The sequence below is a fragment of the Danio aesculapii genome, chromosome 8, assembly GCF_903798145.1.
Source record: "Danio aesculapii chromosome 8, fDanAes4.1, whole genome shotgun sequence".
Classification (NCBI taxonomy): domain Eukaryota; kingdom Metazoa; phylum Chordata; class Actinopteri; order Cypriniformes; family Danionidae; genus Danio; species Danio aesculapii.
The window spans coordinates 26,684,362-26,745,309 of NC_079442.1; the positions used below are offsets into that span (position 1 = coordinate 26,684,362).

General features: G+C 35.5%; 1 protein-coding gene across 1 annotated transcript; it reads left to right on the forward strand.

Moving 5' to 3' along the window:
• The first annotated feature begins 24,041 nt into the window (after window positions 1-24,041).
• On the forward strand, window positions 24,042-60,465 carry slc16a1b (solute carrier family 16 member 1b). Its single transcript, XM_056463515.1, has 5 exons — window positions 24,042-24,186; window positions 42,339-42,642; window positions 48,788-48,931; window positions 54,173-54,967; window positions 55,541-60,465. The coding sequence occupies exons 2-5, from the start codon at window positions 42,426-42,428 to the stop codon at window positions 55,768-55,770; spliced, it is 1,386 nt and encodes a 461-aa protein (XP_056319490.1). The 5' UTR covers window positions 24,042-24,186; window positions 42,339-42,425; the 3' UTR covers window positions 55,771-60,465.
• The last annotated feature ends 483 nt before the right edge of the window (window positions 60,466-60,948 follow it).

The window sequence follows — 60,948 nt, forward strand, 5'->3', positions numbered from 1 at the left end:
GTTATAGTATCCTTTGTTCTAAATTCTTATATATATATATATATATATATATATATATATATATATATATATATATATATATATAAATATATATATATATATATATATATATAGTCTTTGTTGGTTTGATTATTTCCATTTTCATTTGTAAGTCACTTTGGATGAAAGCTTCTGCCAAATGATTAAACATAAATGTAAACTGTCACTTATGCAACAACACACAGAATGTCTTTGGGATAATACTAAAGACAGAAGGTGAGGGCGGAGAAGCTCTGGTGAAAGCTGGTTAATATTGCAGACCTCTGAGGCCACAGAAAGCACTTTAAACAACGGCCTGACATCCGAGACCCCCAGACATCACTCTCACACACTCAAGTGTAAACGCATCCGCTGCATCCACTGCAAATGAGTCAATATTTCAAATTAATAGTCAATAAACAGTATACCTTTTTTTGTTTTAAATGTAAATAATGAAAAACAGAAGCTGTCGAGGAAGTTGCGTCAGTGAAGGTGTAAATTTTTGTCTGATTTTAGAAGCGCTTGCAGTCGTGATGCGTTATGTAGATGAATTTAGACAGTGGGCAGTTGAGCAGAACACTCCTGCTGAGAGTTTCCCTTACATAAAATGCCATCCATTATTATTCATTATCTCTGAAATATGTTTTTGAGTCACGAGAAGCCATTTTATCACTGTCAGACAGAAACCCTCTTGCATTCTTTTATTTTTTTATATTCAATTACACGCACTCTCCCTCTCTTCCAAAGGTCAATTTACCTGTCTCTTTTTAGCCCAGTGATCTCGCTCTGCCTTTCTGTCTCACACACAGGGGTTAATTTCCTGCTCTCACCTGTCTGTCTCTGTGGGCCTGCAATAATGCCCCTGTCCACTTATCTTAATTACGTGTCAGTGAGCGTATCTGTGTGACAGTGAGGAGTGTGTTTGTGAGTTTCTGTGTGTGTGCAATTGTGTGTTGCATTTATTGAATTTGGGACCTTTAATCTCCTCATCAGGATGGACTCAGAGTCTGTCAGGACCACTGTTGAAGAGAAGACCACTCTGTTTCACTCTTTCTGTCTTTCTTTCTTTCTCTAGCTGCCTGTGAATGAATTCTTTGTAGATCTGACAGCGTTTAAAATGACATTGCTTTTAAAACTAAAATGAAACGTTTAAAGTAACAGGTGTATAAAACTGGATGAGTATAGATTTGATTAAAGAAAACTTGATGTTGGCTTAATAAAGCCAGAAAGTTTCAAATTACTTTTCAAACGGTTTTACTAAGAGAAAGTTTGTTGGTTTTAGAATTTGTAACATTTTGTTAGCCTTAGTTATAAAGTTTAATATGTTTTAAATGTTTTCCCACATGACTTAACATGTTGTTGACATGAATTACCAGGTTGCTAGCATGTTTTATCATTTGGCTAACATGTTTTAACATGTTGCATACATTACTTCGTTGTCGTGTTGAGAGAATGTTTTAGCATGAATAAGCTTTTTGTTAGCGTCTTTCTAACTTATTGTCCCAGAGGGCTAACATTTGTAATGTGTTTCCAGCACAAATTATATTATGTTTCTAGTAAGCATAGCATATTTTTACCACAGGTAAAACATGAATTAGCACAAATTAGCAGGTTGCTAGCATGTTTTATCATTTTGCTAACATCTTTTAATATGTTTATTGCATGCATTAGAATGTTATCATGTTTGTAATATGTTTCTAGCACAAATTATATTATGTTTATAGTAAGCGTAGAATATTTTAGTATGTTGCTATCATGTTTTACTACAGGGCTAACATGTTTTAACATGTTTGTCACACATTTGGCCTGACATGGCTAATTAGCCTTAAATGAACATGTTTAAATAGTATGCTAGCTTGTTTCTAGTGTCCTTTAGAATAATGTTTGTGTAACGCTACCAGTCCTACACCACCCAACCCGCTCCGAGCTGGAATCTCTTCACATGGGAGTCAGTTGCTCTGATTTATACTTCTGCGTCAAGCGCACGCGTATGCTACGGCGTGGCCTACGCGTGGACGCATAGCCCTCGCCGTGGCCGTCGGCGTCACTGACGCGCACCTCTCAAAAAATGTTACTACATGTCACAACGGCACGTAGTGCACACTCTGTGATTGGTCGGCTTGGTAGCGTTGACGAGTGTGGGCGGGACCAAGAGCCCAGCGAGGCCGATGTAGCGAGTGTTTACAAGTGTGGAGTCCCGTGAAGGAGCTCCGGATGGAAAGTTTTGTTTTGTTTTGTGTTTACCTCATGGTTAAAGTTGTTGCACGTCTGCCGGTTCCTGCCTCAAAATGAGCGATTTTGAACCACTTGTACATTAAGGAAGCGTTCAGATAAAACAAAACACCAGCGAAGAAACTCGACACAGAGGAACATAAACACCTCACTGCCCGCTAGCGTTTCGGAAGTGTTATTGCAGACCAACAGAAACAGTGCGCAGAAGTATAAATGCACAGCTACCATGTTGCATGCACCGTTGGTCACGCCGATCACTTGACGCAGAGGTATGAACCAGGCTTAACAAGGAGGCTAAAGCCCATGGCCCACATTTTAGAGGTCAGAGGAGTACCTGCACAGCACTTCACTAGCTGGAAAGTTTTCAAAATGGACAAAAGACTAAAACTAAACCCTGAAACACTATGTATAAATGAGAATGTGTCTTCCTCGTGTACTTGTGATCCGATCAACTAAAGCACATCTTAATACTAGTTGTAAACAGGGCCTTAAAGGAAGAATATGCTGATGACTTATTGTTCTTTGGCTTTTCAGGACTGTCTGACAAGACTTTCTGCGCTAATCCCTCTAATCTCGTCTAATCTAATCTATTCTAATCTAATCCTGCAGGTTTGCAGTCAGACACTGGCCTCATCTGACCTTTACCAGCTCTCACTGGAAGTAGTTTCCTCTGTCATCGAGTTGTTGTATTATAGAAAAGCTAAAATCAGCACTCAGAGGAGTTGCACTTTCTGCACAGTGTACTTTTAGCCAGAATTGAAAACAATAGATTTAGTGGCATATGGCAGATTTCTTTGTTTCAGATTCAGATGTTGGTGTGAGTAAAAATAGTGTTTTAGTGTGCGAAAAAATGAGCTTAGAAATGTTGTTTATGTCAATATGACTCCATTAAAACAGACAAAAAAACAAAATTAACTTGTACTTTATATTTTTTTTATTTTATGACAAGACATTACCGATTATTATTATACATGTACCTCTTAACCCTAACATGCAGTGCAAAATTGTAATAATTAAACACCTTAAATATATTAATATAGAAAAGTCTTTCACATCAACACAATATACTCTAAAAAGATTATTCATAAAAGGTTCTTTGCAACTAGTAATATTTAGAACCATTTCATCCTTTAGAGTATCAACTTTATGCTGAAATGATACTTTGAGTGATTTTTTCTGACTTTTTCAAATCTATAAATTTCTGAGAAAGCACTTCTGGTTAGTGGTTTCTGCTTTACACAGAGTATCAGCACTCTCTCAAAAGGTAAATTAGGGTGAATTCAACTGAGACACTTTTGACATTGAGATGACCAAGAATAACTTTCCCCATTGACCTAAATTCACCCTAATTTTTTTTTTCAAATGTGTAAACATTTAAGCTTTCAAAATGTAACCTTCTTATCAACTGTGTTTTGTTGTTGTTGTTGTTGTTGTTGTTGTTGTTGTTGTTGTTGTTGTTGTTGTTGTTGTTGTTGTTGTTGTTGTTGTTTTTAGTTTAGCAGACCACATGTGACCAGAATCTCTGTTTAGCTGAGGATGCCTCAAACAGTGATATAAAATCTATTATCCATAATATACATATTTATAATATAAGAAATATTCTAAATTATAAAAATGTAAAAATATTATTATAATTTTTCCTTAGGTTTATGCATAAGTGTGGTTTATTTATAAACTAATTTCGAGAGGATCATGTGCTTATGATTGACCACAGCTGGTCCTGCATCAGCTAACACATGATGCACCAATCAGATGAATCCTAACTCACTATAAATAAACAGAGTTTCTCACCTCAGTTATCTTCGTCTTGAAGAATCCCCCCTTCCACACCTACTCCTCCTCCATTTTCCTAGATAGAGCGGCATGGTGGCCCAGTGGTTAGCACTGTTGCCTCACAGCAAGAATGTCACTGGCTTAAGTCCTTACTAGGCCAGTCGAAGTTTCTGTGTGTAGTTTACATGTTCTCCTTGTGCTCTGGTGGGTTTCCCTCGGGTTCCCTGGTTTCCTCCCTCCATCCAAAGACATGTGACAAAAGCGAATTGACTAATCTAAAATGGCACCATAAATGAACTCTTATGCCTTGTTCAGACTCCATGATTTTAGCCCCAATTTTGACTCGCAACAGGTTTTGAGAAATCGCAGACAAATGCCTGAAATCACAGGCAAATCGGTGCTCGTTCACGTGAGTGACAATCACACAGTGTGAACTATCAAAGATGCGATCTAGGAGAATCGTCGATGAGTTGCCAACGCCCATGAGATATTTGGGCTTGCTAAATAGCTGGACATGACTGCGATTCAAATCATGCTGTGTGAAATGTGTTTTGATTAAAAATAACATTGCTGATTACCTACAGCCAATGAGAGAGCAGCATCCACTAGTGTGGGTGTCTGCAGGCCAGCGGGAGGTTGGGGCAGAAGTTAAAAACACTAATTTTTAGTTTATTTGGGCCTAAGAAATGGAGGAAACAATTAGTGGAAATTTGGCAGGAGCACCCGTGTCTGTTTGACATGTCATCTGAGCAATACCACAACCGAGACGAAACAAAAAAAAGTTGAGGAGAAATTGCTAATTCCCTTCAAAAGCCACATGAGCAAAATAAGTACCTTTTCTAATCCACTAAAGGCTTCTTTCTCATTTTGTAGTTAATAACAAAATATATGCTATGTGTCCAAGCATTGTTTTCATGTCACTTCTCACGTGTGTTTGGTTATGAGATGTAGTTTGGACAAAGTTGTCGACTCTTCTTATTTTAAAGTCATGCGGTGTGAAACCCTCTGTCACTGATCCATCTTGCAGTGTAAACAAAGCAGTGACAAAATGCTACCACAGATAGCCATGCAGTGTGAAAACACCTGTGACATGACTACTTTGAAAATCATGCAGTTTGAACTCGGCATTAGTCAGCCATTCCTAGCTAGTCATTAGCCATAAGAAGCAGGGAAGTTCTCAAGACCTACCTGAGCTCAAACTTCCCTATCGCCCTTCAAATGGGAGGGAGTCCCAGGCTCGAGGATCTTCTGAGCTCAGAGCTCTCTCCCGGGACAGCATGCCAAACATGCTTTATTATCAATCATAAGCAAAGTGTGAACTCTTGAAACAATCAGAAAAACTGGAACAAAGAAATGGAAGAGAGACACTGTCTTTCCAAACATATTTGTTTATTTTAGATGCTGCTATTTTAGATCATCTGCAAAGAAACTGCCAATCAATTTTACCAAAATACGCTCAAATGAAAAATATCATATAGGCACTATAGAGGATTGTTAAGACATTTAACTGGAACTTGGTCTTTATCACATCAATTTCCTTTTTTGTTGTTTTTTGTTTCATTTGCTTGTATATTTATTTTTGTTCAGTGTTAATTGTCATTCATTAATGGATGCAGCTAATAACTGTTATACAAGTACAGTAATTTTCAATATAAGTTCACGCACTATTGTGTATTTGGGTATTAAAAATGTGTTTTAGCTCTTTAAAATCTAAAGACAAAAAGAATAATATTAATGTTATTACTTATATTGATAAAATAAATATCCTTTACTGGTATTAACGAGAATATTATTAAAATAATTTTAAGGTTCTATGTAACACTTTCAAAGTATGGTTCTTTATGGAACCTTATGAAACGCATTATGTTAGCACCAAAATAATCTTTTATGGTACTGTATAGAACCATTTTACACTGTGGTCTATTTGTAAACAGTTTTTATTATTATTTATATTATTATTATTATTTGTGTATTGATTCGTTGTATTTTATAAGATTATTCCATTTATTTTAATATACAGCAGCCCCATAAACACTTTTCATTACCATTATATAAAGTATATAATCAGAAATGTTTCACTAAAGTAAATAAATAATTAAAATAAATAATAATAATATTATTATTATTATTAATAATAATAATAATAATAATAATAATAATAATAATAATAATAATAATAATAATAATAAATAGTTTAAAAATGCATAATAAAAATATATATAAATAAAAGAAAAAATGAAATGAGCCAACAGTTAATCCCAAAATGAAAAAAACTTTTTTCTGATGAACACAAAAAATACTTTGAAGAATGTTGGTATAGTTGAAAGTTACATATTACAAATTGACTTACATATTAGGGGGGAAATACCATATGCCATTAAAGGCAATGACTACCAGCAATATTTTTTTCCCAACGATCTAATCTACACAAAATTGTCTCTGTTTAAAAGAATTACTGTTTATCTCGTTTTTGTCCACTAGAAGGGGCTGAAAGCACACAAGACTGGATTGACTGACAGTTTCAGTATTTCTAACCCACATGAAAAAATAGTAAGTAATACTGTAGTGTTTTCAATCCATACCGTAGTAAGGTGTACAATACTGTATATATTATTGTATTTACAGATTAACACTTCATTAATGAATGCTACAACGTATTGCAGTGTTAACCAAAGTGCCACAAACTTTTCTTTAGAACCACTTGAAATAACATGATTACAGAGCAGGGTGTTTCAGTTTAAGACTTCTTTGCAACATAGTTGGAAATTTAAGTTTAATAAAAACTTGTATTGAACATAAGTTCACATGAGATTTGTTTTACTTTATTGTATCATTTGTGCATACAGTAAATATAAACTGGCAATATAAGATTTTCTAATCTTCTTTTTTAATCAGAACTAGGTTTTGTATCATAAGAAACACACTTCCCTGTCATGGCAGCATACGAGCACAAAATTCTATGTTATATCAATTAAGTAATGCTTGGATGTGAGTGCCAATGTGCAATAATTCCATACTGCTTTACATAAAACCTGATGATAATTGGTTAGGGTTAGGGCATTCGCTGTGTAAAATATATGCTGGATAAATTGGCGATTCATTCCACTGTGGCGACCCCTGATGAATAAAGGGACTAAGCCGAAGGAAAATAACTGAATGAATAGACTTAAATAAATAGAGAGGTAAATTTATATGTTTAACTTCATTTGCTCTAAACAGATTCCATCAAGAAGCAACCAAAATAATTCAAAAATGTATTGACACATGCTTAAATAAGTTTTTTGATAAATTTTAAATCTTTTCATAAATAAAAAGTAACTTATTCGTAATTGGGGCAACGCAGTGGCGCAGTAGGTAGTGCTGTCGCCTAACAGCAAGAAGGTCGTTGGTTCGAGCCTCGGCTGGGTCAGTTTGCGTTTCTGTGTGGAGTTTGCACGTTCTCCCTGTGATAACGGTTTCCCCCACAGTCCAAAGACATGCGGTACAGGTGAATTGGGTATGCTAAATTCATGCGGTACAGGTGAATTGGGTATGCTAAATTGTCCGTAGTGAATGAGTGTGTATGGATGTTTCCCAGAGATGGTTTGCAGCTAGAAGGGCATCCGCTGCATAAAATATTTGCTGGATAAGTTGGCAATTCATTCTGCTGTGGCAACCCCTGATTAATAAAGGGACTAAGCCGAAAAGAAAATGAATGATTCGTAGTTGAGTAAAAGAGTAAGATATCTGAGTTCAGAATGTAAGGAAAGGGAAGTTAAAGTAAAAAATCACCACCAAATGAAAATACTTCAGTAGTAAAATACAGATATCTAAAAATGTTACTTAAGCAGAGTAACAAAACTCATTTACTTTGTTACTGTCCAGCACTGTTTAACTATTGTAAACTGATATACTGTGTACTGTAGTATACTTTCATACCATACACGAGTACAGTATTGGAATTTTATATGAATATGTTTATAATATAATAGTTGTTGTAGTACCACAGTGAGGAATTTACCACAACAGATTAATTCAAATATTTGACAATAGTATTGTTCAGAAAAACTGTGTTTGTTATAAATTACTGCAACATGTTCTGGTGTGGTGGTTCATTCCTCTATGGCGACCCCTGATAAATACAGTACTAAACCGAAGGAAAATGAATGAATGAATGAATTGTGTTTGATGTGTCATGTTGTGTCTTTTTTTGTAGTCTTTACTGTCTTTAATCAGGTATATGCACAAAGACATTTAATTTCAGCCAGCCAGCCTCAGTGCTTCTGGTGAACAGTCTTTTCATTATAAAATTGCCATGTTTAAATCATAGCTGATTGCTAGTCTGCTGATACTGACGGCGCTAGCGTTTACACTGTCTTGCATCTCGTTTTTTGCTTGAACAATTACATGAATGCTCAAGTCTATTTAGCTGATTGTATTGTAATTACATTACAACATCAATGCTGTAAAAGGAACCTGAAATTAAAAATAGTCACATTAGGCTTTCACCAAAAGTTTGGCTGAAACACACTAGCTGAACATATAGCCCATTTCCTGCCATGTGCTATACTTTGCTCATATCTTGTTCTGATTGATTGTCTTAGTCCTGTTTTTTTCTCATTGGTTGTATCTTGTCACGTTATCCTTAGCGCTTGCCATATATAGCCCTAGTGTTGCCTTTTTTTGTGTTGTAATGCAGTGCTCAATTTGGTTATTTATTTATTTTATTTTTTTATGTGTAAAGATTCGTTAAAATTGCACTTGGGTTCTCATAATTTGCCTTATGTGGACTAAATATAGTGTCTCTTTTTAAACGTGGGAAGATATCAGACAGACTGTTTCACATTTGCTTATAAAGAAAAAGAGTTTCCTCTTCACATGCTGATATCAAGCATATTCAAAAATAAACTCACAGTTTGACATAAATAACTTCGAATGAACTGCAACAAACTTGGAAACAGTAGACCTACTCTATTTCAAAAGGGGAAAAGAAGCCTAATTTTTTCCTACTCTAAGTGAGAGAACGTGCGAGTCAGTGCTGTTTAGCTGAAAAATGAATCATCATTTCTGTGAGTTGCACCTGGTGTGAACATCTGATGCTAAATAATGAGCCTGAAGCTGCCAGTCGGACAGGAAGAAACCCAGTGGCTAACAGACACCTCCAGAAAAATCATGAGCTGAAAAAAATGCCTGTGACGATCCGAACATCTGTTTACTTTCTGTAACGTTAGCTTAAATCATATCTGCATACATGAGTCTGACAATCATTTTCATTTGTATTATTTTAATAATTTACTGAGTACATTGCTACCATTACGTGCCTATTTACATTTTCACTATAAGTGTAATTATTTGCTTTTTTTAGCACGTTTACTGACTGCGCGTAGTAACCCCTGATTTCCGCTAGATGTCGCCATGGTCACATAAACTGCTGCAGTGGCGCTCTGGGTGGGTATTCTTGGGGGAAATTATTCATTTTGGATCACATTTGGCATCCTGCTTCATCTGTTTGTCTAATTTCATTCGAATATTTAGAGAACTTTAATTAATTTAAATTCTGAGTATTGTTATTTTTAGTAAGGTTTAAAAGTTGGGGTGGGTTCAAGAAGGCCCACTTAAGTACTGTGAAACAATTTTTATACATTTTTCATAGTGTTCTGAAGCTAATTGAATCATTTATGGATATATAAATTTGTTGGTATTTGAAGTGGAGAGATCGGAGTACTGCTTTATGACTATTATGACCTTCAACTAGCATCTGGCCATTTAAATAACTCCATTTGAGGGCCAGATAATCAATTTCAAGTTACAGAGAAATTCACATTCAGCAGTTAAAGGAGCTGATACTACAAACAGTAACATATGCATAGGGTAAAAATATTGCCACTCTGTCTATATATATATATATATATATATATATATATATATATATATATATATATATATATATATATATATATATATATTACAATATGATCCTTCACATTACCGCCACAAACATTCAGAGAAAAGTGATTTTTATGATAAACTTATGTTAAAGGGATAGTTCACCCAAAATGGAAAATTCTGTAAGATAATGACCCTAGTTTTAAGCCTTTATTTATTCCTTTTTTTTATTAAACACATAAGAAGACATTTTAAACAGAACAAAGAAAGTCCTAGCATTTGAGTGTGAGTAAATGGTGGGGAACTCGAAAGATATCCCTTTAAGAACAGCTTTTCTTTTTGAAAGCTAAACCCTGAGTCGACAGAGAACATTTATACCATGTGTCGTTTAACCACTGTACCTGATCTAAACCAAGTTGGATTTGATTGGTTTTGTTAACTCGAAACCTGCTCTGTAATTCTTAGTTTGTTTAACTAGCTTCTTGCAGCAGGACTGAAGATTTTTGTCTGGTAACATTTTTTTCTTTTAGTTTCAGTTAGTTTTCAATTAGGTTTACAATAAAACTTAATCTTTAACCCTTTTGTGTCTCTGCTTGTGTTGGTGCTGAGGATCTGTGTTTTCCTTTTGTTCTTCAGATCAGCCCGTGTTAATGTTGCCACCTCGTGGACAAACTGATTAGTGCAAAATTGATTCATGATGCATGTGTGACTGTAATGCTGTAGATGGCTTCTGATAGTTTGAATAAATCAATAAACAGACAAAAAAAAAACTGGAAACAAAACCAAACACAACCTCCAGGCCTGGACCTCTCTCACTTTTCCCCTTTTTATGATTCCAGAGTTCCTCCGTAAGACTCGGGACCAGTCACCAGCATCGCTTTGCTTTCATGGTCCTCGGCCCCACTCACTACACTGACCAGTGCATATTTTATATGCCCTCTGGCTAGATGAAGATGATTGGTAGGACATATTTGGCCATAAGGTATAGTATTACTTTTCTTCTCTTACAACAGAAAAGGACTATATAAGAGTTTCATGTGACTTATGCATTCTTATGTCTGATCATAGCTTTTGTATTGGCAACATGCTATAAATGTAATAATTCCCTGAATATATTCCTCTTAAATTTAATTATAGTCTGTATGTTCGAATATAGACACAGTTAAGATTTGCTCTTCAACATAGGGGACATTTTTCAAGGAACATCTCACACAAAGCATTGTCTCTAATTATGCTGTAATTAGAGAAAGAACTTTAATTGTGCTTTAACCTAATAAAGTCTTATACCCCAGATATAAAATCTGCAGTGGCCCAGATGTGTCCCACAAACCATGTGGAATTATGGTATTTGATGGTTCGCCTGTGTTTGACATATTTGGGCAACAAGCAAGCCGTATCAATGTCAAATGTAAGCCAGGAGCACGTCAATAATGACCAAATCTGACTCGAATCTGGGACTCAAAATAGACTCTAATCCAATTTTCCATTTCCTCGTCTGGCCCAAATGCTGCATAATTCTTATTGATGAACTTATACTGATCTTGTTTACCCATTCTGACAATTTTCAACCAAAATCTATTTAATTAGATTCTAATTAATTAATCTGTGACCTATATAAGGGTGAAGTTTAGTTTAATTCTAGCTTGGATTTTTCGACTGTATCATATTTGCTTCTAAATTATCAACATGGTAAAATCATTGCTTAAAACATGTACTTTGTTTATGTGATTTTTTATTTTATTTTATTTTTTTTGGGGGGGGGGGGGGGGGGGGGGTAGAAGTAAAAGGCTGTTTGTTATAGTTACTACAACTAGCCTCCTTTAATACAAGCATTTTTGCTGCAAAATTTGTAAAGATGTTTCTAATTAAAACATAATAGTAGTTGGCACCAATAGCCTAGTGGTTAGTGAGTCGACATATAGCACCCAGGTGGTTATCTGAGTTTAAGTCCTGGCTCGAGGTCCTTTGCTGATCCTTCCCCTCTCTCTGCTCCCCATACTTTCCTGTCTGTAAATCTCCACTGTCCTCTCAATAAAGGTGAAAACCACTATAAAAATAATTATTAAAAAAACATACAAGTAACTGTAAGACTTACATACTCTCAGGGCCGTTTTATATCGAAGTTGATATTTAGCCACACCATGTTGGTGTTTCATAACATCTAATTTTTACGAGGTGGGTCATTACCCAAACGCTCAACCCCCAACCTGGAGGACCAGGACATACACACATACAGACAATTTAGCTTACCCAATTCACCTATAGCGCATGTGATTGGACTTGTGGGGGAAACCAGAGCACCTGGAGGAAACCCACACGAGCATGGGGAGAACACGCAAACTCTACACAGAAATGACAACTGACCCAGCTGGGGCTCGAACCAGCGACCTTCTTGCTGTAAGGCGACAGCACTACCCACTGCACCACCATGTTGACCACAAAGTAACATATTGTTAGCAAAATGTTTAAGCACTTGGTTGATTATCCATGTTTGCTTGTCATGGTATTCAACCATGTTTGGCTCCACAAAATAAAAATAAAGAGCATTGATGATAAAACTAACCATTTAAATATAATCTTGTAATCTTGTATTGTTACAGAGTGACAGCTCCTATTTTTATGCAAATGTCTGCTTATATTTTTTTTTTCCATGGAAATGTATTATTGTAATTATTATTAATACTATTAATATTATGTATATTCAGGCCTTAATAATGCCCCATACTTGAAAGATGAGGTCACTATGATCCTTGACATTAAATGTGTTATTTGTTTAGCACATGATTTTTCTAACTGGGGTCCACATTAGGGAGCCACAAGGGAGTGCTGTATAATAATTGATTATTATATTATTCATTCGTTCATTCATTTACTTTTCAGCTCAGTCCCTTTATTAATCTGGGGTCACCACAGCGGAATGAACCGGCAAATTATATTATATTATATTATATTATATTATATTATATTATATTATATTATATTATATTATATTATATTATATTATATTATATTATATTCATTCATTCATTTTCGGCTTAGTTACTTTAATAATCCGGGGTCGCCACAGCGGAATGAACCGCCAACTTATCCAGCACATGTTTTAAGCAGCGAATGCCCTTCCAGCCGCAACCCATCTCTGGGAAAGATCCATACAAACTCATTCACACACATACACTACGGACAATTTAGCCTACCCAATTCACCTGTACCGCATGTCTTTGGACTGTGGGGGAAACCGGAGCACCCGGAGGAAACCCACACAAGCATACGGAGAACATGCAAACTCCACACAGAAACGCCAGCTGACCCAGCCGAGGCTCGAACCCGCGACCTTCTTGCTGTGAGGCGACAGCACTACCTACTGCGACACTGCGTCGCCTTATTATATTATATTATATTATATTATATTATATTATATTATATTATATTATATTATATTATGTTATATTATGTTATATTATATTATGTTATATTATATTATATTATATTATATTATATTATATTATATTATATTATATTATATTATATTATATTATATTATATTATATTATATTATTTTAAAGTATATTATATTATATTATGTTATGTTATGTTATGTTATGTTATGTTATGTTATGTTATGTTATGTTATGTTATGTTATGTTATATTATGTTATATTATGTTATATTATATTATATTATATTATATTATATTATATTATATTATATTATTTTAAAGTATATTATATTATATTATGTTATGTTATGTTATGTTATGTTATGTTATGTTATGTTATGTTATGTTATATTATGTTATATTATGTTATATTATATTATATTATATTATATTATATTATATTATATTATATTATATTATATTATATTATATTAAGAAATTATAGTTCTTTTTTTCTATTATTTTTTTTTCTTTTACATTTTTAGAATTAGGATCCCTCACATGTGGATGATTTATTATAGGGGTCCACAGCATCCAAAAGATTGAAAACTTCTGGTTTAGTACATTGAGAAAAGATACTGAATGACAAACTGCTCATGCTGATTGAGCTTGTCAACACATTGAAAAGTTTGCAGCGCTGTTGCTATAATTAGTATTTACCATCTCATACACTGTGTCATGCAGTGTTCCACCAGGACTACACTGTGAACACACACCTCTCTCACACACAAACACTGAAACTGACTCCAGCCTGTTGGTTCAGGTTAAAACTTCCCCAGTCACTCCAGGAGGAACATGACATGCATAAACACTTATGCATGTGCACACACACATTAGCATTACAGACACACCAAATAAGACATGCAATTATATAAAACACTTTAAGAAAGGCCCATTGGTAAGTCTCCGGAATGCTCATTCATTCCATGATCAGATCTAGACTGAATGCATAACATCTAATGAAATATTAGATACACACACTCATGAGTGCATTGTTAAAGGTTGTTAAAGGTCAAAGCCGGCTGTAAAGATCTCTTATTTCCTTCACATGCTCTTTGAAAAGCCACCACCCCCTAGACGCTCAAATCCCTGCTTAAAATCAGTAGCAGATGGAAACACACCCATCTCCTGTCCACCAATCACAGCAGAGGCGGGCAGAAGCTCCGCCTCTAGTTGTACGAGAGGACTGAAGGGTGAAAGAGTGCATGCAGAGATGAAACAGCTCCTCTGTGCAGTAAATATGACAAGCATGACAGTCATAATAAACATGTGCACCTATACACACATGACAGGGATTGGCAGTAAGCTTGGATGAGGCGGCTCACATGTTGCTCTCAAAAAACTACTCAAAAATGTAAGGTAGAGGAAACTGTATAGATATATAAAGTAGTTTGGGATGTTTAAGCAATTTGTAAGATTAAAATTTTTACAGTCTGTTTGTTCAAGCAGTCTGATATGCAAAAAGAAGTGTTTACAAAGCCTGTTTGAGAGTTCTTATATATTTGTTTTGGGTTTTTTATGCTGATGCGAAGAAATGAGAGACTGACTCTTTAGACATTTAGTTTTTTATTATTGTTAGCTTTTATTAATGTTGATTCAGAGTTAAAAAAAAAAGTGAAGCAGCACATTGTGAGATAATGTTTAATGTAAGATAAAAATTCAGATATTATATTGAGTTGGAATTGTGATGCACGAAGATCAAGGTCCAGAAAATATAGACACAGTCCTGTAAATTAAAAATGCAAAAATAAAATTCAGTATTGCAGACATTTTATGAACCAATTAATCTTAAAGGATAAAACACTTTTACTAACAATTTCTCCCAGATAAAAAATTTCAAACATTTCCCTAAAGACATCATAATTTGAACAACATCTAAGCTTATTGTGTCGGTTTTTTCTTATCCCAAGGTCTCTATAATCCTGGACCAGGCCGTATCCTGAGCAGATGCTGTTGCGGAATGAGGGGCATGAGACTGATTCCTGAAAGAATCCGGTCACAGATGAGTCTCCGCATTGATCCCATGGGCCAGCCTAAACACCCGCTGGTGACCTAGACAAACCTCCAGCTCCTCCACAAAGGAGGTCCAGCGTTCTCCAGCCTCCAGTGCCTAGACTGCAGCTCTGCACAAGACGTTTAGCCAGAGGAGAAATGGTCATGCCAGAGCCTGTTTCTCTGATTTTTTTCCCTTCACTTTCGTCAGTTGGTGACTGGACTGACACAATTTCAATTTACTAGAACTTCTATGTTAAGCTACTTTGACACAATCGACATTGTAAAAGTGCCATAGAAATAAAGATTAATTGAATTAAAATGAAACCTTGGTATAAAAACATATATATTCTTGTGATCAACATGGCTTTTCCATGTCTATCAATCACATTTTTAAAATAGTTTTCACTATAGAAATTTTAGTTCTTCAAAGATAAAACAAAATTAAATATTAGATCATTTATAACTTGTTTAAATGCTAGATGACTTCTGAATCTCTTTGTCATCTTGAGAGTCCCTGGTTGAGAACTATTGCTGTTACTAATTACAAATTGCACGTTAAAAATTGTAGTGAGTAATGTAATTGTATTCATTTTAGTTAATATATTCGGACAACTTTTGTATTACATTTAGTTTACTTTTTACCTAACTTACTTATTATTTATTTACAATATGGAAGTTTCTTTGAAATATTTTTTTAATAAAGAAAGAAGAACAAGTGATATTGATCTATTATGAATGATTTACCAATATTTCTTGAACAAATCATTTAATAAATGTTGGTAAATCATTCATAATAGATCAATTTCCCCTTGTTCTTCTTTATCTATTAAAAATTCTTTCAAAAACGTTCCATGTAAACCACAAAACTGTAACAGTAATCTGATTATGTAATCCAGATTACATGTAATCAGTTACTAGTCACTGCTGTCTACACCATTACTTTTGCATATAAAAAAAAGAACTCAAGATTCTTCAGTATGTCTTCATGTTACGTTTTGCTCAAAAATCTGTTTTACCATCAGTTACGACTGTGATCTAATTTCAGTAATACGTGTTGATGGATACTTGGCCTTGACAAGTGCTGGTAATATTTTTTCCAGCTAAAGAGAACATAAAATCTTCAGGGGCCATTGCATTGTTTGATTTGGTGGAAAATATGCGTGCTACTGAATTAGACGTTTAAATCAGATGTGTTATAGTGCATTCTGTACTATCTAGAGCTTGTCACATGCTTCTCACTCCACACGCCTCCCCCTAGTAACGGAAAAAGTGCACAGCTTCTCTGCATGTCTCTGGTCAGTGTCATGGTGACAGTTGTGATCCTGTAGACAGTTATCTAAATCCACGTCTCTCAAACTTGTATTGCACTTGATATTTCTGTTGTGCTGAAGGTCTTGTGATCCAGGGGTGGACAGTTCATTTGTATTCAGTGGAAGTGTGACCTAATCTAAAAATGGCCACAATGTTCTACATTTTATGGCTTTGGACAAGAACTCTAAAGCCCAAGTAGTGGTCATACTGACCTCAGTTACTGACATTTATTCATCAGGTATGGCAACCAAATTTAAATATCTGATAGACATAATATGGGTAATGTCCACACAACGTCAAGCTGTAACATAATTAGACATTGATATTTGGTTGTTTTTAGGTTGCATTGGAAAGTGACCAAAATCCAACATCATATTGACATCAAATACTGACATTTATTCGTCAGGTATGGCAACCAAAATCTAACATCTGATAAACATCATATTGGTAACATCCACACAACATCAAACTGTAACATCATCAGACATTGATATTTGGTTTGTTTTAAGGTTGCATTGGAAAGTGACCAAAATTCAACATCATGTTGACATCAAATACTGACATTTATTCATCAGGTATGGCATCCAAAATCCAACATCTGATAGACATCATATTGGTAACGTCCACACAACGTCAAACTGTAACATCATTAGACATTGATATTTGGTTGTTTTTAGGTTGCATTGGAAAGTGACCTAAATCCAACATCATATTGACATCAAATACTGACATTTATTCATCAGGTACGGCATCCAAAATCCAACATCTGATAGACATCATATTGGTAATGTCCACACAACGTCAAACTGTAACATCATTAGACATTGATATTTGGTTGTTTTTAGGTTGCATTGGAAAGTGACCAAAATCCAACATCATATTGACATCAAATACTGACATTTATTCGTTGGGTATGGCATCCAAAATCCAACATCTGATAGACATCATATTGGTAACGTCCACACAGCATCAAGCTTTAACCTCATTAGACATTGATATTTGGTTGTTTTTAGGTTGGATTTTAAAGTGACCAAAATCCAACATCGACGTTAGACACTGACAGCTTCTGACGTCAACCTGATTTTCATTTCCACCCAAAATGCAATGTACAACATCAATCTGACGTCATGTTGACGTCCTGTGCCAGCTTGGATCAGTTGTCATGCTGCACATTTACTATGTTCAGTATGATGTGTTGACATTAGAGTCTGCATGGCAACAAGCAAGAATTGTATTGCCTGTAGTACATGCAACTTTAGCAAATTTTACTACCGCTTGAGTCCATGGGAAAGAATTTTTGAATGACAGTGAGAAGCAACACAACTGATAATATAGGCTGCATGAAAATAGCTGCATTCGCAATTACATAAAAACTTAAATGGCAAACTGACAATTCACCTTATGTAAACACGCCAAATCGCAAACTGATTTTTATATTCATATGAGGTTGTTTAAAATTTCAGAAAAGTCTGTAATGGAAACCAGGCTAGTGGTGACTTGACAGATGTAGCATGTCTAAATTTTTTATTTATACTACATTCATACTTTGTAAAACATACTTTTGTATGAGGGGATTAAAAGATATCTGCAAATCTAGTTTAGTTGCTATGAAGATATTTTATCGCTCAAGGATTAACCTTTATTGTAAGGATGTGTTGAGTACCTGTGAGCTATTAAATAAAGTTTATTTTAAAAGTTTGTGCATTCAATTGTGTGCCCAGACTAGCATACATAAAATTATACACATAAAAATAAAATCCACCACACTTTACAATAAAGTTTTATTTGTTAATGTATTTACTAAAATGAACAAATTTTAAAAAATATTTGTACAGCATTTATTAAACATAGTTCAACATTTAGTAATACATTATTAACATCTAAATTCATGCTTGTTAGCATTAGCTAATGCACCGTAAGTTAACATGAACTAAGGTAAGGCAAGGCAAGTTTATTTATATAGTTTATTTCATACACAGTGGCAATTCAAAGTGCTTTACATAAAAAGGAATAAAAGAAACAAGTATAAGAGAAAAAAAATAATAATAAAAATTGTAAAAAAAACAAAAAACAAAAACAGATAAAATACGTTATAAAAGTGACAAATGAAAAAGAAGAGAAAAACATAATAGTGCGATCTGTTGGACGTAGCACAGTGCTGATTCAGTAAAGGCACAGCTAAACTTACAATGAACAATTGTATTTTCAATAACAACATAAACAAATACTATAATAAATGTATTGTTCATTGTTTAACAAGCCATAACTTACATTAACTAACACAACCTTGTAAAGTTTTAGCATGAAAACAAACTTTACTATAATATATCACAGGAAACTCAATCACTTATACAAGCAAAGTTAAATAGGCTGTTTGAATTTTGCTGTTTATCATTTAACAAATTCTGGAAATGATGTTTGGGTCAGCAGAAGGGATATTGTAACATGCTAATGCAAGTTTAACCATCCCAAATTAAATCAGAGAGAGTCATCCACCCTGTTGATGGCTGTATCTGTTCCCAGTGTTAATCATATTATTCTGTTGTCGGCTGCTGATATAAATATTTGGTTTGTGCATAGAAAAATAGGTTTCTGTTGATCATAAATAGCCTAGAAACATGAGGAGATAGAGGCAGAGGAGATGTTTTGAGAGGGGCTCGCGAATGATAGTAGTAGCAAAAAGGCCTGCAGGCTAGTTTGCTTGTGTTGTGGGATTATGGGTTAAAGTTCCCACATCTGATCTGTTCAAACAGAGTTGGGTCATTCGACATCTGTGGTAGTGAGACAAATAACAGATAGGGGGAGAGGATTTGTGAAGGAACATTGATTCGTGTTTTGGAAAAAATATAAGATAAAAAATATAAAATTCCTAAAAAATAAGTCAATATAATGATTTTTACTAAGCTCCAAAAAAACACTAGATCTACTGACTTCATTTTATTTAAATTCCATATTTATTTCATGGATTTTACATGCTAAAATTGGTAGAACAACAGTAGATGTGGCTACACTATGTTTATTAGCTAAATATTACTAAAGTGGAGATTAAAATTAGAGAACAGTTTATTAAAACTAGATTTTTTCCCAAAATAATGTATGTAATTTAATATAAATTGTTAAACATTCAAAAGAACATTCAAAAGAACATTCAGTATTTTATTTATTTTTTGCTCTGCCACTGTTCTTCCAGTCTCTTTCACAGTTGACAGACAAGGCTTTTCCAGATAATCTTAATCAGGTTTAGTTCAGGACTCTGGACTAGCCATTTCATTATTTCATAATTTTCAGCTTAAGGAACTGCTTTGACTAATTTAGTTGTTATGTTTGGGGCTTATTTTCCTGAAAATTGCTGGCTGGTTGGGCAATAAACAAAGGAATGGAGCCACATGTTGCCAAAGGAGCTTTTGATAAACATTTGCATTTACATATCTATGTATTTATATAAGAGGCCAAATTCCCTCTGCAGAAAACATCACCAAACCATTGCACTTCTTCCCAGACCTTTCACTGACACTTTAGGTTCATCCAGTTTTTACCCAGTTTGTTGATAAACATGTTTTCCATCAGGCCCAAAAACCAAAAACTTGCTCTCAACACTAAAGTGAACTTTGGACAAGTTGTTTGTCCACAACCTGCACTCAGGGGATTTCAGGCATTTTTGAAACTTGCAAAACTCTGTGAAAACTGGATGCCCAATTAGATAGGGCTTGTCATATAATTAACAAATGGGAGGGTCTGAAGGTGTTGTCTAATTATAATTGGTGTTCTTTTTTTAAAATATCTCATTATCAGTTGTTTTTTTCCCCCCTCATGCTTTGCTTCAAGCATGACCTCCAAATTAAAGGAATCTTATGCTCTAATTTTGATCTTCAATGTGCATTGGGAGAAAACTAAACTACCAAACACATAGATTCCTGTGGAAATCAACAATTTGCCAGAACAACATTATGCGAATTTACCTTAATTTACCTTTGCTCGATGTGTAGACAAGTTTTCACTGTTCTGTTGGCCATTTTTGTTTTGACCCTCAATAACATCCCTTTCAATCTTCAAATAACTAACATTTGCCCAGATTAATTGGCGATTTAGACAGAAAAAGAAAATGCATGGGGTCAAATGAGGGGACACATTGTAACATTCCTGTAGTAGATGAAATCTGAGCTTTTAACGATGGCACTGACGGGTGTGTTTACTTATGATAAAGCTGTGCCCGTGACCTTTGAACCCTGGAAGATGATGAAAGCAGGATATAGTATCTGTTTAAAAAAGTTATATACATTGAATAAATAATGGAAGTGCTATTGATCTTCAATTGTAAGTGTAAAATAGGTAGTCATTTCACTTTTGAATCGAACTGATATTTTCATGTTTTCAATGTCAGCAGTGCATGATCAGTTCTGAGAGATTCCACTTGTATTGATGTCCACTCCTGTTTAAAGTTGAATTGCTTGACTGGGGAGTTTCCTGGAGATTCAGCTTTTTCATCACTCCTGCAGCATTTTTCAGACCCTTTAACATTTTTTATAAAAATATAGAATGTCAATAAACACTTACAACTTAATGTTGTTAGGTCAAAATGCTCTCTTTAAGAATGCTTCATGAAAACTGATCTCAGGGTGTGATATACGGGAACACGTCAGGAGACTTCAATGGACATATCGGTTCCTGTAATAAGTCCTGACCCTTGCTGTTGAACATATATAAACTAAAGTCACACCCATCACACAAAGGTGACTTTTGTAAACTGCAGGACTGTGGAATGTTTCCACAAATGTTCACAAAGCACATTTTGGATTTTTGTGGCAGGAACTATTTCAGTTCCTGTCCAACTTGAACTCTAAACTACACCATAATGCGCAAAGCAATTTGGAGCAACTGGATATGTTGTCACAAGTGATTATTGTGTTTTTTTCGTTTATACATGCCAATTCTGCAAAGAGCTTTATTGGTCAAAGACTCTGTGGTCACTATCTGTGTTTGCATGTTTGTGTACTCTGGAAATATTCATAAAGCAGAACAAGTGGTTTGCAAGACTTATTTCAACATTCCTCTTTTTTTTCAATGTTCTTTCGTATGTCGGTCTCTGATTGAGTATGAATGAATTTGCTTTCATTACTGCTGTGATGGAGCTCATACTTATTAACAAAAGACACTAATTAATCTCTGCTGGTACAGCTGAGCAATTTCACATGCGGTCAACTGGAAATGAAAGAAAGGGAGACAGCAGAATATTGGGGAATACAAAGAAGCTCTTGGATATTCAAACTATCTTAACATCCTTCCAACATTAAAGGGTACCTATGATGAAAATCATCTTTTGTAAGCTGTTTGGACAGAACTGTGTGTAGGTATAGTGCGTCCACATTTATACTGGAGTTATATAAGCACAATAAGTCTCTTTTTTTTTTATTTCCTGACGTTAAAATAGGATTTAAATCCCTCCCATTTTGAGGCCGACCGCAACGTGTAGGAGTGCGGTTTCCCCGCACTGAATTGATTGACAGCCACGTATTAACGTCTCCGTAGTAATCCATATAATCATATCAACAAGACAGGACATGCGCAAAGCATCTGGGATTACAAGATCTGTTCAGCTCTCTGTGATCATCAATCATCATCAAATGTGATCAAGAATGAGTTTTACAAGTTTAAAACTTTTTTAAAACAGTGCATGTTTGTAATGGATAACAGCGATTTTACAGTCTTTAATTTATCACCACAGCTGCATGTCAGTACAATTATAAAAAAGATGCTTTAATCATGTTGGTGGATGTTAAATCAGGTTTATTTTATACATTAGCATAATGGATATCCATACAGCAGAGGATATTAACATGTATGCTGTCACATTTGCGTGCAAAAACAGTGCAGTTAAACGCGTGCTGTGTGTGTGTGTGTGAACTTTGTAACGACATTGTGTGTGACTCATCATTCTCATCGACTCAGTAACTCCACAACAAATACATCAAATAATCATTGGGAAAGTTCTTACTGTAGTATTTTAACTTTACCTTCATGTCTGTCACTGTGCTGTTTATCTGATGTAGCCGAGACAGAGATTGAGGCACACTCTGACAGGCACGTGGAACAGTGGGCGGGGAGAACTATAGCACTAAAGACACAGACAACAAAAACAGCTGCATTGTGTTCAAAGCATAAACTTCCAATAATCTCAAAGGTATAATAAAGAATCTGATGGGTGTTTTGAGCTGAAACTTTACAGACACATTCTGGAGACACAAAACACATATCTTAAATCTTGAAAAAGGGTAAAATAGGTGCCCTTGAAGTCTTCGAGAAATAGATGTACTTAAAAATTGTATTTAAGTTTAATACAGATAAAGTCTGTGTTCACATTGATGGTTCTCTTGGCTTGTTTGGTCCACTCCAGACTGAAAAAGAAAATGAAACACATGGTCCTGGTTTCACTTACAGTAGTGTTCACACTGCCAGTTTTAAAACAAACAAAACCTACCTGATATTAAAAACTGTATAGTGTGCTAAAAGGTTGTTGGTTTTGCATACATTTGATTGTATTTATCAGATGAGAGCATGTGAAATGCTTACAAAATATGTAAAGGAATCTAAACAGTTGCTGAAAATTCTACATTTGTTACAAGGAAATACATTTCAGATGCCTGTATAGAACAAAAAAAGGTATGATAAAATTTTTCATCAGGTCCTGTTTTAGTCTATATGTGGATTGTTTTATATTCATTTTTTAATCACACCAGAGTTCATTTGAAAGTGGAGGGGCATCACTACGCATTTGTAAGTTAGGACAATTCTAAGAGCCCACTGACTTTGGGGCCCCCAGAGATCTGCTTTATTGGTATTAATAATCCTAGCAGGGGGGCCAACCTCAAATATTTTTCATATAGGGCCCATAATTGCTGTAAGCAATTTTGGGCCCCATCTTTTAAGCTGTCAGTGTGCTTATTAAGAATTGTAACTGAACACAAAGTTTGTTTTAATTAACCTACCAAGTTTATATTTATCTTAAGGTCTAAGCTTGAGTTAAAGTAAAATTAATTGGGGTAACTTTTCAAAGTGTCACGTATTAAGTGCACTTAAGTATTTTCAATAGTGTATGTCATGAATTAACAATGTTTAATTATTTTAGGCAACTCGAAATCAAGACCAAATCATCTTTAACTGGTTGGAGACAACTACAAAAGTTCCTTTTAACTTTTACATTATGATTTTTAAATCGCACCTTTCTGCGTTATCATTATAATCAAATTATAAGTAATAAATAGCTTTAGCTTCAAAGGGTCCCGGTGAGATTATAACATTACGGTCAAAGTCAGAACTCTTCAATGTCCTTGTAACTGGAGAGACTATTGCAACACATACCGCTCGCATGGGGCAGCGCGGCTGTTGTGCGCATGCGCAGCGGAGTTTCTACCACACGACGGATGGGAAGCTCACGCCACACAGATCCACAAATTCACGGAGCCATTCAGAGCTCTCCATGCTGCTCGGTGAAGCGGGATCGCAGGTCGCAGACGCGTAGCACACACACTTACAACCGGGCTGGTGAATGAAACTCTCAGGTAAGTGTTTCACAGAAGTATTTAAAGACGTCTGATTTGGATCGCATGGTCCTGCTGGAGAGAGTAGGGGTCCATTTAACGGCGCATCTCGGGGCTTTTTAGCAACACAATGAATTGACCTGAACTCTGGAGCGTGCAAGCACACTTTCTTTGTGGTCGTTTCACTGTGTTTCGGGTTAGTTACATCATTCGTGATGTCGCACCACGCGCAGACCTAAAGATAGACACATTATGGTCGTTTAAGGAATACTACTGTTTGAAAAGTGAATTTGTGACACCCCACTACATTGTTTTAGAGAAAGACGTTGGTGGCTATTGTCACGTTGTTCGCTTTTGACTCCTTTGGTGTCTGTAGTTACGCGCGGTCACGTGCGCAAATAAGGGAGATGATTTTGGGAGAAGTAAACTAGTAAACCATGTAAACGTTGTCTATTGAAGTTCTCCTGTATGGATTCTTTTATCTTTTGGTGGATATTTGAAGCACTTTACTCCTTAATTTGTATGCCTGTGATGCTCGCATATCCCTCTAGGTAATCACGTGCAATTTTTGAAATGCATACTGCCCAAAACCATTGTACATCGTGTTAGCTTAGTATTTAAAGTCTCAAGCATTATTTTTGGCCAGTTGTTAAGTATATTTCTTCTCAACCGAGTAACTTACACTCAGTGAGTTTTAGGAAACACTGATACGTTCGCTTTTGTCTAAATTGCAGTTGTTTCAATTCCTGACAGTTGGTTCTGAGCCAACTCTGCATCATTTATAAATTTGAATCCAAATTGCGGATTCAAAAAAACTGTATTAAGCCTTTCATCATCCAGTTCATTGTCTGAAGTGAGAACCTGATATTTAAGTTTATCAGATTTTTATTGCGGGTTAAAGTTTCAACATCTTTGTTGCATCAGAAGCTTATTGGTGTCCTCAGTGACGCAAACTAATATCAAAAGGTTAACCATAACCTAAAGTCGCCTTAGATTAAATCAAACCGATCCCTACTTAATGCATGGAGAACAACAATGGTTGGAACAGAGATGTCAGTGAGGTCAGACTGAATTATAAGGGTACAATTAGTGACATGCTGGACTGCGAGTTGTACAAGATGCAGGTATTTGCATGGCAGAAACTTGATATGTCTTTATTGTGCCTCTATGAAAAGTGAATTGAGGCACACGTTGCACACCAGTTAGCCAAATCCTCTCTTTAAGTATTACTTTTTTTAAAAAGAGCAACTTCTACTTGATATTAGCAGTAGACGCCGTCTTTTGCAATTCTTCATTCAACTTTGGCCTTCATTGAGACTGTGACGATACTCTTGCATCACAAAGACTGTGTCTGTAATGTTTTGCTGTGATGTTTGCTTAAAAGTCCCTTTGACAGTTGTTTTTGTGTTCTTTGATATGCAGTTGACTGACGTAAGTTTGAGTGGTCAAGTCTGATTTGTAATTGATCAAAGGTTCACACACAGGTTGTGGAAGGGGGTGAAGCAGTTCAGTGTTTCAAAGGGTCAAAAGACCAATCAAAAGCACACAATTGATTTGTGCAAGATGCCAAACTTTCTCCATCTTGCACACAGTTAGGAATATTATGTTTCTTTACAGGTATTGTTTAGCGACGCTAGTAGCTACAACCAACAACAGACTAATAGTAGTGTCAGTCTGTAGTAATATGCAGGTATATGTATGGTTTCACTGTGTGTGTTATGCCCATGTATGAGGTGGCAATTAAAAATGACAGAAAGGTCATTCTATTGTTGGCAGGTTCTGAATGTCACAAACTCACTGTTGCGCGTCAGAGATTTTGAGTGCGCAGAGTCACTGGTTGTGACATTGAGTCTTGACAGTGCTATTGAGAATATTGTGTACTATTAAGGCTGAGGTTTGATGAAGGATGAAAAAAAGATGCAATAGTTGAGAAGGAGAATGGGAGCTTGAAGACATGACTCTGCTCATTATATAGAAGGTGAGAAGTCATGTTTGATAAAGCAAGGTAATTTAAATGAGAATCGTGACAAAGGGAGGTTTGTATGGCTTGGTGCCAGTCCGTCTGGTATATCAACTGTTCTATTGGTGAAAAATGTTAATTCTGTTGTGATAAAGACCTGCCAACATCTTTGATGGGTCATGGAACCCCCAAATACATTTTAAAGACGTTAAGGTGATTGGTTATACATTGCTGAAAACAGTACTATGAGCCATCAGTTTTATCAGCATGTGGAAATTTGTTGTTGCATTTATCAGAACAGTTGTGTTCTTGGGGTTTGAAAAGCAAAGTTGAAGCAATGTAGGGCTACACTGTAAACTTTTTTTTACCTCTGGTACCAGTGTGAATATATCCTCACTGCATTGGTCTCTAACAAACCCCCAGTTAAAATAATTTGATTCATAACTGTCTGCATTTCAAGTTAGTTCCACTGTAAATGAAAGATTATGCAATCATTTAGTGCGATTTACAGATTTTTCTTCAAGCGGCTTCACAATCCATCATTTATGGATGTTTATGTAGGCCTTTATATTAAAAGTAAACTTTCAACACTTTGATTTCTTTACCAGTTGGAGTAAGCCTTATATCTAACTCGCAAACAAATAAATGGTTGTGAGGAAGTGATATAACTGCAATTATCAGTGCAGAGTAGGGCTGCATGATATTGGGAAAACCTTACATACCGATGTTTTGTTGTGATATAAATACAATTTGAGCAGATGATTTGAATAACTCTATATGGAAAGACCTCGTTCATTTAGATTGACGGGTGGTCAAGTCTTTCTATGCAGTACATCTGCATAAAAAGTTAATGAAATAAAAGTATATATAATACAACTTTGAAAAGATGAACGTGATATAAACAGCGCTTTATGGTTTTCTGAGGAGTTAAATATGGAAATTGAAAAATCAAATGTAAAATAACGTGGTCATCATTGTATAAACAATTTTATACAATAATATTTTTATCTCATCCGGCGATGTGACTATTGCAGATACAGACATTGTGATATCGATGCTCAAATGATATATTGTTCAGCCCTAGTGCGGAGCGGCATACATTTTATTTCTTCCTCACTTGGCTCAATTATGGAAATGTATAGACCAATTTTCTAATAGTTGCATGACATGTTAAGTGTATATTGTCAATGTATTTTTCATCTTTGGGATAGATTATTGCTTTGACTATGAATAGACTGGAACTCTCTTGCAGCCTTTTCTTACATGTGAGCATTTAATGTCAGACAGATGTTTTCTCATTAGGAGGCAGACATAGTATAGCAGTCAAACCAATGAACGATGGGGGAGTGTTTAAACCCACCTCTCAGGCCTCAAGTGAGGTTGTTTTGTTTGTGAAAGAGCCTCTGAATTTGCTTATAATGGTCATTCTTCATATATTACTTTATATGCAACTTGTTTCACGACTTGGCTAATAATTGTCCATGGTCATAAGAACCACTCTTTCTGGGAATAAGTAAGTTGTATGCCCATTTTTAGATTTCCATGAGGTGTTCTTATGAGGAACCAACTGTTTTTCAGAGGCAAATATCCTGGTTTGAATGTTTGTGTGTATTTTAGTCATAGTGTATGGTTTATGTATGAGGCACTGATAAATGCCATTAGAGACTTGATCTGAATTTCAACTTGGTGAACTGTAAAAGCTGTAGTTTACACAATTTTTAAAAATCCATGTCAGCAAAGGTTTGCAAACAGAACAGTCAGGTTTCTGACTAAAGGTCACAATCTATTCAGCAAAAATGAATTGATTTCATGAGTGATTCACTTGGTTCTCATCACACAGATGTTGGGTGTTGTCTATTATATTTCTTAAAAAGGGGAAATAGTGTGAGGATTTCATCAAAAATGTTGCCAAAAAATTTAAATCATTTAATTGCATTTTATTGAAATACCAGAAAATATTACATGTAAATGTGTTGGATGTAGTTTTATGCAATTATTATAAACAATTAAATGACAATTAATAAAGTTAAGTTTTCAGGATTCAAAGAAGACATAAAAGCACAATGAAAAGTGTCTTTTAAAGGCACAATAACTGGTTTGTTCATGAATTGGTTCTTTCATTAGGCCATCAAGGAAGGATGTTTTGTACAATAAAAAACTGTCTGTTAAACACAAAATTATTGAATGCTTCAGATGACTTTGCATATAACTTTGTTTGTTTTTATGATTATGTTAATATTGTAGGCTATTAGTTTTTTTTAACAATATATGAGCTGACATAATCATCACACACTTTGTAAAAAAATGCTTGAATTGAAATATACAAAAGCGTTCACTTTGTATTAGAAAGGAGTTACTTGACTGTATGTTAAAAATTATTTAAGCAAAACATAATCCTGTATTTAAAATAAAATAAGAAATGGCATGGCAGATTAAACAAAACATGACTATTTTAACTATACGGTCTTAAATATGGCCAATTAGAGCAGTCTGACATCTGTTGACTGCAAACCAGTTCACAGCTGCCATAAGAGCCCTCAGCCAGAGGGGATACTGTATCCCATCATGCAGCGTGCTCCATTTTACCTTTTATGTCCTTTGTGATGGATTAATGATGTGTTGCAGACTTTGACTCATTACATGACTCATGATCGGACAGCCCAAAGTTAAGACAATGTGCAATCATTATTTTGCTTTTCAGGGTGCAAACTGTACTCCACTTTCTAAATGAAATACACATTTTTACAAAGCGGCTGGTGTAAAGTGAATAGTTTTGCTCATATCTGCTGTGTAAAACTGAAGTAAATGATATCATCTTTCTAAAAACACAATAGAGCCATGACAGTTGGCACATTTCGATATAAGGAAGTGAGCATTTCCTGAAACGTCTTGATCTGGGAAGCGAAGATGTTTTAATGCTTAGTTAGGAGGAAATATGCGTCCATAAAATACATCCGTATACCTTGGTTTAGGTTAAAGACTTGTCAAAATTCCTTCAGAAGCAGAGAGTGACATACTCAACTGTATGCAAATTTATAATCTACGGAATTACACTACACTGATCATCATATCACTACAAATCTGTAATAAATTACATCGTAGAAAAGCTCATGTGCAATATTGATACCTTTTTTTATGATACCTTTTTTCTAATATTGTTTTTATGCTGAGGGCTGAGTAATTAATGGCAGAATTTTCAGGAGAGCTATCCCTTTAATGAGTGAATTGAATCTTTCTTTCAAAACTGCAAGTTAAAAATGGTACTCTTACATATGTGGTATAATTTAACTGGACACTGGAACTAGCATTTCTGCGCTGCTTTTAAAACATTCCATGGCAGGAAAATGCTTCCAGTGTTTACAGATGTTTTGATTAAAATTGATTTAAAGTGTTACTTGGATTCTCCAAGGCAATTTGTAAAATTTTGGGGGTTTTATTATTCTTTCAAGAATGCATTTAAATATCTGGCTTATATAAATATATGAACAAAATGGGTTTATTCTTGGTGATCATTTATAGTGTGATGACAGAACAGATGTTCACTGAAGGGTCCAGGTCTACAGCTTCTGGGTATATTTGTGTTGTTTATGATCATTTCCCAGGTGGTTAATGAGGTTGTAGAAGTACTAAAATAAAACGTCAAGCGGCATAAAGAACTAGGGATAGGCATTCTGGTTATTTTGTGTACTTAAGTACTTGACAGTTGAATTAGTGAACTACTTACTTGAACAATTGAACAATGTTTCATTTTCTTTTTAATTTCAAATATAGGTAATTTAATATGAAAAGCCTAAAATTATAATCTTATAACTATCTGAAATTTAAATAAACTTAATTGGTTTGCAAAAAAATGACAAAAAAATATCACGTATAAGCAAATCAAATATTGAAAAAAGTATGAATAAATAATGTAGTAACAATTATTAGTATAGTAGAATAAATATTATTATATATAAAATTATTATAATATTATTATGGCTCGTTTCCACTAAGTGGTATGGTTCGGTATGCTTTTATGGCCATTTCCTCTGTCAAAAGGTACCAAAAAGCGAACCGTACTATACCACTTTTGGGGTACCCTTTGCAAAGTGTACCTAGAACAACAAAAGGCGGTGCTAGATGTGTAGCTGAATGCTAATGGAAACGTCACTAGTGCATACACAAGCGGAGAATGAAAACAAAAAAATTGCCATTTTTAAATACACAGCCGAGACATTACCCTGTAATACTTTATACATATAATAATGAGCCATTGTTGACACAAGCTCAAACAAACCTTGTCGTCTTGATGGACAGCCACAAAGCCAAGAAGAACAAAATCTGCCATGTCCTGCTTTTTTACGAGGCTGTCTAAGTGCGAGCGGTTTAACTTCTCAAGCTGATAACGTACGCGTGATCATTGAAGTGCTTCTTACATCCAATCCTTTCAGAAATAGACAAGCGCAAGAGTGAAGTGCAAAAAAACAAAGGAGAAGCCATTAAAATCAAAGGAGCAAATGATTACAATAGGCTATTTCGTCATTAATCTGCAGTTATAATCAAATTATGTTTATAGAGAAGTTAGTAATGAACATTTATACACATGTATTTATGTGTATAAGCAATCTTTTTTGTGAGAAGTGCACATATGTGTGAACGACCCGTACAGCATTACTTCAAGCGAGATTTCCTGAAACTTTGTCATACACCACGACCATTTGGTGAAATTCCTCTTGTGCTGAATTCATGACACAGCTAAAGTGATTGAGAAGGATATATGCCACTCTTCAGTATGGGACATTCAGTGATTTAGGCCAGCAATGACCACGTCACACAAAAAACACTTTTGAATTTCAACTTTAAAGAATCCAGCAGAGTGTTTTTAGCCAACACATTTTATGTTTTTGTTGTTGTTGAAAATGCCATAAGAAAAAGATGGAAACTAATATTAGGTACTTTCAAATGTAATATGGCTTTCTACTAATAGTCAACTAAATGTCCATGAGAAGTGGCTTGGTTGAATAATTTTAAAAATAAAAATAAATTATACAGAAAATGGTGAAGTTACAGTCCATGATGAAGAGATTGATTACACTAGATTACACAAGCTGCACTTGTTTTAGTGACAGATTTATTCAAACAAATAATGTTTGAATAAAGTCTTCTAATTAGATGAAGTATAATGAATATGTAGTTTTGTACATGTACTTCAGCATGTTTCTCAATATTTTTTTTTTCCAAGTTGCGTAATTCAATGAACAATTATGGAATTTTCAAAGCTTGGCTGGTGATGTCTTCAGGCTTGAAGAGTAATTATATTAGACCTTATATATTTTAATAAGTTTTACTGCTTCTTTTAGCCTACGTTTTGTGTTATAACTAGTTAACTAACGTGGTATCTGTTATACTGTATAACTAGTAGTAAAAAGGAAGAGGGGATCAGTTTGGGTTCACACATTCAACTTGATCTGAAGTGATTACTGTGATGCAACACATAACAGCATCAGCAACGTTCATTGCTCACATTTTACGATAAACCGTATTTAATTTAATAACATGTAAATTCTTTGTTTACTGCATTTTAAACCAATTATTTTAACCCTACCTATGTATAGCCCTGTAACTATTTAGTGTGAGAGTAAATTAATATAGATATGCAACTAGCTGACTTAAGTATTAAGTGAATGAATCCCAGTCAACTGTGAAAAGTATTTTTGATCTTGGAAAGCCTTAGAAACCAGCATAATAGTGTAGCCAAATTTAATTGGGTTTAATCATTGCTGGCTGATGATGGATCATTCATTAACCTATCAGTCAACCGTCCTGACTGGTCGTCTTCAGTATGAGCAAAACAACTGACCCTCACCGTTGGAGTGTAAGTCATAATGGACATCTACTTTCTTTTAGTGCTGATCTTTTGTCAAGAGCAGAAGACTGTCATCTTTTAACCTATGGCTAGTCAGCATCCTGCAGCTCCCAGTGGAAAAATATAAGGCCGTAACCTTTACTGCGGAGAGTCTGGCTGCTTTACACACACGTCCACAATGAAGAGCAGTTCAGGACATCCATAGACTCTCAGGAGACGCTGAAGCAGCAGCCTGTCCAACACTGCAGTCCCCGGAGAAAACGGCCTCTTCATGACTTAATTGGGCCATACTGAATTATTCTGGGAGATCTTTTGGACAATTTAATATTAGCTTGGTGTTCTGGGTCCTTAAAAGGAACTGATTTCAGAACAAGCTGTTTTTAAACTCATATGATTTCACGTAAATATGGGGTTTTTGCTGTAATATTGTACCAATTTTAAATGTCTTTCAGACCCTTGAATATTACAACATGGTAGTTCTTCAGTAACCAGTAGAATTAATATTTGCTCATGTTTTTGCAAGGTTGTCATACTTGTTATTAATGATTTATATGTAACTGTATGGCAGTTGAGCCACTCTGCCCTATGAGGGCATATGCACAGTCAGCGGAAAACCCATTTTATCATGAGCTCGTAACACATAAGCACCTCAGTTTTTCCTGTCCCTGATTTAAGTTGCATATTTTTTCAGAGTATTAAAAGAACTGATTAAATATTATATAAGATACATATATATATTCATTCATTCATTTATTCATTCATGAGAGACCTGGTTCAAACCAATCAGCACACTTTGTGTATGAGGTGCAACTTCATTAATATATATATATATATATATATATATATATATATATATATATATATATATATATATATATATATATATATATATATATATATATACATATATATATATATACATACATATACATACATATACATACATACACGCACACATAATAATAATTTGTCGACTTTAACCGCAGTTTGGTACTTTCACTTTCATTCAGGAACATTTCTTTCATGCCCCCTAAGACAAACGAGATATTGGATTCGAGGATGAACTGCTGAAAGAGTGTCGTTTTAATGGAATTTGATGCTGCATACCGTATGGGAAAAAACTCTTAGCATTTCGTGGTGCAGGTGTCTGTGGTCCTTTACTGACTTGGTAGGTGCAGAAAATAGTGTCAAACTGCCATGTGTGTATGGAATATCCTGTCACAGAATGCAGCAAAAATTGGTAATAGTTTGATTGCGGTGTTTACATGTCTGTACTTCACTTCAATAATTTGACTAAAATCGGCACACTCCCTATGTCTTAATTCAATTTCCGTTTAGTTCAATTATGACCTTAATCGGATTAAATCAATCAAAACTTACTGTTTATATGGTAGACCTTTAATCGGAGTATTTTCCTAATCGGATTAAAATCTTATATTGGTGTTCATGTAAATGTACTCATTGTGAAATGCTGTTGAATGGCAGGTTTTTCGATCGGAATTAAAAAGAGGGTTTAATGCATCTCTTTGTCCATTCAAACAGAAATTAGACCGTAATAAACAAATAAAACATTACAGTGGATGTGGCAAGACGGTTGTTGCTACATTCAAATTTTCATTTTGCTTTGTGTAATTAAGCTAATGTATGTGTGAGCTTGTGTGAAAACAGATATTTGTACATTTAAGGACATTAATTCAATGAAATCATATCCTGGATTGATGCAAATGACCCTAAAATACAAATGGACTATTTTTACTCTCTTAATGCAGTTTTTCTGGACTTGTTGTTAACAGTTTTTATTGGTGCATGTTTGTCTTGTGTATATATGATTTCAGCTTTAACTTGTTTTTTTTCTAACCTTTCTTAAATGCCACATTCTTTTTTTTTTATACTATTCTCTTGTCCCTTTTCATGAATGATGTTTTAATAATGTTAATGTTAAAAATATTGTCCAATATCCTTTAGGTGTTATTTTAGTGAACTTTATCCCGTTCTGGTATGTAGTGCCTACTTGTCATGTTCTACTTTATTCCACAGAAAGTCAAGTGCCGCCTTTATTCTCATTTCACACACAAATGCAGAAGTACATAAAATGCGTTACAGTTCCAAATAGGTCTTATTTACTTTCTTGATTGTAATTTATCATTTGGCAAGGCAAAAAAATGTTTGCAGTTTTGTAAATATTTGTAAGAGAAGATAAAGACTTTTTCCCTGGGTGCCAGTAAAACTGCTGTTTAAAAAAATGTCTTTCTCAGAACATATCAGTGCTGGCAATCAAGTCCTCCTAATATTTGAAGAATGAACAGCTGCTTCAGTATCTCGTTTTCTTGTAATTTACTGTTTTCTCTGCAACTCTTTAATACATTGGCTGTGTGTAACATCATATTGTTGCTGTCATAAGAACAGCATGTGCCCTCCTTTCTCAGACGAGACACAAGCCTGCTTTTAACGCTACATAAAAGCAAAACATTGGTCACTTTAGATGTTGGTCAGGCAGTCTTTTCTTTTGTAAACTCCCCCAGAATTTTGGCCAGAATCCACTGTTGGGGGGAACCTGACTGTCGTTTGTCAAAGGTTTGGCTCTGCGAGACTACAGTTGCATGACAGAAGCTGTGTTCCTCACAGTTTTGAAATGAAAAAGTGTTGGGTGAATCTTGCTATTGCTTATGTTTGTACAAACTTAAGCAGTAAAAAGATTAGTCTCAGTTCGGCCCTCTTAAACCTTTGGCAGCTAAACTTCACACTTTGGCTAGTGTCAGCTGCTATCTTGAGAAACGCTCCTCTCTACACTGTTTATGCCAACAAACACTGCTCCCTGCACTAGATTTCACCAAAAATGAACATCAGTTACATAAGACTGTTTAATTTCACTTTCAGGAGTCTACTGTACCTTGTCATGCTTTTTAATTCCTTCAGATGTGCATCAGCAGGCCTTGACAGTTCCAGTGATTCTGCAAACACTATCTGACTGACTTTTAAAAACCGGTTTAACCGAAAGATACTATGCTGATATGCTTGCTTAGACATAATGTATAGTATTTCCTTATAGAAAGGATACGAGTGTTCTTTTGAAAATAATTTCTGAGGGTGCTTTTACACCTAGACTTTTGTTTAAGAACATGGCGCATTTCCCCCATCAGCATGGGTCATTTGGCATATGTGAAATCCATAATCGCGCTCGGATCCGCACGAAAACAATCGGTCCTCGGTTCGATTGAAACGAACTCTGGAGCGGATTGATTGTAGTGAGAAAGCAATACAATCCAACAAACTAACAAACCATGCTATATCACAGTGTATTTTGGATATAGTGATTATATACGGATATAATAAACAGAATTATGAGTAGGGTGGGATGTCGTTCCTATCGTTATGTGTGTTTCATATCAAATATGAAAGTGAAAGCATGCTGAACTATTAATAAGAGCTGTTTATCCGTTTGGAAAATTGACTGCAGTCTTGGTTTATCTGTTGTTTCTCTCTAGAATGTAAAGCCTATGATGCATAGCTACTCACACTTGACTTGTTTTAGCTATTTTGGTCCATTTGGAATCTTTGCAGTGTGAAAGTGAACCACACCAAGAACAAAGTGCAACATTGTAACAATTTTAATTTGTGTTTCAGAACAAAACAATCGATCTACAGGTGTGAAAGCACCTGTCATAGATTTGTTTAAATATGAAGAAACACTGCTGTTTTCTGAAAACAAATGTAGATATTTAATAAAAACTACAAATGTAGTTCAGTGACACTAAAATAACACTAATGAAAACTAGAAATTATTCTAGTTGTACATTAAGAAAAAACAGTAGTAGTTGCATCATGACAGCTTTGAGTGCTCAGGTAACTATCTGCCTGAAGCAACATAAAGAGAAGACTTAATTAAAATAGATCTGGTTGCCCCCAACTGTTCCACCCTCAGTGATGTATGAGCCCCGTTCCTCTCTGAGGCCCTACCGGTGATTTAGCCCTCACCTCCCCAGGCACAAATACCAGCCTGAGACCATGACTTTCACGCGCCAGTGAATGAATTCTCTGTTCGGAATCCTGACAGACTCAGTTTACTGTGTGTGTGTGCACGCATTTAAACAACAATATTTGTAAGGGGCAGTTTGAGCTTTAGACCATCTGAATGAGGAAACGCAAAGGTTCGGATGAACATTTTAGCTGGTCCTCACTTCATGGCACTTCTCTTTTTAAATGGCTGTTTGAGTATTTGGATGGGTTTATGGTCAAGGTTAGAATTGGAAGACCCCACCGGGTCACTCCTGCCACTCCTCCTGCCACTCCTGTCAGCTAAGAACAAGAAACTGAGGCTTCAGTTTGCAAAGGCTCACCAAATTGGACAATAGAAGATTTGAAAAACGTTGCCTGGTCTGATGAGTCTCTATTTCTGGTTTGACATTGGGATGGTAGGCTCAGAATTTGGAATCAACAACATGAATCCATGTATCCATCCTGCCTTGTATCAACGGTTCAGGCTGATGGTGGTGTAATGGTGTGGGGGATATTTTATTGGCACACTTTGGGCCCATTAGTACCAGTTGAGCATAGTGTCAATGCCACTGCCTACCTGAGTATTGTTGCTGACCTTGTCCATCCCTGTGATGGGACCTCTGTTTAGTTTATTTGCGCGAGTGATGCTCTCTGTGACTCATTCACCCCATCTTGCGTCTCATCCAACCTGACCTCTCCCCGAAGCTCCGCAAGTCTCCCGCAAATTTATACCGGCCCTGTGATAACCAAAATGAGTTCAAATACTCTGAAATCATGGCGACTAGAGTAAGTGAGCAAGACAACAGATCGTGAGAGGCACATTGATGTTCTAAGCGTTGCATTTCTTCGGTTAAATGAATAGAGCAGTAAAGATCTCTCAGAGGGATTTGCACTCGCGATATCTGCTGTCAATAGTTGGAGACCAGCAAAATATTTGAAAGGTCCTGCATGTATTTAGGCTGTTTTACATATATAACAACAAAATTCTGTTTTGACAATATTGCAAATTCACTAAAAGCTGGCTGCAATTATTAGATAATTAATTTTTTTTTAATTCAATTCAATTCACCATTATTTGTATAGCGCTTTTACAATGTAGATTGTGTCAAAGCAGCTTCACATAAAAGATCATAGTAAATTGAAACAGTGTAATTCACTTTTCAAAGTTTAAGTTCAGTTCAGTTTAGCTCAGCTCAGTGTGGTTTAATAATCACTATTGAGGGTTCAAACACTGAAGAGCAAATCCATCCATGCGCAGCTCTACAGATCCCGGACGATGCAAGCTAGTGGCGACAGCAGCGAGGAAAAAACTTCACCAATTAATGAAGGTGAAGAAAAAAACCTCGAAAGTACCAGGCTCAGATGGGCACGACCATTTCTCCATTGGCCAAAAGTTTTGTGCAGCGCTGCAGTCCAAGTGCCGAAGGCTCTAAGCTGGACCTCAGCAAAGACTCGACTGTCCCTGAAGCGTCACAGGAATCAGTCTCATGCTCTCCATTCCTCCATGACCACCACAGTAGCTGCTCAGGATACGGCCTGGTCCAGGATATGGAAATCTTGAGATCATCTCGTCGCTGGTCTTAGATCAAATCGGTGACGCTGCGTGGTCTGAGGGTCTTGGGATGAGTATCCCCAGGTGGAAATAGAGAATAAAGAGAATAATTAGCGTAGCTGCTGTTCATAGTGTATATAAACAAGATGCAGAATCCTGTGTGGAGCACATTCATGTATCATACCGCTAAGTGAGTGTATGCTTTACTAAAGAGATAGGTCTTTAATCTAGTTTTGAACTGCGAGAGTGTGTCTGAGCCTCGGACGTTATCAGGAAGGCTATTCCAGAGTTTAGGAGGCATAAATGAGAAGGCTCGACCTCCTTTACTCGACTTTGCTATTCTAGGTACTACCAGAAGCCCTGAGTTTTGAGATCTTAAAGAGCGAGTTGGATTGTAGCGAGACAGAAGGTTGGTTAGATAAGCAGGAGCTAGATTATTTAAAGCTTTATAGGTAAGAAGCAATATTTTAAATTCAATACGAAACTTAACAGGCAGCCAGTGTAAGGAGGATAAAATTGGGGTAATATGATCATATATTCTAGACCTCGTAAGAACTCTGGCAGCTGCTTTTTGTACTAGTTGAAGTTTGTTAATAGAGGATGCTGGGCAGCCAGCAAACAGAGCATTACAGTAATCCAGCCTTGAAGTCATAAAAGCATGGACTAGCTTTTCTGCATCGGAGATGGATAGCATACTTCATAACTTAGCAATATTTTTCAGATGAAAGAAGGCAGTTTTTGTGACATGGGATATATGATTTTCAAAAGTTGAATTACTGTCAAATATAACACCCAGATCTTTTATAGTGGAGCTAATGCTAACTTTAATAATAATTCTGTTTTGTCTGAGTTTAAGAGAAGAAAATTGTTGGTCATCCAGATAAATAAAATTTTATTTTTAACATAAATATTTAATGATATAATTTCTTGTAATACACTCATTGCTATAAACAGTAGTTTATAGGCCTATTTCGTTTTAGTAAAGATGTATTAGATTTATAGGTGTGCATTTTAATTCTTATACATCAAACATACGCTCCAAACTTGTTCTTGATTGAGACATGTTCAATTCTTTTCATTTGTTTCCAAATTGAATTGTAATTGTTCATAAGAATTTTTATATCTGTGTTATATTATTTGCTGTGGCAGTCCATTCCGCTGTGGCAACCCCTGATAAATAAGGGACTACCCTAGAGTAAAATGAATGGATGAATTATTTTCTGTAAAGTTGTTTCTGGCCATGACACGTTCACACCTAAATGGTTATAAGAGATGTGTTTAAGGGATTATATGCAGCATTCTTCATTTATTCCCTTAGGTAAGGCAAGATCTTCTCCTAAGGTTCATACTTGGAGGGGAAATGTGCTCAATGCATTATAAAGCTTGAAGCATTAGAATTGGTGCTTAGTATCAGCCGATCACCATTACAAGGAATCAGTACTCAATATCAGCTGCAGAAATCCTGATTGGAGCATGCCTAGCTTTGACCCAACTTGGCTGTCAGAGCAGCAGTACTCCCCCTGGCTGCACAAGACTGATCTTGGTAAGACAGTAAATGCACCCTTAGGAAAAAGAAGTATACTTAAGTAAAGGTCAAGTATAAAAGTATATTTTATTTAGTAAGTAATTAAGCCCAAAATACATTGCAGTGACAAAATCTGCACACTTTGTAGATAAAAAGGATATAAAAATAAATGTAATTTTTTTTGCTTGAACAGTTGTACAGTTCAAATAATTGTTCAGTTTTTACTGCTGTCATTAAAAGAAACAAATTAACACCATGACTCTTTGTGTCTGTGTCAGTCTGAACAGCCGCGCCTGGTTTCTTGAACTGCTGTTTTTAGTTTCTTGAACATGACAATGAGTTCACTGTACTCAAATGGCCTTCACAGTCACCAGATCTCAATCCAATAGAGCACCTTTGGGATGTGGTGGAACAAGATTCGTATCATGAATGTGCAGCCGACAAATCTGCATAAACTGCGTGCTGCTATCATGTCAATATGGACCAAAAATATTTCCAGTACCTTTTTGAATCTATGCCACGAAGGATTAAGGCAGTGCTGAAGGCAAAAGAGGGTCCAACCCAGTACTAGTAAGATGTACCTAATTTAGTGGCCGGTGCTTGTACATTTAGAGTTAAATATAAATGGACAAAATCTTCAGTTATGTTTGGTGTTTTGGTTTACATGATATAAAATTCACATTTCTGAATTTTATCAAGGGAACATTCAATTGATGCCCCCTGATTTTTATGATGCATTGTGGGAATTTTCAGGGAGCAAACATGTCAGTGCACTGGAAGAATTGATTTGAGACAGCCCTTTAAATGACTTCCTAACAAAGGAGCTGATTGGAACGCACCGCTGGAGACTTTAAGGTGTCTTCAAGCAGCATTCTTATCTTAAAGAAGCACACGGGTGTAGTTTAGATACAAAGGATGTAAATTTAAAAGTAGTTAAGGCATTTTGCACATATTCAGAAGTTTTAACAGTCCTAATTCAATCAACATAACCGTTGACATCCACTAAGACATCTACATTATCAAAGAGATGGAGATTAAATGTATGTACCTTGGGATTTGCATTAACACCTCATTCAGGCACTGGGGGCTTGCTTGACTCAGGCCCCGTTTACACAAATACGTTTTAGTTTTAAAATGCCGTTTTAGAATAAAAATGATCTGCGTCCACATTAGCGTTTCACCCATCGTTTCTGAACAACTCTCCGTCTACATTACACCGCTGAAAACGCACATCACATGACCACACATGCACACTCTGGCATGCACTGCAGCAATGAGAGTTGTGCACGTTGGACGGTTCATCAAGGATCTACCGCTGGATCTATCCTTATTATATTTGTTAAAATTGATATTTAATTCATCTTGTTGTCTATATCTAAAGACATATTCCCAGACTTTGGCTCTGTTACTATAGTATAGTATATATGTTATAAATATGCATACAGTGAAGATGATGATCATATAAATATGCAGCTACATGATGCCTCAACATGTTTGGTGTCTGTTAAGTTGTTAATATCAAAATTAAAATAGGCAGTTCCTTATATCATGCTTTCATTTTATTGTTTAGAAAGTGAAACAACGTAGCCAGGGTATGTAAATGAGGTTATAAAGTACACTGTTCTCTTTGAAGATTTACCTGACGTGTCCTTGGGAGTTTGTTTTCCATATCAAACTTACGAAGTCTGAACTTACAAGGAGAGGATGCAAGACTAAACTTAGTGTAGGCTACTTAATATTGAGGAAAAAGCCCCAATCAGCAAATGTCTGCAGCCATGCCTTCGTTTTCTCCCATCCACACTGAGATGGAGCATCAGCATTTTAAAATGAAAACGGGCTCTCCAGCGTTTCCGAAACGCTCCGTTTTCGGTGCTCGAAAACTCTGACGTAGTGCGGACGGATGACGTAGCCATAGCAATCTCAGCCAATTAGAACTTACATTTGTTATTCACATTTTTGAGGGTGCATGTGTTCCAACGTGGTTTTATTTCCAAACCAAGTTTAAATCTTCAGTAGATGTCAGTAGAAGTGGCACTTTTTAGAGCAATATGGTGTGGCAGTTGGAGAAGTGCTCACAGCTGAGCGTTTTTAGAAGAACGCTGGCATTTTCTACTTGGCAAAAAAAACACTTACACCCTTAACCCCTGTCCTGTGAAATGTAAATGTTTAGATGTTCCTTTCAGTCTATTAGTTTTAAGGATATCTATTAGCTAGTGTGCTCCAAAACACTGACAAAATTCATGTTTAGAAAATATAAATCTGATATAAACATCCCAAGATTACGGTTTGTCACTTCTGCCTTAATGGGTTGATGGTTTTTCACCTCAAACTTTCTCATCAAATCTTGAACAATCAAATTCTCCCTAGTATCTGACATGATCCACCCCCTTAAAGACACTTTTTATTTGATGTTTTTAATCTTCACCACTCTCGCTGGCAGAGCTTTAATTAAAAACAAAATGCTATTGGCTGTTTTTTTTTTAAAGGGAGGAGCTACTCTCTTCCGCCCTCTCTTAATATTTCAGTTGAGATTACATCAAATATAATCAAGCTTTAATGCTAAATGTAATGTACATTACTTGCATTATTTACAATAATTGGATTATATTTTGGGGTTTTGTTATATTAGGGTGTAGTATCAGCAGATATTTAGAGTTTCTTACATTTGTAATCCCACAGCATTAGGTACTTGGTTGCAATGGATCATTTTAGGGCAAGGACCTAGAGATGACATTTGTGTAGTTGTTTTTCCATCATAGTTTTCATCGTCCATCTTATACAATTTTTAAAAAGAATCAGAATCAGTTGACCACGTTTTTTTTTTTTAATAGACATTTTCATAACTTATTTATGCATTTCCTTGTTTTTAATACAGTATCTTTAAATTCTTATAAAAATTGTTGGATGGAAACCTAGTTAATGAATGTCATCACAAAGATAGCTCTGTGCGTGCGTGAGTGTGTGTAATGGTATCTCAGTTCTCTTGAGTTACCACATTTGATGCGTCCGGAGCTTGTATGTTTGTGTTTTGACATCCGCTCAGTTAAAGAATAACTGACTAAAGCAGTTACGCTCAATCTACAAGCTGTTTACACAGTGTTTGTGTTCACGCTTTGTTCATTCACATGCTGTACTCTTGCTCTGTCCGCGTGGATAGCTTTTCCTCAACTGGACCTCGTCCAGTGTAAACTCCGCTTGTGTCTGACACAGTTTACAGAGTTGATAACTACTGTCTTTCAGTATGTTTGTGTGTGCTCTCCTTTAAAACATGCTTTTTTATTCATTCTCTTTACAGACTGATCCAGTGTGCTTGAAACTCAGCTGATCTTGCGTCTGTTCTTCATTTCCATCATCATCATCATCATCGTCTGTGAGTGTGAAGATGCCTCCAGCAACAGGAGGGCCAGTGGGCTACACTCCTCCAGAGGGCGGCTGGGGCTGGGCAGTCGTAGTCGGGGCCTTTATCAGCATCGGCTTCTCCTATGCCTTCCCAAAATCCATCACGGTGTTCTTCAAGGAGATCGAGGTCATCTTTAATGCCACCAGCAGCCAGGTGTCGTGGATCTCCTCAATCATGCTGGCTGTCATGTATGCTGGAGGTGAGTTCAGTTTACTGCCATTACTTTTGTTCATGTTTTGTCCAAACATTATCCATGAACATATTGTGAAACGATATGGGTATTTGAAGATATATTCGATCCGATATTTAAACAAATTTGGGCTTGGTAAGTTTAGTTTTTTTTTTTAATCAAATTCTGAGATGGCACTTTTGCTCACACAGGCTGGATTTCTTGCCTTTAATAAGCAGGAGAAATGCAGTGTTGTAAAATCAGAGGTGTGCCACTTTAATTGTCTGTGAGGATATTAGAATTGTTGTTGAGCACACAATATACGCACAATATTTTGTCACTCACTTTGTAAAGAATAAACAAAAGTATGTCTTGAGAGTCCGAGGAATTTACTGCATGGTGAACTATTAGAATGAGCCTGTAGTTCAGTTTATGAAAAGGTATCCCTGTATTTTAATAGAATCAAACATAATAGTAAACCCATAGACCCTTTTCACATTATCGGGTTTCTCGTAGCAGAAGGTATCATGGTTGGGTAAACTTAGAGCGCAATGAATTTGGAGAGTACAACAAATAATTTTTTTTTATAATCCTATTTGCTGAAATAATAACATTCATTAAAATAAAACTCCACGATGTTGTTATCAAGACTTTCAGAAAAAGGAAAAAAAATAGTGTGAGACTGATAACGTCAAATTTACTCTCAACCCCATTGACGCTGCATTAGAAACACCTCATAAGCGGTAATTCGTTTTTTTGTAATTTGATGCCAAAATGGTATAATACATTCATAAATGCATATAAATGTTCATACATTTAAAAAAAAATCTAAATATTAAAAAACTTTCAAGGATTTTAGGCTATGATGATCGTTAAACGCATAATAAAAAGCATCCATAATGAAGATGGCTTAACATGCCTTAATACATTGTGATATTCCTTGATTCCTAACTAATTTATTTTTACGATAAACTTAAGCCATGGAAAAGAATGTCCAATTATTTGAAATCGTGAAACTAATTTAATCACGGTTTATTAAAGCTTTAACAAAAATAAAGTAAAATAAATCTAATTCTGTGCCATTCTACATTATCATCATAGAGCCCTATATATACAAGAAAGCAGATTAATGCAATGTCCAAAATATAATCATTAACATTTTTCTATAGAAAACCAAAATGTGTGCTAAACTGCTTGCCTGTATGTAGAATGCATTATCCATAAGATATACAATAAATCTGATCTATTAACACAACTGTATTAGTTTCTTTCAAATCGTGAACATAAAAGAAGATATTCTGAAGAATATAGGTGCCCAAACAGTCTTTATTCTCCATTGACTTCCGTAGCAATAAAAAAAAAAAGGTTAATTTTTACGCTAATTATCATTTTAACCAAGCTTAGCCCTGCTGCTTTTAGTTATTTTAAGTACATGGACTGTAAGTAGGCATGCGACAATAACCGGTTTCAAGTTTACAGCAGTTTGGAAAGTCTCTGTTTTAAAACTGCTAAATGTTCTGTTATACAGCGCTCAAAATCAACCTTTTTTCTTAGTAGCACCGGTGCTCCTAACTTCAAAAATGTAGGCGCACCAGACAAAATTTAGTCGCACCCACCAAAAATTATGAGCACAGTTACTATACGTTTTATATTAACAGATTTATTGCATTTGAAATCAACACTAGTCTCCTAAATCTGCGCACGCAGTGAACATTTTGCTGTGAAAACTAGTCGCACGGCAACAATTTTATGCACTCGCAAAAATGCTCCCAAATATATTTTGAGGTTGCATAGATAAATTTCGGGCGCATATGCGACCAAAACGGTCTCAATTTCAAGCCCTGTTATTCCGTTCCTAAGGTATATATATATATTTTTTAAATGTGTAGAAATCAGAAGACAGCAGAAGTCAATGATATATTTTAATTATTTAGCCTGACATGTTTACTGCTCAAATATATAAAATATGTTTCCTAAAATAAAAAGTATTTTGTTCAATGGGGAATTTTTTATTTTTTTGCAAATTAAACAGAGATTAAAATAGACATTAAAAGAACTTATTTTAGAGCAGTGATCACAATACAGTCATACCGTAATATTTTTATCCAAGGTTATCATACTGTCAGAATCTCAAACCGACCCATCGCTAATTGCAAGTACCCCAGACTTGAAGGGTGTTGAGATGTATAGTTTTTCCCTCTTTTAATATGTGATCTAAATATCCATGGTTTGAAATGGATAAAAAATTGACAGACTTGTGATTCAGTTGTGTGGCTCCCTGCCAGTCATGTCACAGCTAAATCTGGACTTAATTTCAGAATTTTGCCAAACCCACTATCTCTAGTTGTTTTATGTGCGGTGCTAAAGTCAAATAAGGTCAGAATTGAAACAGCTGTGTGTTTAAACTCTGACCTGCTTTTAGCTACTGATGTGCACTGAAAGACATCTGTGTGTTTACATGCCTTTTTTTTTTACAAGTTTTCATGTAATTAAGTTGCTTAGGTGGATCAAGTTGGAAAACCAGTTTAAACCTGCATGTCCTTTCAGGCAATCACCCGCAATGCTATGCTGATTCGTCATCAGACCGTTAAACCACACTTATTTACTTTCATGTAATATTAATGAATCGCTTTGAAAGTTTATGGGGGGAATGGGACTAATATGGTTTGACTAGTGGAAGACACTAAATGCGATTGGCTGAGTCACTTGACACTCACTAAGGAGGAGACAAACTGTGTATTATGGCTAATATTTGTAGTCCTCTGTAAGTCAGAGGCAGCGTGCTTCTTGAGGACTGTGTATACCAATGATGTCACTTCCTGGTGAACGTGTCATTAGTTTCCACCACAAAGACTACATTATGCTCATGTGGCTCTGCACGTAGACTGAACTCAACAAAGAGGCTCTTCCAGTCACATATAACCTGGGAGTATGAAAGAGAGACTGAGAGACCGTTTCTGTCTTTATAAGTGGCCTTAGTGGAAAAAATCTAAATTTATTTAAAATGAATGACCGATATAAACAAAACGTTTATTTGATTTAAAAAATTGATTAATTTTTTTTTATTATTATTATTTATTTTTAAATGTATTTATGTTTTTGTTTATTTTATTTTTATTTTATTTTTTATTTTATTTTTTATTTATATTTTGTATATTTATTTTCAGTGTATTTTTTATTTAATTTATTTTCATTTTACTTATTTTTATGGTATTTATTTAATGTTTTATAAATTTTTTTATTATTATTATTATTATTATTATTATTATTATTATTATTATTTATTTATTATTTTATTAATTATTTAATTTTTTTTTTATTTCAAACCACACTTATTTACTTTCCAATTGTAATTGTATGTAATTAATACTTATCAACCCGTGGTAATATTCATTAAAGTTTTTTTCTCGAGTATCAACTCAGGGTAATTCAGAATCAGAAGCATATAACACAGACAACTTAGTAATTCAGTTTTGCCAGAGAAATCAATCAAAATTTTAAGATGTATTAAGATAGCTTTTGTTGGTAATATTTTTCACAATTATCATGTCTCACCATCCACAAACTTTTTAATATTATTGTACGCTTTTAACCATTAAGAAAAAAGAGTGAATATAAATATATATATATATATATATATATATATATATATATATATATATATATATATATATATATATATATATATAGAATATGTGTATATATATATATATATATATATATACATACATATATATATATCTCTATCTATATATATTTATGTATGTATGTCCATATGCGTATAAATATATTTTTTTTTTTTGCCACAAAGTACTACTTTCATACTGCCATCTATGCAGTTAAATTTAAAGTCTTTAATGTTTAAATAAAAAAGTTCCCAAAGCTTAATTTACGTCATCTTTGATTTTTGATTTTTGATCAAGAAATCACACTGACTTTTAGACCCTTTATTGGTCAAACACCATAGGCGATACCATTTATAGGTGAGGGTTCACCAAGCTTGAACTTTAGTATGCAGCAAAACAAGAATATTCCATAATGGGGATTCCCAAACCTTTTTTTTTTCTTTTTTTTTTTTTTGACCCCTTTGAAATTAATTTATTCACTGAACAAATTTTTGGGCTTTGGTAACTTGAATTATGAAAGTCATTATGATTGTTAGCTGCAAAGTGATTATTTATTTTATTTATAAATTTTTTTCCCAAAACACTCATTTGAAATAATCTCTTCTAAAGTACATGACAAGTATCTAAACCCTGTCCTCTGCTGACTCTCATGTCCCTCTCAACCAGTTTATGTAATGACGCAAGTGAGTATTTGGATCACTGTTGTCTTTGTGTCTTTTTTGGGGGGCAGGAAAGGATGGCCCGTTCTCAGCTGCACAAAGCCTGTCAGAATAAATTAATTCGACGAATGTGACTGGGGGACGAACAGATTGCTTTGAACTCTGATTGGCTGAATGAAACATATGGCAAAGTTTCTCCACCTCCTCTAGGTTATGATAATGAAAGGTTAGCATTTATAGCAAAGGGCACATTTTGAGATATTAACTATACTAAACTAAAATCTAAACATACCGAGAGAATTTATAGCAATTCTAAGTGCTTTTTGTCTATACATTTGTGTTCAAAAAAAACTTTTAGACCTACTTCAACTTGACCGGTTAGCTTTAGCTTATATGTACACAATACTGTTTGCTATGACATTTTTATCTGTTTGTGCTAGATACAACTGTGATGGATTTGTCTGATGTAAGTTGTGTCATTGTAGGAATTATGCCAAATGTCACTTCATCTTTTCTGTGTTTCTCATGTAAAAGTCTTGGTTAGCATGCTGACCAAACAAGCTCTTGTAAATGGCTGAAGTGTTTTGCCTTTTAAGTGAAGTTATTCAACTCTCATTGCTTTCAGGGTGACCTGCTCTAAATGGAGCCTTTCACTAGAAAAGCACAGCACTGACAAAAAGCTTATTTCCTAAAAAATGTGACTATTTTGTCCTTATTTTTACCGTGCAATGTGAAACGCAGTTCAACTCATAAAAAAATTACATCTACTGTTTGAAAATGATTAAAGGGACAGTTTTTCACACCCTGAAATGGAATTTTTTTTTCTGTTGATCACAAAAGAAGATAATTTGAAGAATGTTATCTACAAGAAACTTGTACCATTAGTCTTCCATGGTAATTTGTTTCCTACTATGGAAGCCAGAGGCTACATTTTCTGACAGCTTTCTTAAATATTTATTTAAAACGCTTAACAGGAAAAAATCAGCTTATAGATGACCGAATATACATTTCCAGGTTAAGTATCACTCATAGATTGTAGTCATATATTTGTGAGGGAACTGCTAGTGAGAAGACATGTTTGGCTGCTATTTTTGTCTGCTTTCATAACGTTTGAGCTAATTTTACTGGAGTGAACAGCAGTTTGCACACACACACACACACACACACACACACAGACTAGCACACACACACAGACTAGCACACTCACAGAAATAGCAGGTTCCTGTAGGTCAGCTTGATTCTGCTGATGAAGTTTTTCATCAGCTGGTCACATGCGCTGTTAGTGAAGTGTGTGCAGATCCCATCACAGTTTCCTTCCTCTGAATGGTCTCATGTGTCCTCCTGCTGTCTGCTGTGTCAGTGTAGTCAATGGCTGCTGCTGCAATGCCATCTTGTGGTGGAACTGCCTTATTGCAGCATTTTTAAAATTACACAGTTTAGCCTGAATGCTTAAAGTTAGTGTAAGTAACCTTAAAGTGTAATGTAAAATAGTATGAGGTGTTGTGTTTTGTTAGCTGAAAAAACGAATTAAATTAACATCATAAAATATTTCTTTTGTCTATGTATGTATGTATGCGTGTGTGTGTGTGTGTGTGTGTGTATAAATAAAAACTGAGTATTGTAATTCATCACATGAATATAACACAAAACTATTACAATATTGTCATCCATAGTGGTGTTTTATTTGTATTGTTTATGTAATTTCTATTTGATTTTGTTAAATAGTCAAACAAATCAGAGTTACTTTAAAAAAAAAACCAATAACAGACCAAATGTTGGCTATATTCTAACAATAGACATCAACTTAAAGAGATTGGCATTTACTAAATAAAGTAAAATAAACAACAGATTTGCAAATTAGTTTCTTAATAATCTGTTTTCTGTCGACAGGACCAATCAGCAGTATTCTGGTGAATAAGTTTGGTAGTCGGCCGATCATGATCGCTGGAGGATGTCTGTCAGGCACAGGATTAGTCGCCGCATCCTTCTGTGACACAGTGGAGGGGCTTTACTTCTGTGTGGGAGTCATAGGCGGTAAGTACACTCATCGTACATATAAAAAAGCCCCTGAAAACTGAGAGAGTGCTGTTAAATAACAAAAGCTACAAATACCATTGTGTTTAAATTATACATTTAATGGCTTTGGCTATTAATTTTATGCAATGGTATTTTGGGGGCCTTAAAAATACAAGTTTTTTCAAACATGTTTTAGAGTGTAATTGTGTCATTGCGTAAATTACAAAAAAAATGCTCTATAGGCACGTGCAAGTAAACACCAAAACAACAAACAATATAAACAAAACAACAATGGTCAAATTGAGTCTTTCAAAATGATGCTTGAATGAAAACTTTAAAGCAAAATATCAAAATCACAATAAAACTTGAGCCACTTAACCCAAGTGCAGTAATGTTACAGTTACAATTCTGAAAACAACAAAGTAGTCAGTGTTCTTGGTATGTTAAAAACCCACTTCAAATTTCACCTATTATTTTGCAGAAATATGACTGTATTTACCTTTTTTGGGCAAATATGGTACCTTTCCATATTTACTTTGTTTTGAACCTCTTTAAATCAATGATCAACACAGTATATTTCAGTATTAATATTACATTTTGACAGAAGGTGCAATGTCTGGGTTATAAATATTCTAAATCACAATCCATACAGTAATTTGCCATGTCTGCACATTTTCACAAACGTTATGATTCATAAAAATGTCTTTGACCTCTATTAAAGCGTAATATCTGATATCAAGCATTCCCTCCACAAATGTACTTGTCAACTCGTGTGTCTAGTTATTGGTGTTCTTCAGTACTGCTCATAGATATTTACATTGTACCGTGTTGTTGTCTATTGGAAGGAATGTGTCAATAGAGCTGCCATTTTTGTACAGGGTAGCGCTCCTTTGAAATGAATGTGGGACCAAGGTGTAGTGGAGGACTGGCCATCCAGAGCTATATAAACATATATACATATTAGGGATTACCCCATACAACGTTTTAACTTCCGATGCGATACCGATATTGCAGCCTTCAGTACTTATTGATACAAATCCGATACAATAATCAGCACAAATCATGAATACTTTTACCTATTTCGTTGAGTGGAATGTATGAATGGCTAGATCAAACTGAGAACAAAAGTCAGCAAAAGTAAGTATGGAAAAAACCTACCAATTCATTAAGTATTGGTTGCATGAATGTGAATATATAAAAAAGAATTAAAGAATAAATATTAAGACCCTGAAAAATATCTTAATTAAATAAACAAAAATATATTTTTTAAAGTGCAAAATACTAATAAAAGGTCACTTCAGTTATTTATTTTTTACCATCAGCAAATGGTAGAAACATCTGAGAGCAGAAACATAAGAAGAAAAATATTGTTAATTGACCAACTGCTGAAGGTTGAGTGTCCAATGTTTCAATTTCACACACAGCTTCTTGATGAATTTTTGATCCACTTTCGAGCTGAAAAATATCTGTCACACTGGGCAGCAGAAATAGGGAGTTATTGTTATAAGTTATCGTTAAATTAATACAAATGTGCAGTATGGTTAGTGCAAATATTCACATGACCAGAGCAGTTTAATCTGTTTTTGTATCATAAGAAGATTATGGCTGTATCAATGTTCCCAAACAAAACATTATTAATTTTATAATAATAGATATTGCACATATTTACTTTAACATAAATATACTTGCAGTAGCAGGATTGAAACACACCTCTTCTCCACAGCACATAAAATTATGTGACTTTTAAGAATAACTTTATCAAAATTAATTTTATGTTCATAAAATATTGCACAGATTCCACCCTACTTCCCACATGGGAAAAGTATGACAATGTAAAAAAGACAACTGCAAACTCATGTGCAAAGCTGACACTGTTTATCAGAGCACTTTATCCTTCTGGGCTTTTTAAAGAAGAGTTAAATATGGGAATGCCTCTAAATAAATGTTCTTTCTGCCCGAAAGGAACACCATTCTTTCTTTTAAACTGTAATGGTCCTCAGCAACAGAATGATTTCTTATTCTTATTTAACAGACAATTAAAACAACAAAAATGTTTAGCATTCAACACCTTTTACATGACACTGTTTCTTTTCAGTGTGTTCAAGTAAAAAATGAAATGAAAAAAATAAGAAATCCACTATTTCACTATCTATGTGTACCACTGACAGGTCAAATCTTCTCTCTCTCTCTCTCTCTCTCTCTCTCTCTCTCTCTCTCTCTCTCTCTCTCTCTCTCTCTCTCTCTCTCTCTCTCTCTCTCTCTCTCTCTCTCTCTCTCTCTCTCTCTCTCTCTCTCTCTCTCTCTCTCTCTCTCTCTCTCTCTCTCTCTCTCTCTCTCGGTGCTGCTGAGAGATTGAGATGCGCAGACCAAAGTTTGCATATAAAGTAATGCAAAAAATCATATATAATCTATAAAAAATGAAAGCAGAATCCGGGATATGTTAGGCGATTTAGAAATTCTGCCTGAATGGATTTTTAAGTCCCAAATAGAGGACAAATCCGGAAAAAGAGGATGTATTGTCACCCTAAAGCAGCGTATACAAAACAATGTAAAGATCGCTTGACGTGAAGTAAATAAACCAGTAGAGATGTGCCGTTGTTGATAGCGTCAGCGTGTGCTACCGTCACAATAGATTTCTATCGTAATATACCATAACTTAGTGTTAAGAGCAAGTTAAATCTTAAAGGGACTTTGCTAGCAAGCAGTGTTGTGATCACGTGGGCTTTGCACTCTGGCTCTGGACGCTGCTTGATAGAATAGCTGTAACGGAGTTTAGAGCGCAACGGACTGCTTATATTGAAGATTTTTACTGATTTACTAGATTTGGACTGAAATCGGACCTACTTCCGATATCAATATCGGATCGGGACATCCCTAATACATATATCTATGATCGGGAGTTTTTCTGGTGGTTAGTATGCAATAAAAAAATTCAATTGCGAAAATTATAATTTTACATCACTTCTACAATGATGGATAAGTGATTGCATGGGCTTTGCTGACAAAGCATGTGTGTTTGTGTGCATGAAAATGTATTATTCTCCCTCCCTGTTAAATTTGGTCTAATCCATGTCCTGAAGCACACCCCCTCGCCTGCTTTCACTTATTCCAACGGAGAGAGCGATTTCCTTTGTGAATGAATCACTTAGCTGACAATAATACAAGTTTCTAGCACCGCTGCATCTTGTTGTCCTATTTCATTTACATTGTTTGCTTATTGTATTTAACAAAACTGGCATAAGCCTGGCATTTTGTGTGTTTTGGTGCTGCTTTGCTTTATGGGCAGTGCAGTAAGTGACTGTGTTATCATCAATAACGTTACTTGTTTAGCTAAAAAATTCATAATATACTAAAACGTAAAAAACGGAGTCTTACCTATGAAATGTTCTGCTTTGTTTGCTTGTTAATACATCCGTACGCAGCGCTAAAGTCCAGAATCTTCACATTGGCTTTGGTCTTGACTAGTACTGCTGAATGACTTTTGTCCTGGGAGCACTGTACAAATGTGGCAGCGCTACTGACGCATGCTCAGGGTCCGTATGCGATATCTAGTGTATATATCTATGAGTAGTGCTGCTGTAATGGCTTGTCTCAAATTTCTTTCCTGCTATGAAATAATGGCTTGGTTCTGCACTAGCATCTGGTAAAAAAAAAACTAAGCAGAGAAATAAAACGATTCAAAGCACACGTGTGAGCTGCTCATTCATCATATGCACACACATTTGAACTGAACGCATACAGTAAGAAGGTTTAACGATATTAATCTTTATCTTTTAACAATTACAAATTAGAGTGCGAAACAAAATCATCAATCCAACATGGCTATTAAATGGCTATTATCAAAAAAAAAAAAACACCACCAGTATGCTCCTTTACCTTCTGCAAACTTGCCTTCATAAAGACTATTAAACTTTTTTCGAGTGCCTTGGACTTTTTAATTTTTTTTTTGCAAATTTTAATGCATTGGTGCTGTTTGGATCTAGGATTCTTTAATTACCCCTGAAGCTTTTTCATCTAAAGAAGCATGTTTCCAATCCTCCGCTTCCTGCAACTCTTTATTTCATGTGACAGTTCAGGCATTTAATTGACTCCTGAAATTTGCATGTCATTGCATGTTATAAACGTTTTATACATAGCAGTTATGTAAAAAAGGCAAATGAAAACGTCTCTTACCTCCAAACTCTGTGCATTATAAGAAAAAAAAAAAATACAATGTGCAGTCGGAAGTGTAACATGCATTCATAACGTTTTTTTGTGCAGTGACGCTACTTTAAATGAGTCCGATTTACTATACATTTAACGGCAACTTCGTTTTACGAAAGATGAAGTTAAGATGCCGTTCTTTTATCCCATGTGCATGCTATGAGGATAAACAAGAGACCAAGACCTTAAGTATGGTGAGAAAGAATGAATGACAGCTTTTAAAATTGTCTGAGAGACATCCCCTTCTTGCCCAGTAGGCCTACCTTGTGTTTTATTTGCTAATTTAAGCTATTTTTTAAAAAGATAAATATAATGTATAAAACTAAACATTATTTGTATCACTTCATAATACCTATACGTCTGATAAGCTTTTTATATTAATGGACAATGCACAGGTATTGATGTTTAACAATATTTTACACTACATTATTTAAATCTGCCAAGCTTATTTTACAATGTTTACATTCTACTCACATAATACATTAAATCTAAATTCCAAAAATCAGAAATGACAACAGATTGTTACGATTTAATGTTTTAATGTTATTGATTAATGCACTTACTTGGCAGATTTCATTCATTCATTTTCCATCTGCTTTTTATCTGGTTTACCACTGCGGAATGAACCGCCACTTACTTGACAGATTTGTATATTTTTAATTTTAGGTGGTTTGTGTGAAGTGTTTTATGTTTGGTAAAATAATTTCTAATTGCATCTTTAGTGATTTTCAACTAATTACACTGTCTTGTCTCAATAGCTGGATTTAGAGGTTTTTGCAAAAAAAGCACAATGGCTTTACCCTAGTAAAAGCCAAAGAATTGTCTAAAGTGACATTTTTGAAAAAAGGGTATTTTATTTACTAGCTAATAACCTCATCATTACATTTAAAATTAAACTTCTAAACCTAGTTATAGAAGCCTGATAGAAAATGTTCATTTACAAGAAAAGAGCTCTGATGGATTTAGAGGGTTTTGCATCTGAACTCTTCATAGGTAAACATACCCTCAATCATGCATATAAGATTTCTCACTTCTCTTTCCTCTGTTTTTGTGTAGGACTGGGTTTGGCTTTCAATCTGAATCCAGCATTAACCATGATTGGCAAATACTTCTACAAGCGTCGGCCAATAGCTAACGGCATCGCCATGGCAGGAAGCCCAGTGTTCTTGTCGACTCTGGCCCCGTTGAACAGCTGGCTGTTTGATCAGTTCGGGTGGAGAGGCAGTTTCCTCATCCTAGGCGGAGCTCTGCTCAATTGCTGTGTCGCTGGATCATTAATGCGGCCTATTGGACCAAAACCACAACCAGCCATTCCCAAAGAGGACGGCGAAATCAAACCACAAGAGAAAAAAACCCTGATACAGACAATAAACGGCTTCCTGGATCTGACCCTCTTCACCCACCGAGGCTTCTTGCTGTACCTGCTGGGAAATGTCATCATGTTTTTCGGCCTCTTTGCGCCTCTTGTGTTTCTCAGTAATTACGCAAAAAGCAAACATATCTCCAAGGACAAGGCTGCGTTCTTGTTGTCCATCTTGGCTTTCACAGACATGATCGCTCGGCCGTCTATGGGTCTGGTGGCAAACACTCGCTGGGTTCGTCCACGGATCCAATACTTTTTCGCTGCGTCAGTGCTGTACAATGGCATCTGCCACTTGTTGGCGCCACTCTCCACCGATTACCTGGGCTTTGCCATTTATGCTGTGTTTTTCGGAGTGGCTTTCGGCTGGCTCAGTTCTGTACTGTTCGAGACACTCATGGATCTTGTAGGAGCTCAGAGGTTCTCCAGTGCTGTTGGGTTGGTCACGATTGTGGAGTGTGGGCCTGTGCTGCTTGGGCCGCCACTGTTGGGTAAGACTGAGCACAAAACACATTCAGCTTCATAGAAAACTGTCATTGCTTACTCAAGTATGCATTTCTTTCTTCTGTGGAACACAAAAAAAGATGTTTTGAAGAATATTGCAAACAGTTTTTGTTGCTATTGGCAGTATTGTGTTCTACAGACAACGTCATGCAGGTTTTGGATAAACATAAGGATAAATGAATATATTTATTGCTTAAAATGGAGTATAGCTTTTAAAGTTTACATGTTGGTATTAGCTTCTGCCAGATTTTTAAATTATTGCCGCTCTGTAGGTCTATTGCAGACATTCATAAATATTCCTAGTCAATCTAATAAATGTTTGAGACGTACTCCCTACATAAACCATCTAAATTGCACCTTGAAATAACGTCATAGGTAGTTGGTAGATCTGTGCAAAAGGTCTGCCGCCGCAGCTGGAAAAACTCCTAGAGGAAACATTGCAATTGTTTAAAATCACCCACTAGATTGTCCTGTAATATTTTTTAAATGGTGGCTAACCACCAATTAAGGTCCTGTTAGTGAGTTTGACAAACCTTTTTTTTTCATTTCTTCTCTTGCAGGACGACTCAACGATATCTATGATGATTATAAGTACACATATCAGGGCTGTGGAATCGTTCTGGTGATCGCCAGCATCTTCCTGTTTGTTGGAATGGGAATCAACTACCGGCTGGTAGACAAAGAGAAGAAAGAGGAAGAGAAAAGAGCCAAACTGGAAGACAAAGACGAGGAGACCAATTTAGACAATGCCCTGAACCAGAAGGAAAAGGAGGCAGATGGAGTCGTATAGGATGTGTGAGCCGACATTAGACACTAATAATGCCCGCACACACACACACACACACACACACACACACACACACACACACACACACACACGAGCAATCCATGTCTTCCAGATCTGACCGTCCAAATCCTCAAACGGTGAAATCAGTTCCTTTCCAATATAGTTCAACCAGAACAGCACGATGGACTGCGCATCTGAAATATTAATTTCATTCTCCCAATGTTCAGAAGGGAGGCTTTTGTACTATGATGTCACAGTTCCCCTATTTTCTGACCTATTACAAGCATTATATGAGCATTCCTAGTGTTTCGACTCCAAAATTACACTGTTTATCCACCTTTAAATGCAGCTATGAAATGCACATTTTAAAATAGAATTTTTTTAAATTTTATTTTAATTTTTATCAATTGTATGACATTTAAGGTGACGCGTGCACACAGAATTTGTCAAATCCAGACATGGGAGAAGGAGGGGTCTTTCATTCTTCAGTCAGTGTCCATTGTAAGAATAGTGTTAGACTAAAGGTCATTATTGTATGTTGTTTTTAGGGTTGAGTGCAGATTTTGTTTTAGTGTTCGTTTGTTGCCTTCCTTGTTCTGATTGGCTGGGAGAAAAGCAAAATGGTGCCAGGCTTTGCTACACTGCCATAAAAGGGCAAAACGCCGAAATTACAACAAGACTGAAAAAGTGAAACTGCTTCGTCACATCACGAGTGAGGATCTTTAGGGTGAAATATGCAGTTACTGTGTTTTCCTTTGCGTGGTACAAAAATGGAAGGTTCGTTCCTATATGATGTTTTTGACTGGTTGCTCTAATCTTGCGATCTCACTATGCTTATTTAACTTTGGAGATTTCAGTGGTTACAGTTTCTAGGAACTGCTGTAGACAGAATTTTGCAAAAGTCGTCGTCTTTGTTGTTGTTGCTTTTTTTTTTGTCTGACAGGCTATTCTCACTGATGTTTTAGTGTTTTAAGGGGTGTTTTAGTTTGTGTCATTTAGTGAAGAGTTCGAATAGTGGATACTTTAAAACTATTTCTGACCACGTTGTATTTAGGCATCTAAAAACTGCTTTAATTACAGATTTTATGCCTTTGATCGGGTGCCTTTTGTCTATATCCAGGTATTTGTATTAAACGGCTATACGTGTAACAATACTAACTCCCTAACCCTGTTTTTCTGAGCGATATGCAATGTGGAGAGGATGTGTGTTTTTGTAAATCACTTTAGTGTCATATTGTTTGGGAGAGTGAAGTCATTTCTAACTGAGCCGGCAAACAAAAATGGTAGAGAATTTCTGTTGGCTATAAATATAGACTTGGTTATCAAATTCTGCTAGTGTTTTATATATATATGGATAGTTCACACTAAAATGAAAAATCATCTTTTACTCATTATTTTGTTCCAATCGGTTTATCTTTAGGAAACACAATGATTTCTGTCCCATTGTTGAAAGCCTGTTCACACTTTAAAATGTTTGCAATGTGGTCAAGAATGATTCTATGCAAGTTAAGCAGTTTATTCAGAGCCTTATGTGATGAACAGATTAAATTGTGGCATTTAATCAGCATATAACATTGATCAGCAAGCAGACGCTCAATCATACCTCATTGGCTCATGTGAAAGGTCAAACGTGCCATGTGACATGCAGGAATGAGCCTTATAGGTTCTCACACATCAAGAAAACATGCTTGAGCGTCTGTGATTTGAATCTGAATGCTGGAAATATGGCTTGCTCAATGTTTTTGTAAATGCTGTGCATTATATCTGTACGCCTTATATAACCACTTAATTCATATGAATTCATTTGATTGAATGTTTGGAGGGATAGTTAACACAAAAATTTCACTTGTTCAAAGCCTTTATGACTTACTTTCATCTGTCAAACATGAGAATGTATGAACGTGAACATTTACTCTCTTTACTCCCTATCAAGTATGCAAAAAAAAATCTGTAATTTTATGGGATGGGGATGGGGGGGGTTCGGCAGCTGGGGTGCCAATATTTAACGGCTGTTAAATTACATAAATTTACCGTAAAATAACAGACGTTAAATTATGGAAATTTCTGTAATTTAACATCCATGATTCTATGGGAAATTTCTGTAATTTAACGGACATTATTTTACTTTTTTTTTTTTTTTGTACAGTGTAGTTATAAACCCTTGAATTTCTTGCTTATGTTGAGTAAAAATATATTTTCAAAGAAAAATTTAAACCTGTAACCATTAACCTCCGTTGTGTTTTTCATACTATGAAAGTGAATGGTTACAGGTTTTCAGCTTTCTTCAAAATATCTTCTTTTTTTTTTAATTTATCATGAGAGAAACTCAGAGGTTTATAACTACTTGAGGGCCAAGTAAACATTAAATAAATAAATTTTCATTTTTGGGTATACTGTCCCTTTAAAGGTGCAGTAGGGGATCTGCGACAATGCTAACCGGCTAGCATAAATATTTGAAACACATTCCCACCCCTGCTGTCCAAAGCCACGCCTCCTAAAAATACTACCACGCGCACCTTAAAGATGACAACAAAACCTTCACTCAGCGACTGGTGCTTTGCGGCGTGCAGGAATTACACTTAATACTAAGCCATGCTTTTTCAGACCGAATATTCAGAGTAGCGTGGTAAACAATATAGGGAGCGCGTCACAGATTTTCATTGTTCAAAAATGAACCAATGTGAATATAAAATCAACTTCACCTCAATAAAGCAGGCTAGGCGGAATAGCGCTATTTACGGATGTTTTGTAGTTAAACTAAATAAAAATCAACAATATAGATGGTGTAAAACGTCCCTTACGAAACTGAAAATAGTCATCTATCGCCGGAAGATTTCAGTGGCTGAACAACTCTTCTGTGCATATAACCCATTTGTAACAACATCTACATCAGCTTTGCATGACTAAAATAGTTTTAAAACAGAACATTACCTTCCTTCAGCCATGGTGTTGTCTTTCCTCCAGCCTACGAAAGTAACTCCAATATTGATTCAGGATTTTAAAAAGTTTTGATTCAGCATGTTTTTACCACTCACGCTTTCTCTCTCTATTTCTCTCTCACATGAACCTGCAGCACATGTACGCACAAACGGCGGATCTGCGTGTAAACGGCTGCGCGATTAGTTCAAATCTGCATTTGCTGACAGACAGTTTGAGCTACTTATCGGAATTATGGGAGATGTCGGCCCGACACTATTTAATTGGATGAACATTTTTTAGTTTTATGCCTTAGCCAGAATTTAACAATACATATTAATACATTTAGTTTATATTTGATTTACTGTAATCATTACTATTGGAATGTGAAGAGACTTTCAAACAGCACAACTAAAAAGTTTCTGAAGACAATCACCTACGGCACCTTTAAGGCATGGATGAACAGGCTTTTAACAAAGACACAGAAATGCTTTGGATTTCATTACAAACGTCTTTAATTGTGTTGAGAAGAATGGTTTTGGATTAACTACATTACAGCATTTCCACCATGGGGGTGAACTAGCCCTTTAAGCCTTTGAAAAACCAAGGTGCTTCTGACGTTCACGAAGCCATTTTATTCCTTCTGCTTTTCACAGTACTTTTGCCGAGCATGTGGAAAACGACTCAGGTCTGCAAACAGAACAACAAACTCCAGATTTAGCAGATCTCAGAACAGTGCTGCTGTCACTTTGTGGTGAAAATGTGTAATGAAAAATGGAGAAACGGCGCCACCTGCTGGCTGCTGTTGCTCACTGCAACACTGCAGGTCAACAGCAGGCCTAACAAATAGGCTGGTTCACTGCAGTTTCAATAGTATTTTTTTAAGAAACTTTTGTGAGTATGTTTTAGTATCAATGTGAAGTCACAGCAGATGGCTTTTTCTTTGTATAGTGCACTTTAATTAGGTACATTTTAAGGTGTAATTCACGTTCCTGTTTATATGTGCAGCATTCACAGTGTAACGCAGTTTATTTGGCATTTTTATGAGTAGAAATTAATTGGTCAGAGGCCTGAAGGGTGTGTGCTTGTATACAGATATGTGCTGTAGTGGAGTTGGTGTTGTAACGTAATCTCCGAGCTCTGATGAATGACTGCTGCTGCGAGACAAAGAGCAGAAACGCAGCGTTAACGACTCAATTTCAGTGTCTCTGATAAGATCCGTATCGCTGCTCCGACTGCACTTCTGTTTACAGGATCAGAGCCATCTGAACTGCACTCAACAGTGTGTGTGCGCAGGTGGATTACTTATTAGTGTGAAGGAAAATACTGCTGTACTGAGAAAATGGACCACCCTGAGAAAATGCCATGTAAGGGGTAAAGCTTTTTACTCTCGTTGTTGTTTTTCGATCCTTTTATTCCCACTTTTTTCTTTTGTGGGTCGATTGAACACTCAAGTAACACTAACCAGTGAGCTTTTAAAATGTCTTCTGTCAGAAAAAAAACAATTGACTGAGGTAAAGAGAGAGAGATTGTAGTAGGGGATGTGTGTGGCTCTGTGTGAGAGAGAGAGAGAGTGTGTGTGTGTCTGTTCAAAGAGATTCCATGCAAGCTCACTATTTCATGATTAATTCAGGAGGGTAGAGTTTGGCCCTTATAAGGCATTCAAGGCAGAAGAAATGTGTATTTTTTTTAGGTATTTCAAACAATATCTCGTGTGAAATTTTGTATGTTTTGGTGTTTATTTGAATGGATGAGCAAATCAATAAACATTTTATAAAAATATGAATGCATTTTTTTCTGAGGGCATTGTATAAATGCTGAAATGAGTAGCATTCGCTTTTACAGGGGACTGAGAAACTAAATAACAATTTAATCAGGTTAATATTTATTTTGTTTATTTTTAAAGTCTAAATTTTACAAAAAAAAGCATTGTTTTTAAAAGATATGGTAATCTGTATGGGTTGTTTGTGCTTTTTAAAACCTATAATTTTCATCTTTTTTGTTAATGCAAATGGCAGTGAGCACAAATATTTAATATTAATATTTACATACATCTGCTGGTCATTTGGCACCAACTTGCATTTAGGAAAAGCCTTGTTGAAGTCAGAGGGAATGTCTAAATGGGTTCGAACTAGTAGAAAGACAACCATAACTTAAATTCATTTCATAACATTCATTCATTTACAGCTAAGGTTTGCAGCAGAGCATCTTTGAAAATGCAGCGCAATAAACCTTGAATCAGATGAGCTACAGCAGCTCAAGACT

What these genes read in the sequence shown, in the direction of transcription:
- slc16a1b (XM_056463515.1), top strand. Translation starts at nt 42,426, where the DNA reads ATGCCTCCAGCAACAGGAGGGCCAGTGGGCTACACTCCTCCAGAGGGC. An exon ending in GGCTGTCATGTATGCTGGAG is followed by an intron (nt 42,643 to 48,787) that starts GTGAGTTCAGTT and finishes TTCTGTCGACAG; the next exon opens with GACCAATCAGCAGTATTCTG. An exon ending in GCTTGGGCCGCCACTGTTGG is followed by an intron (nt 54,968 to 55,540) that starts GTAAGACTGAGC and finishes CTTCTCTTGCAG; the next exon opens with GACGACTCAACGATATCTAT.